This window comes from Myotis nattereri (genome assembly GCF_964212035.1).
Source record: "Myotis nattereri genome assembly, chromosome: 18".
In the NCBI taxonomy this organism is placed as follows: Eukaryota; Metazoa; Chordata; class Mammalia; order Chiroptera; family Vespertilionidae; genus Myotis; species Myotis nattereri.
In genome coordinates this window covers 27962170-28034258 of record NC_138093.1, presented here as the reverse complement: position 1 = coordinate 28034258, position 72089 = coordinate 27962170, and the positions used below count along the sequence as shown (strand labels likewise).

At 44.7% G+C, this 72089-nt stretch overlaps 1 protein-coding gene across 1 annotated transcript; it reads left to right on the top strand.

The window, feature by feature from the left end:
• Positions 1-17825: 17825 nt before the first annotated feature.
• Positions 17826-57692, top strand: PROX1 (prospero homeobox 1; the record flags this gene model as incomplete). The annotated part of the gene is made up of 4 exons (XM_081111899.1): positions 17826-20680; positions 28061-28162; positions 34133-34327; positions 57507-57692. Exons 1-4 carry the CDS (start codon positions 18947-18949, stop codon positions 57690-57692), a joined length of 2217 nt encoding a protein of 738 aa, XP_080968025.1. The 5' UTR covers positions 17826-18946.
• Positions 57693-72089: the final 14397 nt, after the last annotated feature.

The following is a 72089-nucleotide window of genomic DNA, read 5'->3' as shown; positions in this document are numbered from 1 at the left end:
ATTTAGGATGGAAAGCTGTCTTCCCTCCCTGGCTTCTCTGGGCAACGCAAGGTCGAAGGGCATCTTCAAAACCAAATCTTGATTAGAGCCAGCTAAATGTTTTGACTTGAAGGAGACATGAAAGATTAAAAAGCAAAACAGAGCAGCGTGGGTAAGAAAGAAACAGGAAAAGAAAGAAATTTTAGAAAAAAAAACCTCATGGGAGACACAAAGGGAATGATAGAAAACACTTCTGAATCAGCTAGTCATCTACTAACAAGCTGCAAAGATTTCCAATGACAAGTTGTCACATTAGTTTAGTGAAACTGAAGCAGTGCTTATCCCCTTTCCTGTGCATAATCTCTCCCTGCGTGCCACAAAAACATGCTACCACGTTTAATAGGATTAGTTTCCTTCGCTTTCTCCCCCCACCCCTTTTATTTATTTATTTTTTTTACAATTCTATTTTCAGCAATACAGGGATCCTTGAATTCATGGGCTTCCTGCAGTGCACAGCAAAACCTGAAGTGCGTGGTTCTGACCCTTTAAAGACTTTATTTGAGTCTGAAAAAAATGGTAATTTGACTATTTTGTACCTTCTGCCTGTCCCCCCCCCCCCCCTCACCACCAATGAATTGCATTCTCCTCTGGGAAATCTCATTGCTGGGAGAGGGGTGTTGATAGTAAAAAGGTCAAGACAGAACCAGGGCTGGGAAAAGGCTGACAAAGCCCAATGCCTGCAGAGGTTAGGTGCCCCAGCAGGAACTGTGCTGGCTCTGACCCCAGGCAAACCTGGGTTCCAATTCCAACTGTACTTGCTGTCTTTGTGGCCTTGAGCAAGTGGTGAAACCTCCCCCACTCTCCATTTACTCATGCACACAGTGGGGCTCACTTTTAGCTGGGCGGTTGGGAGTATTACACTTGTACCTTATTTCTAAAAATGGTGACTATAGTGATGCCTGGTGCTTGGTAGGCAATAAGTACAATTGTTATATGTTCAAAACATTTCAGTGGCTCCTGTTCCTTGCAGTCCGTCTAGGGAGTCAGACGACGACTGCAAACTTTTAAGGTTCACTTTTTTCTCACATTTCAGTATGTTCCGGAAATCGGTATGTCTTACAATGCATTGCGCGTGGAGGGCCATTGTGTTTCCCTTCTCTCCCAGAGGCCATCTTTAAGTTGATGGCGTGTCTTCTCACCTACAGCATGATGGGGTTAAGGACACGCAAATGCCAGCTACCAAACACCGGGCACGGTTCTGACATAGAAAATGCTCAACAGATGCCAGAATTCTCTATCCCTGCTTATGAAGGGGACCAACGTTTTGCCCCCCCTTGAAGCTGCCTTTCGGGATATTAATTGTAAACTGGTTATGAAGAAACAGAAGACTCCGAAAGAACCTGTGGCCCTCCCCCCTTTCCTGCTCAAGACATTCAGACAGAAAAACCTGCTTCGGGAAGGAAATGTAAGGATGTCCCCGTCGCCTAATTTGAATTCAGTTTGGCACCTAAGCGAGCTTCAGGCAGGGGCCTGCTAGCTAGACACCTCCAGGATTCCAGGATCTCTGAGTTGCCTACCAAGACGTTGCCCGCCACGTGAACTGCCTGTAAATCACCCCTCCCACTTAGGAAAAACTTTCTCCTTTGTCAAAAATATCATATATACCCCATGCTGCCTCCGTCTTTAAATTTTCCACACTTATGTGAGTTCCCCAGGCACGTGTATTAAACATTTCATTTTCTTCTGTTAATGTGATTATCGGCCCAGCTAGGAGAACATAGAAGGTGGGTGGGAAAGCATTACTGTTTTTAGTCCCCACACTTATCCCTGCCTGTGTGCCTCCTTCCCCATTCTCACTGAAAGACCACTTTGGAGGATTCAGCGGCGAGGAGGTGTTGACACTTCTGCCCCTCGTCCAGATTCTTCTAGAGAGGGCCCCTAATTGAGGCTTCAGAAACCTGACTAATCAAACACAGAAAATCACTGTCTACCGGGGTTGGCAAAGAACCAAAATCTGCTCTCTCAACAGCGTCACCAACTGCCATGCTTAGCAGTGTCCTGCAAACAGTAATTATCTGTTGAAGTGAATTATTCCATCTTCCTTGAGACCACTCTGGGTCTTGGACCCCTCTCCCCAGCCTCCTGCCCCCTTCTCCCCCCCCACCCCCGACCCACCACCACCTGAGGATTCGCTTGATGGAGGAAACCGGTGCCCAGGGGACCTCCCGGAAAGAGGGAACCACACTGGCCTAGGGTGGGTCTGGAGGGGACACGGAGGAAGCCTATGTCTGTTCAGGGCCAGTGGAGGCGCTGCTGGGTAAGGCGCGGGTCTCCGCCCCCACGCCCGCCTCCCAGAAGAATCCCGGATGTCCAGCCTTTGAGGCACCTGCTGTGGCTGCTGCTTGGAGGTGTGGACCCAGGCCTTTCTGCCAACCTGGGATTAGCGAGTGTGCCAAAGTCTCTCAGCCGAAGTAAGGGCAGGAGGGCGACAAGACCTAGCCCTTCTCCCCGGGTCTAAGCAAGCGCCGAATTTAGCCTCCCTCCTGTGGGCCTTTCCTCCTGCCTTCCCCTGCACCTAGCCTGCCCTGGGGCACTGGAGCTCCTTTGGGTCCTGGAAACCTCTCCCCAGTCCCCCCCCACCACCAGATACCCATCTACCCACCGCAGGTACAGGCTCCTCCCAATAGAACTCCCACCTCCTCACTCTTCCCCTATCTCTGCTTCCTTGCCACCCCCAGCTATAGGCTACCCCCACCACCCCATTCACCTTCTGCTGACACCCACTTCCCCCACCCCACCCCTTCATCTATACTCTGGCTTCACCCCTACTCAGCAATGTCTCTCCACCCACACACTCCCTTCCCACCTGTTCTCCCCACCCCACACCCACTATCTCCCCCTACCTGCCCTGCCCTTCCATACTCAGTCCCCCATACAGCACACTTCCCCTCCCAGCTTCTGCCCTGTCCCTTTCCATCCCCTTGCCACAAGTGTAGGCAAAAGCACTCCTTTAGCCAGGAGGGTGCTTGGGATAAGAAATCAGAAGTTGTTACCTGTCCCCCTACAACTTGACTCCTGGTGAGTGTTTCGCTGTAGTTAGAGGTTCTTTGTTTTGTCCCCTAAAGTCACAGACATCCCCCCTCCCGCCCCTGCCAATTCCAAGCCTGCCCTCCAGCAAGTAGCCAGAGAGCAGGAATCTTCCACACCTGCCTAAAGATATCCACCAGCCCTCAGAGGACAGGCATCTGGCTGGATGGCTGGGCTTTGGCCGGCTCCCAGCCCCCGGGTTCATTCACTAGGGGCTGGGCCCATGGACACCCGGAGCTGGCATTCTCTTCCTCACCCCTTCCCAGCAATACACCCTGATTACTTATCTGAAGCCTTCTGAGGATACCAGCAAAACACCTTCCTTGGAATGTGTAATTAGCCTCTCCTGGCCATCTCCCGTTCTAAAACTGTCAGCCTTCTTGATCTGGTCCCTGCTGGTTCAGCCCAAGCCATTCCTCTGGCTTTTTTCCCTCACACTGCTGCACAGTCACAGCCAGGGATGGCACCTTCCCACCTAGCTTGTTCCTTCTCGCGGCTGTCTTTGGCCGGGCTCTTAATTACCTTGGGGTGTGCCTATAGTCATTGGTTGGAACATACTTTCATGAAGGGTTGCATTTTACTACATGCAGACTTGGGGCAGTTGTTTATTCTGACATGTAAAAACATAATGATAAATGATATAATTTTTTTTTTTTTTTTAGTTTTACCTAGGAATGTTGACCTTTTCCTTCTTGCTGTTCCCTCCTTGAATAGAATGTTTTGTCCTGTGGGTTCATGGGTCTGATGCGCAGCTCCTATCAGAAAGGTTTCCATCTATAAAGCAGGTAAGGTGAAAGGACCAAAAAGAAAAGAAAGAAAGAAAAATTTAGATTGGTAAATGCCTCCTGTCTGCCATAGGTCCAAGAGCACAGGGCCTAGCTTCCAAACACCCCCCAATTCTCATTTATTTTTTTGTGGCCTTAAAGGTGGGGAGGTGAGCATCTAAAGTGCCCCAAGTAGCAGCTAAGCATGAACTAAAATGTGCATACATGGAATGAGAATCATGTTAGCTTCATCGTGATTGACACATGGAATGACAATCACGTTAGCTTCACCAAAATATTGGGGATAGGGGGTGTCTGTATAGAAGTACCTGTCAGCTCAAGTGTGTAGAGCACACGTTTGTAGACAAAATAGGTTCCATTTACTGAGCACCAATTGTGTGCTGAATAATTTTACTAACGTAAAAGTCAGCAACTCGATTAAAAAAAACTCCATGAGTTGGATATTACCCCCACTTAGCAGATAAAAAGAACTGAGTCTCGGATAGATTAAATAATACACCCAAGGTCACCGAGTCAGTACCTGGCTGAGCAGTAATTGGAAAAACAGTATGACCCCTAGATTCTCAGCCTTTCGGCTGACTGCCCAGCAGGGGTGGGCCCAGAAATCCTTATTTTTTAAAAAGTTCCCTTGGTGATTCTTGAGGATGAGCCAGGTCTCAGGAACCCTGGTTCACATCAAACCATCCAGCTATCCCTGTCACCAGCCTGCCTCCCAGCAGCCTCCTCCACGTTGGGTAACATATTTAAATAGCAATTTCGAAAAACTATGCAGCATATGGATTTTCCTTTTGATCTCAAAATGATGACAAACAGACACTTAAATACTTCATAAAAGAAATATTACCAGAAAAATTATAGAAACCTGGCTTTCAACTTTGTCTTGCTCTAATTTAAACAAAATGCAACTTCTCAGTGTCACCCCCCCCCCCCAATAAATCCAAACTGGGAGCTCCCTTCTCTACCCCCTCTGTGCCCAGCCTGCGCCTATTTATGTATTTCTAACCGGCTGGTCTTCCTGAATAAAAGCCTGGAAATACGGACAGCAGGGCTCACCCAAGTCCTATCCCCAAAGCCCCTCCTATGAATCCACACCCTTGACTTGATCCAAGAAAGGAAAGCTGGGAATAAGGGCCAAATATTCGTAGACTAATTGGCAGAAGAAAAGGCGTGGGCGGGGGGGGGGGGGAGATGCCCATTCCTTAAAAGGACCCCGCCCCTCTCTTAGGTCCCCGAGGGCCCCCACTCGCAGGTGGAACGCACCAGCCGGCTGTGGGCGCCAGCGTCCCGCAGCAACAGGCTGGCGGCGGGGGAGGGGAGCCGGCGGCCGCGGTGGCAGCGCTGGCGGCCCGCACCGTGTCCCCCAGCTCCGCGCCGCGCTGGGAGCAGGTGGCTGCCCCCTGCGCCGGGCAGGCGTGCGCCGAGCCCCAGCCAGCCCGGCAGGCCTAGCGCCTGCGGGGGGGCCCGGAGGAGGCAGGGGACGCCGGGCGGGAGCCGGGGAACGGGACCCCCCGGGGCCGCCAGGGCGGGAGGGGCGCGCGCTCCGCCCCGAACCAGGCGCCGCGGCTGCAGCCCCGCGCGCTCGGCCCCCCTGTGTCCAGAGGCCGCGACACCTAGCGCGTGGCCGCGGCGTGGATGAAGGGCTGGGGGGAGGAGGAGAGCGGGAGGAAGCCCGGGCGAGGCAGCCCCGCTCCACCGAGGGCCGGGAGGGGAGACTCCCAGGCTTCCCTCCTACCCCGAAACTTTCCCCGCGCACGCAGGCGTGTTCCTCACGGGTTTCGGCGGCTCCGGGTCGCTATCGGGGAGGAGGCTGGGCCCACACACACGTCCCCCAGCACGCGTGCGGAGGAGGCACCCCGGCCCACCCGGAGGGACTGGCCTCGCGGGAGGTGGCTGCGGGCGTGACGGCACTCGGCGGCCTCCCAGCCGAAAGGGACGCCCCGCGCGCGCGAACGAACCGGCGCTTAAGAACCTGCCGACGCGCGGAAGCGTCGCGGTGCCCCGGGCTGTGCGTAACTTTGCCCACGGCGCCCCCGCGTGCAGAGGCGTCCCCGGGCACTCGCGCCCTCACCCACCCCACTGCAGGCAGCGGCCAGAGCCTGCCTTTGTATTTACGTGACAATGACAGATATGCTAATTGGAGCCGAAGAGGGAGGGGTGTACATTGGGTAAATTCTACTACCGGGCACCCCCAGTTACCGAGGGAGACGGTCCCGTTCTCCCCGAAAGCGTGCCCTCCGCTTCCCTAGACCCTTAGGTCTCCAGCTTCTTCACTACAGAGAATAAAGCACAATCTGATCAACGTGCGCTTCCTCCCCACCCCTCGCTTGAGATCAGGACCCTTCTAAATCCGAGCCCTCAAAGGGCCCGGTGGGGGTGGGAGCAAGGCACGTTATTTGGGGGCGCAACAACACCCCTCGCAAGGCGCGCGCGCGGCCTGGCGGGCGCCTCGCCGGGCTCTGCGCGGCCGGCCGAGTGGCTGGATTATGTAAGTAACAGCCCTCCATGTGCTCACCACCATCTGTTAATATCTTGATATTGGAAAGTTCGGTGCCTGAGGCAAAGCCAGGGCTGGCGGCCCAGAGCTCCCAGCCTCCTCTCGCGGGGAGGGAACGCACCTTCCTTTGACTGCTGCTGCCCACTTCCCCGAAATCGAGTCATAGTTTGCCCCCTCAGACCCAGATCACCGCCCCACTCGCCCCGCGGGAGGGCCGTGTTTGGGGGGGAGGAGTGATCTGCTTGGAGGTAACTTTACAGCAATGAATCCTTTCAATGCATTGATACTTTTATGACAACATGACGGGTCCTTTTAAGCTCTTTGTGGTGGGCTATTATTGGGGTGGGTGGGGACTGTATTGTTTTTAAAAATTCCTTTTTTCCTGCCAGCACCCGGACCCAACATTCTAGCCAGGGTTGTATATTTCACCTTCTTCGGAGTGGTCCGCCTGTTTACTTTGAGAGCTGTTGGTTAAACAAACACCATTCCGGAGGCTTCGAAGCAGTGGGGTTCCCAGGAGAGAAACGCGCAGCTGCTATTGCTGCTGATCTTGTGGCATTTCACGCCCCCCCCCCCCCACCATTCAGACACTCGGAACAAATTCAGGTTGGGCTTGGGGTCACACTGGGAGCGGGGCGAGAATAGGGAGGTCAGTGGGTCTGCCTCTAGGCGGCTTGGAGCAGGCCTGCCCGGAGTTGGTTTTTCTTTCTCTTCCCCTCTTCTGGGTGGTGGACGGTGGTGTGTGTGTGTGTGTGTGTGTGTGTGTGTGTGTGTGTGAGAGAGAGAGAGAGAGAGAGAGAGTGAGTGAGTGTCCGGGCAGGATCTCCAGCATCTTCGCCTGAAATCCACGCCCACGGTCCGTTTCTCAACTGGATCTGGTGGAAGTTGCTAGAATTGGTTTGTGTAGGATCTGATGACAGTTGTTTGCAAGGTTTTAAATTACTTTAAATGCAGTCTTCTCTGGCCCCCCCCCCCCCCACGGCTTTAAGAAAGGACAGGGGGAGGGGGATGGAATAACACGGAGGAAATATCAAGGCGAAGTGTGCTTAACCCAGAACAGATGCACAAGTGATTACTGCGAGTTTGCGTGAGAACCCACAGATCCCCCTCCCGATACACGAGCACACGCAGCCTGCAGGGATGGGGTGGGTTGGAAGACTGGTCCGAATTCGGGGTAACTTTTAAGTGACTGCGGTTGTGTTGGCAGCAGGGCGGGGGAAGGGACTGACCCCTAGGCTTGGCCGCTGGTTTCTTCGCAGATGGAGCCCAATCTCCAGGCGACTGGTCGTCTCCGGGCTGACTGATCGCTTCTCCCCTATCAGAAAGCAAACGGGAGTCGCAGCAGATAGGGGCCTCCGGCCTCACGCCTCGCTCCGGGGCGGCGCGAGACCGGGGAGAGCGCCGCAGCTCCGGCGGGAGAGGTTGGCCAGGAGCCTGGCTGGTACGTCGCCCCGACCGTAGGGGACCTGCCGGGCCCCGGCACGCCGCTCACGGAGCCGGGCTGCGGACCCGAGCTCGCCCGCCCGCCCAGCGTCGCGCGCTTCTATTTCAACCATCAGCTCCTGCGCCCCAAGGCGGGCTGCGAACCGCCGCGGCCGAGCGGAGCGAGCCGCGAGCCTCGGGCCGCACAGGCGAGGGGTGGGGGCGCTTCCTCGTTTGCCCAGCGGGTTACCCCGACTTAGACTCGGGGAGTGAGACGAGTACTAACGCTCGAAGGAAACTTTTCCCGCCGTTAGTTCCCGCGTGTAGCGTGTGCAAAAGGTATATCGGAGCGCTAGGTGCAATGGACATAAGCTTGGGGGCGATTCCTTTCAGTCTGAATCTTTTCCCTCTCAGCTTTCCTTCTTCCCTCTTCTCTCCCACCTCCTTCCCTGCCCTCTTCCCTTTTAAATGTCAAACTTAGCATATGGGGTGATGGTGTGGAGGGGTATGTATCCTTTACTCCTACCAGGTTATGTACGGGCTGGCTCTAACACACGTGTACACTGGGATGCTTCAAGAAAAAATTATAGGAGGAAAAAGAAGAAAAACAGTGTCCTCTATCCAAATTTTCCTGCTCAAGACACCCGCTTACCTCGAAAGGACCCAACCAATAGAAACATCATTCCATACTGCATTTAATGGGCATGCTGGTAGATTACTTCTATTCCCAATCTAAAATGTCATATCTCCATTAGAGAACTTGATACAGTAGCCTATCACGCAAGTGTGATTGGTGTGTTTGTGCATGTCTGTGTCGTTTCAGTAATGGGGCGCAGGGCGTGTCTGAGGGCTTCCAAAGGGAAGAAATGAAGGCTGGGATGCTCAAGCAAGTCTCCTTTCTTGTCCTGGACAGCTAACCTGGACAGCCTGATTTTTTTTTTCTTCTTTTCAGTGTTTGAATCCAATGCCAAAAATTTCCTATAGGGCATAGGGTTGGACATAGTATCATTGCTATTATTCAAACAGAATACTTCCTCACAGTTGGATGAATTTGAGGCTGAAATGGTAACTGTCCTAGGAGAGTTTGTGTGTGTGTGTGTGTGTGTGTGTGTGTGTGTGTGTGTGTTTGCAGAAGCTGGTGGTAGTGTTCCCGAGTACTTGTAACACACCTCATAAACACCCTGTTGTCAGGATGCAACGTGATTCAACCTTTGATCTGATTAAGTTTGAGGGACACAAAGAATTCTTGCCCCCATCCTACCTAAGAAAATGAGTATCTGATCAACTAAGTATGAAGGTTTCTGCTTTGCAGCCCTTCCAAGTCTTAATCATTTTTAGGACCTTAACGTCATAAACTCGGTTGCTTTCTTAAAAGCCATTTACTGTGCCGGGAGAAAGAGATGTCCTGGCGGCAGGGCTGAAGGCTCCCTCCTCAGCGTTTGTAGCTTGCAAACCCAAGGAGCTCTTTAAGAGCCACGATATCTAAAGCAAGCTCTGGTTATTTTTCACCCCAGATATGGCAAAACGAAGTGAATTTTCTATGGCTTTATGTTGAAGCTCGATGTTTAAGCGTTTGAATTTTCTTACCTAATGCATTTTAAAGTTTGTCACCCGGGCTTCAGGATGATGTAAATGGTGTTTGACACCCATCTCTTTAGTTATTCTGGGGTGAGTGACTGAGGGGTAACTTCGAGATAATGTTTGTTAACATTTTCTTTGAGGCTGCCGCGCGGGCCATCCGAATAACGTTGTCGGAGGCGACCAAGGGCTAGGATTGTTCTTGATCATTTTGAGGAGAGGTTGACTGGGATTCGGCCAGTGCTGGTCTTCTGATACCAGATGCATCGGAGCCGGAGTGGAAAACCTCTGGCATCTATTATTTAATCCCAAACCCACCTGTATCTTAGTGTCCACCTGCCCTTTAAAATTCTGCGAGTGGCCTGTATGCTTGAGACTACCTATAATTATTTTAAAAGTGGAATGATTTAAGGACCCGCACTCCCTCCTCCTATACCACCCCAAACTCTTAATAAAAAAATAATAAAAAGCAACCACACTTTTCTCCAGGCAGGGTACTTTTCCGTGCCTTCCTTCACCCAAGTCCGGGGAGCACTGGGCGAACTCCCGGGCTGTCTCTGAGAAATGAAGAGGGGATGGTAAGAAAGAGGACCTGCGTCCTGGAAGAGCGGGAGTGAGCGGAGCGCCGGTCGCGCCCTCGCCCGCGGTGCATCGCGCCCGCAGACGGCTCGCCCCGGCCCCGGCGCGGCTGGCCAGTGGCCCCGCAGCAGCCGCGGGGCACGGGTGGGTGGGGGTGGGGGTAGAGGCCTGGGGTGGAGGCGGGGGAGGAGGAGCGCGGGGGCCCCTCTCCCCTCCTCTTTTCCCAGCCCTTCGCCCCCACCCCTTGGATCTATTTTTTTCCTCCCAAGTTCTCTCGCCTGGCTATCCCCCCTTGCATCCGAAGGCGCCTCGCGATTGGGTGTCGGGGCCGGGTACGTCAGTCAGACTGTGACGTGCAGTCTTCCTGTTTCCTTCAGCTGTGTCTTAAAGTAAATCTTGTTGTGGAGCGCAGCCCTCAGCGGAGGGAGCGCTCGGGAGTCGGACACCCGTGCAGCCGGGCGAGCGGAGGCGCCGGGAGCCTCGCCGAGTCCGCCCGCTCCGCCGGGCTCCGCGCCTTCCCCCTGCTCTGCTCTTCGGCTCCCTTCGCTCTTCTCCTCTCTTCTCTTTTCTTCTCCTCTCGCTCTCTCTCCCCCCTCCCCACGCTCTCTGCTCGCTCGCCCCTCTCCCACTCGCCCCATCACTGGCTCGCTGTCGCACACTCACCGTCCCTGGTCCAGTTATTCTATTCACCGCCCGCCAGAGCTCCCCGGGCGCGAGCGCGCTGTCCTCTCGCCGGCGGGGGCGCAGACACAGCGCGGCGCGGTCCCCCTGCGCTCGGCACCGCGTAAGTACCTCCTGTCCCCTCGCCAGTCCCCTCCCCTTTTCCAGAGCCACTTGTGCTGGCTTGTTCTTCAATGGGAAGAAAAGACAGACTCCCCGGACTTAGACGCGTGTCAACATCTTTTTTTCCCCCTCCCCCCAGGAGAAAATGGTGTTATTTAAATGAACCAGAAGAAAACCGCCTGCAACACGGTTTCTGCGCAGGAGCCTCCGTGGAACTCCGCGCTCCGCTCTCCCCAGTGCCGAAGAGTAAGTGATCCGCTCGCTCGGCTTTTATTTCTTTCTCTTTCCCGCTGGTGGCCGGGGTTGGCGGTGGCGGTGGCGATGTGGGGGGGAGGCTGGCAGTGCTGGACTTGGCGCTGATCTTGTCACCTTTTGTGTCCCGGGCTGGGGTGCGCGGGGGCGCCCGCTTCCTTTCCTCTTTCTCTCGCCCTCGCTTCTCTGGAGAGAGGGCCCTGGGAGGACATGGGGTCGCTTTTTGTTCGTCCGGATCCCCGCTTTCCGCCGAGCCTCATCCTTCCCGTGTCCCCGGTGAAAACTCCTGGGCCAGCCCCCACGTCCCTTCTCTTTGTCTACTTTATTACAGCTGCCTTTCTTCCAGGCTCTTCCAATTTGCTTGTCATTTGCATACCTTTCACTTCTCCTTTTTAACCCCGGCGGAGGGCCAGGGAGCAGGGAGGTGGGGAGAGGGCAGAGGGGGCGCTCTGTTACTTTCCTCTCCCAACGCCGTGGTAGCCGAAATGTTGAAATCGGGGTTGGAGCGGTGGAGAGATGGTCCCGGGCAATGAGCGTGGCGCCCCCCTCTCCTGAGCTCCAGGAAACCCGGGGTAGGTCAAGTTGAGTGGGGTCAGGCCGCCCCGGGAGCCTGGAGGGGTCGTGGGACAGAGGGATGGGTGCCCCAGCGCCGCGGGAGGACCCCTAGATCGCGCTCGGGTGGGGGGTGTTCTTGGGCAGCGGACTCGAGAGGCCCAGACTCTCGCAATCATCGCTGGCAGCCTCTGGTGTTGGGCCGCTGGGATCGAGTCCTGGCTGGGTGGTACCTACAGTTTTGCCCCAGTTTGGAGGACTGGGGTGGAAGGAAAGGAGAGTGAGGGTAATTGTTAGTGGGAAGAAGAGTGAGGAGGGGCGGGAAGAGTTGCTATCTTGCCTGAACAGACAGGGAGGGGGCTGCAGGGGGGGGGGTCTGAGGGTGGGCGGCGGGGTTGAGGGGAGACATCACCCAAAGTCCAGTTTAGCGAGTTGTTGGTTGCAGTGCTGTGCCGGCCAGTTACTCCTCCTGCTAAAGCTGAACGCTGCTGGAGAGTGTGGCTTTGGGATGGGGGAGTAGATTTTGAGAGACTGGAGGTCTCCCACCCCCTTTCAGCACTTTGGGAGTGGAGTCCTCCAGGCCGATGGAGAAAAGGAGAAGGCAGGTGTAGGCGGTCGTCTTAAATAGCCCAAGGAGGCAGGTAGGAGTGTGACACTGCTGCTGTTCTTGGCAGTCCAGAACCCGACTCCGCCTGGGGGGAGACTGGGAACTCACCTGCTTGTTTTAATTTTTCCAAGAAGGTCTGTGTTGTCTCCTTGAGCTTATAAAAACAGACCAAGTACAGGATGGCCTTCTCTCAAAGTCAAGGCTGGAAGTTTCTTCTCTTGTTTCTCTCTCTCTCTCTCTCTCTCTCTCTCTCTCTCTCTCTCTCTCTCTCTTCCACCTATACCCTCCCATAAAAATAAAAAAAATCTCTTTCCTAAACTAGGTAGGCAGAGGTCTATTAGCAGAATGCGCATGAGCAGGGCCTGACAGGTGTGTTATGTCAAGAAAGACAGGTGCAAATTTCCTCTGTGTCTGTGTGTGTCTGTGCAGTTCCAGACCACAATGCGTGCCCCGGGGTTGTAGAGATTTATGAATTTATGGTTGCCCTGGTTAATAGGATTGTCCAGGCTAATGGGAATGGGCTGTTGTTATGTTTTGAGCCCTTGCCATGTGAGTTCTTTGGTTGAGGGTAGGGGACACGTTTGTGTGTGTGTGTGTGTGTGTGTGTGTGTTTCTCTTAAGGATGTTGGCAGGCGGCTGCTGAGGCTGTGTCTCAGGCTTCTGTCTGCCAGGCGGCAGAAAGTACCCCCACTTCAGGCAGCAGGTGGAGGGAGATTGACTTTCCCTTCGCTTCCGTCCAGTGTATGTCTGTCTCCCAGGTCTGTGGAGGGAGGGGGTGAGGGCTGTCTTTTGTGTGTGTGTGTGTTTTGGACAGCCGTGGGTGATGTGTGTAACTGCCAAGAATACCAAAGTCAGTTTGGAAGTGTTACTGTTGTGAAAGCTTATCTTTTTAGTGTGCTTTCTCTCTGCCCAGAAAGAATAGGTATGTGCATGAACTCTTTCAAGTCATATGTTAAATATTCTCATAAAGTAGAATGAGCCTGTCATTGTACCAGACATGTGCCAGATGTCCTAGTTATTACTTTGATGGGGAAGGGAAATCTCAAGTACGTGAGAGGTAAATGCTTTTCTGTTGGATGTAAGATGCGGGCAGTCAGTTCTATGAAGAGTTCCTTACAAGAACTTCTGAGTATTTTAGAAATGAAATGGTCTGTACGTGGTGGGGAAGTCAAAGGGGAGTATTTGGGTTAACCTGTCCATGCAACATAACATGGCTATATTTATGTAATGGTAACACAGACGAAGGTAATGCGTGAGGGAAGATGTTGAGAATTCAATGTAAGCACTGTATCTGGATTCTTAATACTTGATCTTTACATTTTTTTCTTTACACAGGTTACTACTTGAGTTGCATAGAATTAGGTTGGATGGTGGATGGTTTTTGTTGGTTTTGTTGCTTGGGCGATGCTCATTGTTTCATGAAAATGAGATATGTGCCATTTATTCTTTCGACTTAAACATCAAAGTTTCCCTCCAATACTTTCCTTGGATGGTGTTGAAGTTCTTTCATAATTAAAATGTCCTCTATGGATATGTTCTGCTTATTTTTAATAGGGGTTATCTGTGCTTGGCACTTATTGATATTTTTATGTGTCCATTATGCAGAATTCTGTTTAGTTTAATCACCACCTTGTGGGGGGAAAAGTCACGCATACATAACATGCATCTTTGTTCCCACTTTATTCATTTCCTAGCATCGGCCCTCTACAAGTGGCACTTGTGATCTTAAAACATAAGGTAGCTGCCAGGTTGGCTGTTTATTTGTTCAAAGTGCAAATAGGCCTTTTCCCTTGAATTTCTTGTATCATTTCGGGAATTATCTTGCATTTGCAACTTATTATGTAAGAAATTTTTTAGGTTCAGGATTAACAAAAGAAATTATAAAATGTTACTGATTTCATAATAGGAAGATGGATTGTGCATGCTATGTTGGTACAGGATTCTAATTAAGTACCTGTATAAATTGGAAAGGACATATACACAAGGGATTTCTCAAATCTTATTGCCTAGTGTATTCTAAAGCTTCGGAGGACATTTAGACTATTTTAAATTTCAACAGAAAAAAAATGTGTCTTTTCTTGAGATTACTTCTCACTCTGGTTTACTAACTCAGTGAATTATTACTCTTTAAATAAGTAGAAAAAAATATTTTAGGCATGCCTCAGAAAATGTTCTGTGTTCACTTTACTGGTGAAAAATGTATGGAATTTTTGATAGGATGGAGGAATTTTAAATGAAATGGTTATGATTTGAGAACTCTATGATGAAAGGAAATTTTAAAATCTGATAGAAGGTTTTGACAATGCAATCTCAGTTCATTGGAATATTAACTTACGCCAAGTGAGTTCTTCAGAATAAACAAAAGGTTTTCTTAACCTGCTAGTAGGTAGAAACACCTCCAAAGGAAAAGTTGCTAATTAGCAAAAATGAAGGGGACAGTGAAGTGACAGCTTAGAGATTTTGGGGAAGGCGGAAGCTATCTAAATCAAATCATCAGATTTCCCCCCCTTTGAATTACTGATTCCCAGATTAATTTATTGATGATATTCCATTTGAAATTTCATAACCAGGTTGATCCAAGTAGATGAGGGGCCCATTCAAAGGTTGTTTTCTAAAAGAAGCAAAGTGTAAGCCTGAGCAATTTCTTAAAAAATTTTTTTTATCAACGAAGACAGATAATCTAAAGAATCCAAACAGGAAACCATGCCAACCTTACAATTCCCCTGCCTCACAAGAGATTTGTCTGAACTATCTGGATAATTACTGTAATGAAACATGTCTTTGTCCAGAATAAGGACTCCAGGTAGAAGCATAAAAGTTGCACTCTCCTCCCCCAAAATAAGTTCTTGATTAAAGTCAGAGCACTTTACCACTTTCTACTTCACACTAGAGTGTTCCTTAGAAATTCTTCACAGAAAATTCTTCTCTGCTAACATTAAGTCATCAGCTTCCTTAGGATTATGTTAAATAGAATGTCAGATCACTCCAATTTTAATTAAGAATCTTTTGGAGTAATTAAAATCAGACCTGATTATACCTGGATATTTATTCTTGTATTTTACTAGAAGGAATCTGCTATGCTAAGATATCCATTGCATAGGAATTATTAGAGCATTTGTGCCAAATGGTACAACAAAAATATTTAATAGTGAAAAATATTCTCTATAGATGTTCAACTTAATTAATGAGGAGTTTACAGGAATAGATTATGTATATCGAATCACCAATACATTTGAGTTCAAATTCAACATCAGTAATATTCTGCATACTGGCTGATACTTATGTTCACCCCTGCTGAACAGGAGGTTTCAGGTTGCCTGGTTAAACTTAAAATTAATGTTAAAATTAAAATACAAGATGACAATAATGCTGGGGAAAATAGAAGGCAGCAGGAAAATAGGAAGACCAAATATGAGATGGATTAGCTCCATAAAAGAAGCCATAGGCAGGAGTCTACAGAAGCTGTGCAGGGCTGTTGAGGACTGGACATTTTGGTCATCACTCATTCATAAGGTCTCCAAGAGTTGGAGCCGACTTAACGGCACATACCACACACAAGAATCAATAATAATTGTAGCTGAGACATTGTGGCTTAGTACATACGTTGAAAAATAAAGGACTTTTTAAAAATATTAATGGATAGGACAATATCAATGATAAAGTCATTCTATAGCATTCTCTAAATTCTGAATTGGGAAGTCATGGAAGTGCTTTGAAAGTATTTTCAAGTGATTTAATTTACATTATGCTCATTTAACTGTGTTTCTTATGTGGTAAATGTGTGTGTGTGTGTGTGTGTGTGTGTGTGTGTGTGTATATATATATATATATATATATATATATATATCCTGTTTATGAAACATTATGCTAGTAAAATACTGTGTCAACTAGTTATAATTATTTAATCTTGCCCATAGCCTCCATAGATTATAAACCTAAAGTGCACTAGTACAATTATTTCTAAGTTTAGGTCCAAGCTATATGGAGAGATATATTTCCTCTATTAATATAATCCCTTGTCTTGCTCGATTATATAATTTTTACCATTTGTTTCATCCTATTTATTATATCTCAGCTGGATATCGTACAACAGGACCTAAAAGTAATTAAATTCTCTTAGCACACAACAGAAACGGATCATTACTTAGTCTAAAAATGCTGACTGGTTGAGAGAGAAATGCAAAAAAACAACAACACAGAGTAGTTTGGTGAATTTCGAGGAAGTTACAGGTTAGCTTTTGGTTAAAAGATCCAACAAGCATGTTTACCACTCTTCTCCACTGAAGACGAGAATATCATTTCTTTCCACCTTAGGAAAAGCACAGCCCTCCTCTGGCTCTGGCAGGAGGCAGGGGTGCAGCTGTTGAGACCTAGGCTCCAGGAGAGGAAGTGCAGTTGACTCCGAGGTAAATGGCAGCTGGGAAAGGAAGGATGCCTGGGGATGACCTTGTGCTCATCTCTCCCACAGCCTGTCACTTCTGAGCCTCTGGTGCAGAGGTGCTCTTCCCAGAGCAAGGACGGGGAGGGGCAGAATCCCGTTTGGGTGTGAAGGTGAACGGGGAGAAAAACACTGCAGAAAGTTGGGTCCGTGTGTTGATGGGAGATCCGTGTGCTTTTCAGGTGATGTTAAAGAGAAAAGGATTTGCACACAAAAAGAAAAGAAGTAAATTTTTAAAAAATCATGGCAATGAGCTCTACTTTTAGAAAGCTGATCTGCAGGCAGAAAAGACCTCTCCCTCAATATGCAAGTCTTTCTGAGAAATAATTCATCTTTTTTCTTGTTTGTCTCAGTCTTTCCTCCTTTTTCCTCCCACCTGACAGCTCCACCGGATTTATCAGATCTAACGTGTTAGTGAGAGACCTGTCATTGCATTTTTCTGAAACCAATTTTATTAGTAATGTGTGAGGAGTCCGATTATTCCAAATTTGACGTTGAACTCAATATTGAAGTTATTAAGGCTTGTTTCCATGCTATATTCAGGAAATTTTATCTTGAGGCATATAAAAAGTATTTTATTTGCAACCATACAAATATGTATGTGTGTATACATATTTATATACATAAACACATATATGTATACATACACCTATATGAAGAGGCATCATACCGCTTCCACGATATTCTAAAACAGGCTCTTTTAAAATGTTGTAGCTTCATACAGAAACCAGAAGCCAGGTCTGCATGATGAAATCTTTCTCGCTTTAAAAAAAAAAAAAATACATGCTGCCATCTAAGCATTGAGCATTTTCTTGATTTTTACAGGCTATTTCATGCTGAAATCATGCCTATTTGCATGGATAGTCATTCTTTAAAACTAGCCACAGATGCAGTCCTAGGGAGCACGTAGATGTTTTCACAGGTGAACCGAAAGAGATGGGAGCGGTTCCAAGCACTCCACACGCTGCCTTTGGCAATGGACCCTGTTATTGTGAAGATGTGCTCTGTTAAGCAAACGTGAAGTTTAATATTAGATCAACCCTGGGTGAAAAAAATATTCTCATTTTCTCCATAAAATGTTAATTGTAAGCAAAAAAAGATGTGACATCTTACATTTATGCCAAATTTGGGGTTAGCATCACTAGTTAATAAGTCACAAAATATGTCAACTACCTTTTATAAAATGCAAGGAGGGATCTTCTCTTTTTTACCTTATGTTCCCAAGAAACAATGGAAGTTCGAATGCAGAGAAGGTATTTCCTTTCTCACATATATTGGAGTGATGTTATTTTCTTTCTTCTTTATACATCTTTTTTTTTTTGGTCTTTATTTCTGTGTGTTTTTTCTTAAATACAGCATATGAAATAAGATTCACAAGTGGTGTATGTTAAAGACTTTCTTTAAGCATGGAAGTATTATTGCGGCCGATTTTAACAGAAGAAAACTAGTCCTGAAGATATATTTATCCTTGCCTAATTCAATTTATTGATTTCTAAAATGTAACAACGTCGTTCTTTTGCAGTGAGTTCGACTTGATAATAATTTAAGTAATCAGAAGGGCATCATGAAAATTTATAAATAGTCTCATACTTACATTAAAAAGCCCAAAAGATATCATCTTCAAAAGTGATTTTACTAATAAAAAAGCATCTCTATGCTAAATAAGCAGACTTGTAATAGGAGTATTTTTGCAGTGATTTCAATGTGAAATTGACCATTTATGTTGGAAAGATGCTGAAGGGGCTCTACTCATTTCATTTCACATTTGACAAAAATATTTTAAAATTTGGTAATAAAGGGTGTTTTTTAAATATTTGCATTTACTTTAGTGTTCTTTTCATAGCCTTAAAAATCACAATAATTTTAATGCAGAAATGGAATTTTGCATCCCAATTTCACACAGCCTCAAAATTTAATCCTATTTCTTAAGTATAGCCCACTTTCATCTTCTTTTGTAATGTGAATCTGAATGCCCAAAATTTAATCAATTGGTTGTCAGAGGCTGTGTACTTATAATCTACTATTTCTTCTGACGATAAACAGTATCATTTTAGGCATTTGTGAAAGAGAATCATATTACTGGTGCTTAAGCAGTTTTTGCTTTTTTTTTTTTTTTTTTTTAATCTTAATCCATCTTAAACCAGTGGAGCAGAAATATTTAAAAATGTTTCATTTCAAGCAGAGTGCATAATAAATTGCAATAATTGTAATGTGCCATAAATCCCAGAGCCTATGCATTTTGTATTTGATTCAGGATTGAGGTCAGGAAATTTGGAGAAATTTAAAGAAAATGATTCATCAGTCCTTTTGTTCTGTTGGCCAGGGTCCCGGGATTCTTGAGCTGTGCCCAGCTGACGAGCTTTTGAAGATGGCACAATAACTGCCCAGTGATGCCTGACCATGACAGCACAGCCCTCTTAAGCCGGCAGACCAAGAGGAGAAGAGTTGACATTGGAGTGAAAAGGACGGTAGGGACAGCATCTGCATTTTTTGCTAAGGCGAGAGCCACGTTTTTTAGTGCTATGAATCCCCAAGGTTCCGAGCAGGATGTTGAGTATTCAGTGGTGCAGCATGCAGATGGGGAGAAGTCAAATGTGCTCCGCAAGCTGCTGAAGAGGGCGAACTCGTATGAAGATGCCATGATGCCTTTTCCAGGAGCAACCATCATTTCCCAGCTGTTGAAAAATAACATGAACAAAAATGGTGGCACGGAGCCCAGTTTCCAAGCCAGCGGTCTCTCTAGCACAGGCTCCGAAGTACATCAGGAGGATATATGCAGCAACTCTTCAAGAGACAGCCCCCCAGAGTGTCTTTCCCCCTTTGGCAGGCCTACTATGAGCCAGTTTGATATGGATCGCTTATGTGATGAGCACCTGAGAGCAAAGCGCGCCCGGGTGGAGAATATCATTCGGGGTATGAGCCATTCCCCCAGTGTGGCGTTAAGGGGCAATGAAAATGAAAGAGAGATGGCCCCGCAGTCCGCGAGTCCCCGAGAAAGTTACAGAGAAAACAAACGCAAGCAGAAGCTGCCCCAGCAGCAGCAGCAGAGCTTCCAGCAGCTGGTTTCAGCCCGCAAAGAACAGAAGCGCGAGGAGCGCCGACAGCTGAAACAGCAGCTGGAGGACATGCAGAAACAGCTGCGCCAGCTGCAGGAAAAGTTCTACCAAATCTATGATAGCACTGATTCTGAAAATGATGAAGATGGTAACCTGTCTGAAGACAGCATGCGCTCGGAGATGCTGGAGGCCCGGGCCCAGGACTCCGTAGGGAGGTCAGATAATGAGATGTGCGAGCTAGACCCAGGACAGTTCATTGACCGAGCCCGAGCCCTGATCAGGGAGCAGGAAATGGCTGAAAACAAGCCCAAGCGAGAAGGCAACAACAACAAAGAGAGAGACCACGGGCCAAACTCCTTACAACCAGAAGGCAAACATTTGGCCGAGACCTTGAAACAGGAACTGAACTCTGCCATGTCGCAAGTTGTGGACACTGTGGTCAAAGTCTTTTCGGCCAAACCCTCCCGCCAGGTTCCTCAGGTCTTCCCCCCTCTCCAGATCCCCCAGGCCAGATTCGCAGTCAACGGGGAGAACCACAATTTCCACACCGCCAACCAGCGCCTGCAGTGCTTTGGCGACGTCATCATTCCGAACCCCCTGGACACCTTTGGCAACGTGCAGATGCCCGGTTCCACAGACCAGACAGAAGCGCTGCCCCTGGTGGTCCGCAAAAACTCATCTGACCAGTCTGCCTCCGGCCCTCCCACCGGCGGCCACCACCAGCCCCTGCACCAGTCACCTCTCTCTGCCACTGCAGGCTTCACCACATCCACCTTCCGCCACCCCTTTCCCCTGCCCTTGATGGCCTACCCATTTCAGGGTCCATTAGGTGCTCCCTCTGGCTCCTTCTCGGGAAAAGACAGAGTGTCTCCTGAATCCTTGGACTTAACCAGGGAGACGACGAGTCTGAGGACCAAGATGTCATCCCACCATCTGAGCCACCACCCTTGTTCACCAGCACACCCACCCAGCACGGCGGAAGGGCTCTCCTTGTCCCTCATCAAGTCCGAGTGTGGCGATCTTCAAGACATGTCCGAAATCTCACCTTATTCGGGAAGTGCAATATCCTTTTATTTTCCCCCCAAGGAAAACCAAACAATACAAGGGCCTCCCAAAGGGTCAGGTTTACAGCATATGTAGAATAACGTAGGTTAGCATCTTCTTAAGAATTCAATCTTTCCTGTTACTCAAAGTAGTACGCTTTTATCAACAGGCCTGTGGCACTTCTAATGGCACAAAACCTCCCCACTAAACCAACATCCTTGCAATTTTTACAAGTTGTGAACTGCCCCAAAGAGCTGGTATTTAATATATGCATTCTCAGCAGTGTCTTTCTGCTGTTCTTCCTGTATTCTCTTCTTACGCTTCTAAAAAAATTTTACTTATTTATTTTAAATAAAATTTACTTTTATTTTGATATTTTTATTGATTTCAGAGAGGAAGGGAGAGTTAGAAACAGCAATGATGAGAGATAACCATCGATCAGCTGCCTCCTACACACCCCACACTGGGCATTGAGCCTGCAACCCAGGCATGTGCCCTGACTGGGAATTGAATCGTGACCCCCTGCTTAACCACTGAGCCATACCTGCTGAGCTTAAATATATTTTTATTGATTTCAGAGAGGAAGGGAGAGGGGAGAGATAAAACATCAATGATGAGAGAGAATCATTGATTGGCTGCCTCCTGCATGCCCCCTACTGGGGATCGAGCCCGCAACCCTGGCATGTGCCCTTGACCTGGGACCCTATAGTCCGCAGGCCGACGCTCTATCCGCTGAGCCAAACCAGTGGGGCTACCCTTTTATTTTTTTTTTAAGAGTAAAATCAGAGATAGAAAAATATCTCATTGTGATATTGAATTCTATCAGAGATACAATTTTTAGGAGATAGTAAGTTTCATAATGGAGTGAAAAGTCAGTTTTAGCTCCCAGATGCCATAAGAATTCTCCCTTGAAGCCCTGAACAGGCTCCTGGGCCCTTTAAAGAAGGTTTGATTCAGTCTGATGAAGAGCACTGTGCTGGTGGGAGGGGAGGTGGATTCTCCCTTTAATCCTGAAGTGAGACGTGGTTTTTTAAAGGAAATACACAGGTACTGATTTATTCCGACGGCATCCGTCTCTCGTTCACCAAGGTCTGTTCTTTGGGGCTGGTGCAGCTGCCTCCCATGCATGATTAACCTCTGTTCAGCCATACACAGAAATCTTTTGTCCTAACATACACAAAGCAAATTATTTTGGAAAGCGAGAGAGCACAATTAAATATAAAACTCAAGCTGTATCCGACTTAAAAATGGCTCTTTTTATGACTCTTTTTATTTTGAACCTGACTTTGATGTAGAGATGCCAGTTATATATTTTATTGGTTCTGTCCTGCACTCTGGCTATTTTTAATTGATGATTTTTTTCTCTCTCTCTGTAAATTGGTCCTTGCAGTAAATTCTTAAGAATCTTGTGGTCATGGGTGTTCTGGGGTTGTAGACTAGTAGCTTTGGGGGGCAGGTCAGGCATGTTTCTCTTATAATAAATTGCCATATGGATATAAAATTTAGCAATAAAGTTGGCTGTTGCTAAATTAAGGATTTTGAGCAATTGTCTTGATGACTAGAAATTGACATTTTAGTATGGAAACCCACTCAAGAGGCTGCCACTTGAGTGCAAAGTCCCAGCTCTGGTGGAAATGTGTTTCCTCAGGTAGTGAAGGTCGTCCTTCCAGCTAAATCTTAGGATACTGGGGAAGATTTCTGATAAGGCGAGTGGGAGCCACTAGTAGGAGATCCACGTGGGCAGTTAACAGAGTCTCTTTCCATGGTGAGGAAGAAGAGAATCATGTCATGAGAGAAAGCAAGAGAAAGATGTTGAGGACCTAGCTTTATAAATAGAAACGGAGTCTTTGGTTTCAGATTTAACTTCTACCATTCAAAGCCTTAAAATCGAACCCATTGGTCATGAATCAAAGCTGTGCCAAGCACCATACCAGGCAATAAACAATCAGAATGATTGGATTATAGCTACTGGTGATGAGAAAGGCAAAGTAAGAAGACACAAGGACTGGATTTTTTTTTTACCCTTTGTAGGAAGAGCATCTTCCAAAGTTCATAGCAGGCCACTGTCCAAAGCTAGACCCCATCTCTTCAGAGATCCTCTAGTGCATTTGAAGCCAATAGTAGTGATGGTGGGTTCTCTCTCTCTGTCTCTGAAACACACACACACACACACACACAGACACACACACACACGCACACACACCCCAGAAAGGGACATGCCTATTTTGGTAAATATTTGAATCCAGGTTTCAAAGTCTTGTAAAGTCCATATTAAACTCTTTAACTCAAGATGCCTGTTTATGGTGATTTGTTGTTGTTTTTTTAAATTAGACTTTTCATTTATAACCAGATAATTTTCTGCTTTTGTTTTTTTTTAAAGTAAGTTGGGTCTTCTAGAAAAAAAATATTTTTGATTGCTTTAAGCGTTGGCCATGCTCATTGTCTCACCCTCCCTAAATCTCCTGAGGAGTTTTAAGGATTTGAATGGAAAGAAGTCCCTTTTATTTCTACGCGTATCAAAGGCTTTAAAGAGAATATAGTTGCTTTTTCTTCAGATGAATAACTTCTCCTCTCTCCTACCAATATAAGGTTCTGTTGAACGATGGTGGTTCGGAAACACCTGTGTTCATATGACATGTTAGTTGCTTTACCTGGAGGTGTTTCTTTTCTGTAGCTAAATAATTGGACCACTTGTTGCAAGTAATGACTACATTTCCCACCTTCTAGCTTTCTACCCTCTGCCTCTTTCTCTTTCCCCTCTACCACATCGCACTTTTAACCATTTATTTCATCGATGCATTATTTCTTAGGAAGATGACAGGCAAGAAACCTTTTTTAATATATTTTTACTGATTTCAGAGAGGAAGGGAGAGGGAGAGAGTGATAGAAACATCCATAAGAGAGAATCACTGATAAGCTGCCTCCTGCACCCCCCACACTAGGATTGAGTCTGCAACCTGGGTATGTGCCCTGACTGGGAATCGAACCCTTGACCTCCTGCTTCATAGGTCAATGCTCAACCACTGAGCAACACCGGCCAGGCGAGCAACCTTTTCTATTGTCCACATAATTCTGAAGCCAGTGAGAATCTGCATGTTTGTTGGGAAACTGGACCCACTTTTGTCCTCTCTTCATCCTTGCATGGAAGCGAGTTCTTCCTCTGTGTGTAGGCAAAATTCTCAAGCATTTAGTTTAAAGAAATCTCTAGGAATCACACTGAGTGGTGTCTTACTTCAGTTGTATGGATGTAAGCACATATTTGAACCTGTAGTTACTCATGTTGAAAAGGTCAGTAGCAATGAGATGAAATGGTACCACTATAATCGTCCTTATTATGTTTTTATTTTTAGTTCACGGGTTTCCAAGTTGTGATGAATAATTTCTTAAGGAACAATTATTTCCTACTCAGAAGGGCATCAGCTGTTTCTCTGAACAAAGTAGCTCAGACAAGAACTACCGAGAACACCAGCTTACCAGAGAAATCCACTTAAGTTCAGCACATTAAGCACATGTGTTCTAGGAGGGAGAACAGTACCTTGTTCTCCCTTCTAACAGAAAGGAAATGGTGAACGTGTGCACGTTCAACTGAATGTCAGTGCACCTGCTCACGTCTTGGGCATAAAAAATTAGTTCAGTATCTTTGCAAATGAATCTCTTTAATCAAATATTAAGTTTTATTCAAATTCCAAAAGAAACAGCCAGCCAATTGTTTTCCTCCGTGGTGTTCCTTGTCATTCATCCTCTTTGCATCTCAAGAAAAATAGCCTTGTTGAGGCCCCAAACATTTGCATGCACCCAATTAAAGCCCAGGAGGATCATAAGCCTTTAAGACATGCAGGTGAAGACACACCCATTCTCTGTGCGGGCCCAGCTGTCCCTACTGGACTTTTAGGGAGAATGTTAACGATACTTGAAGAAGTTTCGAAAGGAACATTGTCTAATAGGTTGAAATTAAAGTCTAACTGGAAAAGATGGATTAAAAACGAATTTTTAAGATGTGAAATAATCCATAGAAGTTGATCTTTTACATGATTTGAAGCCTTATGGGACCATAGTAGTTATTTTCGCTATAGGGAAACCTGCCCTGCCATTGTGAAGTAAAATGAAAAAATATTCATCCCCCGGTTATGTGGAGCTTCTTAGAGAAGCAACAACTTCATTGCTCTATCACTGTCACCAACTGAGATCGTTTAGATCTTTGCTCCCCGTTTTAGGTTTCCCTGGGCGGCCAGTGTCAGAAATATAGCAAGTCAGAGCAGAAGGAGAAAGCTGAAATTCTTTGGGTTCCTAAGAGGTTTAGAAAATGTAGGTAAACGGTCCCAATCCGTTTGGTTGGACATGCAGCTTGTAAAATCTCTAGCCACAATTCAGAGCGCAACTGGGAAAAGAGAATTTTCTTCCTCCTGCCTCCACAACCTATTATTCTCCCATTTGCCTTTTTGCTGCCTCCGCTGCTCCTCCCGCTGCTGCGTGTAGGTAAGGTTATATTGTGCTTGGTAAACAGACAACACACATTCTCAGGTTGTTTGAACACCGCTTTAGATTCAGCTGTAGCACTCTACTTCTCTGATCTTTTATATTCCCCAGCAGATGTCTTTCATTAATTTATGGATTTATCATCTTTTCTTTTTCCCCTTTTTCTTTTCTTTTCTTTTTTTTTTTTTTTTACACCTGGCAGCTGTCTCAAGTTTCAGCAGTTATTGTCTATTTTGCATTACACATAGAATTGAATGTCATCTGTCTTCACAAAGCTATGGCTAAGAGAATTGAGGCAAAGCCACATGAGCTGCCTGGACAGATCTTGTTTGCGTTCCATCCCCCCTTCCCCTGCCCCCCCTTTACCTCCTTAATATTTATTTGTGCTCATTTTCTTTCCTGGCCTTGAATGGAGCTTAGCTCGTGTTCAGTACAGCTGTATGTTTACTGAATCTATTCCATCATGAGTCATTGTGCGTGTGTAAGTATCCTGGAAACAGCTAGTGCTTTCTTGGAAGAACAGTTGCTTTTCAGCACAAGCACTTAAAAGGGAAATTAACCAATTGGTCAGTTCAGATTTATTTTGAGGAGGCAAAAAAAGGATTATCTAACTGTTGGCTTTTAAAGGTTTCATTAGCTATTTTTAATAGTTTATTAGAAACATCTATTTTATGGGAATTTTATCTCAATTACACGATGGGTGAGAGAGAAAGATTTATTCTGTGTTCCATTTCAACCGATCGATTCCAAGTATTACCAACAGGAAGCGTTTCAAAGCAAAAACAGACTTGAGAAATCAAATCAGAATAATTTTTTTTTTCATGAAATAAAAGCCTCTGCGTCCCCATCAAAATAAGATGGGAGTTGGCTTGTCTTTTATATAAAAAGAATGAAAACCATCTTTTAGCAAAAATATAAATGTGTGGAAAGCTTCGGGAAGTTTCCGTGGCTCGCTGACCGTCTGGGAACCACAGCAAAACAATTTCTTTTGTATGAGGCCACACTGTGAGAGATTTGGGACTTTTCCCCCACTAAGAGTTAAATGTTCGAGGTTGTTTTAATGTAACTGTCTGAAAAAAAAAAAAAAAGATTAGAACCCAGATCTGAGAATGTTTGTCGAAGTTTGGACTCGCCTAAAACTCTTATCATGAGGCAATAGGAGACAGCTTGCAACTATTATTTCACTTATCCATCTGGACAGATGGCCCTGAAGTAGGCTGTGCTCCTTTAGTCTTCTCTATCTGTCTAATGGAGGTTACTGGAGGGCCTTTCAGCTCTCTCCTTGGCACAAAAAGTATGTCAGTCATAAATTACCGTCTTTGTAATCATTAAGGATCTCCAACAAAAACACAAGTTCAGTTAAGCTGCTTTGGCTCACAGATCTAAAAAATCAAAATTTCTTGCTTCGGTGTTTATTTTCAGCGGAGAAAAATAAAGCCCAATATTTAACTCTTCTATTTACCAACCAAGGTGATCTTTCGCACAATTTGCATGATATTAAAGGGAATGCTAATCACCTTCTCAGCAGAATATTTGGCTAAACACCCTGTTAGAAGTAGTCAAGGGCTTATCAATATTAATTTGAGTCTGCTTCTGTAGTAGTAACTTTCTGGTTTCCCTCTGTTCTGAAAGATTGCTCGAGCTGTGCTTGATGGAGGTCATTTGGAAACCTTTCCCTTTCCTAAATATCTGTGCGTATTTGACCTTTTTTGCATAAGGTGTGAAATTTCTGTTGGGTAGGAAATCTCTCTCTCTCTCTCTCTCTCTCTCTCTCTCACACACACACACACACACACACATGCACACACGCACACACGCATGCACATTTTCTTTTTTCCTAATTTTTACCAGACTCTCTTTTAAGAGAAAAATCCTTAGAGAAGCTTCTAGGAAGGACCCTTAATTGACCTTGTGGGGGACCACATTGATTTTCTCCACGTGCATCTTCATTTCTGATAAATTATAAAGCCATTAATTTGCTGAGGAAATGGCAGGGCCAGGCTGCGGCACAGATGTGACCAGGGCCGCCCCAGCTCCGAGTGTGCGGAGGAGTGCCAAGAATCCAGGCGAGAATCAGGAAGCCTGGATTGTTATGGTTAGCCTCATATTCTCTCGGGAACTGTTTTAGTTGCTGCTGTTTACAGATCTAAAAGGTAATGATGTTTCCAGATAAATAGGCCTTCTTATTTGGGGTAAGTGGCCATTTATTGATCTGCTAACCCACCGTTATTGATTTGTTAGCCCCAACCACTGCGCTACTCTCCAAGGAGTTAACTACAAATCCAGGAGAGGCAAATTGTACTTGGTCTTGGATCGTTGCTTTAACAAAAGCGACACTCCCTCTCCTCATTCTCTCTGTGCCAAAAGGACCCCTGCCCAAATTTAGCTATTATTTAAAAGGGAACAATTAAAAGGGTACAACAATGAGATAGGAAGAAAGTGAGTCAAGACGCTCCATTACATTAGCGCTGAAAGGTAAAATGCGAAGCTTGCCTAACTGTTCAAAATAAATGCCTTTTGTGTTTTCATGCACATTAGGATAATAATTTGATGTAAACGGCAGAGTGTGGAGAGGAGAATAAACAGAACCATAATTGTGAAGAAGAAGAAAAAAAAACTCTCATGCTAAGAGTTGTGTAGCACGTGTTGGGTGCATTTGTCTCCTTAGCAACAAGTGAACGTATAGAGAGAGGGGCTCTGTTTTGCCACCCTCTCCACAAAGTAGCCAAGACTCTGCAACTGAATTGTGCATCCTCGCTGTGACGTTTGGCAATTTGTGACAGGCAATGGGCAGTTGGAGCAAGCGGCAGCAAGTCAGGGATGGATTCCGCGACTGCGTGGTGGGCCTCCAGACTCCCGGGGGTGGGAGGTGACTGGTCCCTGTGTTTAAAGCAATATTTTCCTTAACCAATTGCATCCTACATGCAGGAAGGATTGTCACCCAATCACTTGAAAAAAGCAAAGCTCATGTTCTTTTATACCCGTTACCCCAGCTCCAACATGCTGAAGACCTACTTCTCCGATGTAAAGGTAGGGACGTTTTGTGTTATTCATATTTTTCCCCCAATTTCTGTGCATGTTATCATGATTTGAGCTTTTGGGAGTTAACGGAGCTGAGTGTGGAATCAGTTCATTGACACACCTGTGTTGTACTGATTTAATGCACTTGTCCTTCTGTCTAAAGCTGGGCCAGGCAGAGCCGCCCCCTGCGCATTAAGACCACAGCGACTGGTGTTAATAAGTCACATGGTTTCCATGGTAGTCGGGGAAACTTCGCCTCTGTCTTTATATGTCTTAGTAACTTCTTGGAAGAAATTTCAGCTGGTACTGAATGGATGTGCTTCAGGGGATGTTTTTTTCCCTCCCCTCAGCAACAGTCGACTGTTTCTGTTTTATTTCTGTTTCCCCATATTTGTGCTTTTGAAAGCAAACTCTAGCACCTCTTTACCCTCCCCCCGCCCCCCGCCGAAAAGGAGCGTACATTGAAATTCTCTATGCAGTAGCTGCTTAAAAACAAAAGTGATGATTGTCTCTTATTTACAACTTAATTTGTTGTTGATGTAGAGTACACTGAGCATAAGGAGAATGAATAAAGTGACAGATTCAGGACACATTATTCAAATGAGGATATGAAAGCTGTCGGCCCTACAGCTGCAGCCTCCCTCATTCTACAGAATATGGGGACCTCCTGGTTCTGTGTGTGTGTTTGTGTGTGTGTGTGTGTGGGGGGGGGTTAAGTAATTGTTTGCATCAACTTGATGTTGTGTTAATCATCTGTAACTTTTTAAAACATAGATTGGGTTTTGATGATGATAATGGCACGCATGGTATCATTATCCAAGGATTTTGCTAAACATTACATTAGCTGAGATTAGTTTATTAGGGTTGGGTGCTTCTCCCCACTCCCCTTCCCACCCCCATATGTACAAGTTCTTATTTCTGCCATGGCGAGAATTCTCGAGCAGCCAAAATATGCTCATTCCTCCGCACTCCTCTCTGCATAGTGTTTTGTGCCCGATACCCACGTTGCTTCACTGGCCCCCTTTTGCAGGCCAACTCATTTCAGTTTCCTCCCCTGATGTTTTATTTGGCCTTATAAGAAAAGTTCTGTTTTCCCTCCTGTTTGCTTTGAGTTGTGTATCAACTTCAGGCTTTTATCTTTCTCCTTCCCTGGCTGAGCTCCTTAAGTGGAAGGCATGTTTCTCCTCAGTCAGTGCCAACCAACTGGGCAGGATGGGGAAGGCAGAGGAAGGCAGTAATAGGAATCACTTACACGGCTGAATAGGCATCATCCAGGGCACACAAAGAGGCTGAGTGACACAGTAGGCCAGGAAAAGGGTTCGGACTTAGTGGGGGAACATCTTAACAGACAGGTGAAAGGGAATTTATCAGCCTGTTGAGGACCAACCAGCTGCTAGAGCAGCGGTTCTCAACCTGTGGGTCGCGACCCCTTTGGCGGTCGAACGACCCTTTCACAGGGGTCGCCTAAGACTATCCTGCATATCAGATATTTACATTACGATTCATAACGGTAGCAACATTACAGTGATGAAGTAGCAACGAAAACAATTTTATGGTTGGGTCCCAACATGAGGAACTGTATTTAAAGGGCCAGAATGTTGAGAACCACTGTTCTAGAGCCTAGTGGAACCTGGCAGAGTTCTTCCAGAGAATCATCCCAACACTTTAGTTCTAGAAGGGAAAAGTGTTATTGTGCACACATGCATGTGTGTGTGTATGCGTGTGTCCCTGTGACCTCCTTCACTCCTTTTAGCGCGATGATTTGCAGTATTGTGATATATTCATGACAATACCTTATATTATTTATATGGTACCTTTCATCCAAAAGGAGGCTAAAGAGCTTTAGAAACTGCATGCATAGGGAGCACTCACGTACCATTGCAATGCAGACACCCGAGGGTAGGAAGCAGCAACCAGTCTGAGCCAGCAACACTACCCAACAGTAGATGTAAATATTAGAAACATTCCTGTGTGTGTGTGTGTGTGTTTGTGTGTGTGTGTGTGTGCACCTCTAGTGGGGAAAGGGAAAGGGTTGGGGAGATTGTTGATCTGTAGCTTTATAAATACTGTGCAATGTAAACCCACAAGAAATTGTTTCCATTCCTGTAGAATACATCCAGTAATTCAGCTCTCAAACAATCACTTACTCTATGTAAGTAACAATTGTAACAACTGAATATCGGGTCAATATTTTATTTAAAAAACACTAATATTCAGATTATAGATTCCTACCCACATTCTATCCATATTGGGAGAGAGGCTCTTAAGGTAGACACGAGTCTGATTAATTCTCCTAATGGAGGGGAAGCAGGGTATGTCATGCAAAGCAGAACATCACTGAAGGTCATTTCTATATATTTTTTTAATGAATCATACATTTTTCACTTTACTAATTATGTTGGTTTTTTTGTTTGTTTTTGGCAATAAATGAATTTGTATTCCCTGCGCTTACACTATTGACAGCAGACAGTCATGTATAGAAAGGGAAAGGGTAGTCCAGGCAAGGTGTTCCAGAAACTTTGTAGAAAACAATGGCAGAGCCTTCTTGAGTTTCTTTCATATTAAGGAAAATACAGAATTTGAATGTTGACAATGTGGATATTTATTTGCAAGGCTGGAGTAACTACTTATTTCTCTCTATATAAATACACAACCCAAAATCTGATATCTGTCTGGATTTAAGAAACCACTACGGAACTGAGAGATGGCTAGGCATTGGGGAAAGGACCTTAAAGTTTTATAAGAAATAAAATCCACATCAGATATCTTGAAAAGATCTATTCAGGTGTCTATAGACCAAGTAACACTGTCACAAAGACACAAGATACTTCATTATGGCCACATTCATCTAACAGAAAACTGCAAACTCTAGGAAATGTCCCTTTACAAATCATAAAGTCATATCATCTCCGTCATCAGAAGTTAGTTTTGTGAGTAAGATCCAGGAGAAACAAGACAAGCAGAAACTATTTTGTTTCATGAATAAAGTGGAGCCCAGGAATCATCAAAGACACAGCTGAGTGACGGCCCTAGGCTGCATTAATCCCCTGACCAGCTCCAGGCCCAGCCAGGGTGACACACCCTCCTTTGTCATGTCCCTTAGGGATGGATACAGTGAGTAGCTCTCCACAAGTGACTTCCCTCTGGGTAGGAGGGGAATGCTTTTAAATTGCCTTGGAAAGGAAAAGGAAGGGGCAATCCCGTACAATTCAGAGACGTGCGTTTGGTGAGAGAAGTTCTCCAGGGATGGTGTGTTCGAAGGATGAAACCAGGGCTCACTTAGTTTAACCCCAAGAGCAAGAATTGAAACAGTTCTATGTTCTCACAGAGTCCCACTAAGTGCCCTCACCGTGGCACTTAGCCAGACAAAAAGCTCAGCTCATCGGGGCTTCGGATCCTTTGAGAAGGGCAAGGGGGCGAATGTGAGAGAGATGCCAAGGGCCAATGGGTGCTGATTTTAATGTACAAACTAATAACTCTTAGACCACTAAGTACAACAGATTCAGTGTCATTTTAGCTTTGAAGAACAGACGCTCACGGCTTTTCAAGCCGCAGTGTTAAATGATGTATCTCATTCCCTCCACCCCTTGAGTCAACTGCTGCCTAGCCAGATTAAGGTGTCAGATTGATTTGTTTTATACATCTTTTGACCATGCTCATTGAATATTTAGGAAGTTTCTTCAGCCCATATTGAGGCTGAGATGTCCCGTGGGAAGCATTAATCAAAGTCACAGGGACTCGTACACTGTGGAAACACAGCCCCTTTATTGTAGCGATTAGTTTTTGCAGTAATACATTAACACACTACAGAGCTTTCCTTTAGAGAACAATTGATCCTTTTCTTGTCAGCCACTACAGCACGGGGGACATTAATTCTTTAAAGTTTAACACTTTTTCTCCCCCAAATTGAATATCTGGAGAAGGGGCCTGCCTTTGCCTTTAGCCAGCCACCAAAACCGCACAAATGTCCGTTCGCTTCTAGCCGAGGGAGGACCCGGTTCTTCAAGCTGCTGTGCCGGTCATTTCACTTGTCTCGTGTTTGGGGAGTCTGTTGTTTTTGCCCATTCTTCCTCTCTGTTATTTACATTCTCTAACAATAAGCCTTAAATCTCCCTTTATGTCCCATTCCTAAATAATAGCAAGTGCACTTACTTTTTTGTCCTCCCCATTAGGTCATTCATGACCATTCTAGAAAAAAAAAATGCCCTTCTATTTTTTTTCCTCTACAGTACTCTTGTCCATATGAGACAATGTCTTGTAACAATGCAGAAGCCTAATCTCCATGTCAAAGCTATTTTCATTCCCCAGTGCACAGCCTGCTATCATTTTGTAATGTTTTGTTTCTTATTCTAAAAGAATTAAAAAGGAACAGTAAGCCGTCACGGGGGCCTGTAGTCCTTATCTCAGTGTCTGGAAATTTGGACAGTGTATTTTACTGCTGAGATAAAATGGAAAGAACTCCAAGTTCAGCAAATCGTAATGGGTTTAAGTTCTATTGAAATCGGCGACCAGAAGATCAGATAACGGGGGTCCTTCAGTTGTCTTTTTAATCGGGTTCCCCACAAGGCTGAATAGAGACAGAGCAGACACACAGAGTGAAAATATAATTCTTGGATAGGTTAAGTACATGTTTGAACTCTTGCAAGCAGAAGCGATTTGCTGATGACTTAATCATTTTCTGGTCAATTATCTGTAAGGGCCCTTGCAACTCCATGGCAATTATGATGCAAGTTGGCCTTTTGGGAGAAACAGCAGTCTTCCTGCTTCTGTTTCCTTGTGACTTCCATTCTCTGCCATAAATTTTCATTCATTTATTATCTTTGCTAGGCTGGGAACGACTTTCTGTGTAGTAATTACAGCCCCGATACACACTTTAGCTGTCATCTTCTTGGGAGTCTGGATGTCCTCATGGCCAGTGTTTGATAAGTGGTCTTTGTTGATTTTTGATGAATGTATATCTTTTTCTGGGGGGCCCAGGCAAGGGGGTGCCTGTGATGACAAAAGGCAGGGGTTGCCTGTCAGCCTGCCTGATAGAAAGCTATGGATTTATTGGCTTTGACTTGGCAAGTTGAGAGGCAGCTGTCCTTTACGTGAACGGAGGGCTGTCAATGAGGATGGTGTCATCTGTAGTGAAGCCAGCAAGACATCTTCATTTAAAAGGTCATCTAGAAACCTTGGTAAACAAAGTTTTAAAGCTGAATCATGTTATGGTAACTTGGCATTTCAAACAAATGATGTCATAAAGATTCCGCCTGTGCCATCTGTTGTACCTACTCTTAACCACACCTTCCGGATAGCATGGCCTCCATTGGAAGGGGTCTTCTCCAATGCCGGCTGTAGGGAGTGTGTGAACAGGTACGATGGTTTCACCAGATGGCACCAGACACGAGTACCACGTGGAAACAATAAGTGGAATCATTGGAGGATGGCCATGGGGGTCACCCATTCCCAAAATATCAAGCAAATGGAGGCCTCCTCCTCCTCCTCCTTTGTGTGAAAGCCATTTTCCAGCATTGAACGAGGCTGTCGTGTGATGACACAATCTCTCATAAAAAAAAAAAAAAGTCAAGCTAATGGCGAAGTCTTTGGCTCATCATCTCTGGTACTTGGAAGTAATAACTCTTCCCAGGGTTCCATGTGTTGAATGAATTTCCATAAGAAATATACAAATGCAAGTTATGTTCCTGAAAGATGGACAGTGTTTAAAGGAAGCTTCAGGAAAATCAGATTGAGAATGTGGATTTTAAAAATCTGAAATGTGGAAGGTCGTGATGTGATTTCCATCGTTCATAGGTTTTATAATCTCCTGTTAGTATATCCTTGCTCCAGCCTCTCTTGCCATCTTTTCGGTGGAATTAAAAACATTCCTTTCTGAGTAAGGGGGTGAGGGGGGGGGACTTAAAAAATGCTTTGAATGCTTCAAGAATAAATGAAGAAAATGGCAGAGTTCTTATCCCTTTCAATTTTTAAATTTAACAGTTCAACAGATGCATTACCTCTCAGCTCATCAAGTGGTTTAGCAATTTCCGTGAGTTTTACTACATTCAGATGGAGAAGTACGCGCGTCAGGCCATCAACGATGGAGTCACCAGCACTGAAGAGCTGTCTATAACCAGAGACTGTGAGCTGTACAGGGCTCTGAACATGCACTACAATAAAGCGAATGACTTTGAGGTAGGAACTCCTCTTTATCTTTTGGTCATCTCCCCTTTCTTTGTTTAAAGTGTATTTTCTTCAGAAATGTCCCTCAGTCTGTTTTTGTGTTGGTATTTCATGGAAACACCCCTCCCCCCCCCAGTGGGTAAGCGGTAGAGCAACAGTGAGGAGCACTCCCCCCACCCATGGTTCCCATCAGAGTCCTAGGGACCTGACCCGCCTCTATTTTCTTTCCCACGGCCGGCTCTGCTGCTTCCCATTTGACCATGGGAACAGGGAACTGGAGAATCCAAAGAAAATGGCAGCGAGAAACATACAGTGTGGTCTCTTCTCAGAGAAGAGGTCCCTGCCCCAGTAGGCCTTTTCCACATTTAGGTCTGGCATGTCGATTGAGCTGAAAATATGTGATGTGCAATGAATGGCAATAGCAAAAGTTGTTGTCTAAGAAAGTATAGAAATGCCGATGGGGGAGAGATTCCATGGTTTCTAACTTTGATCAGCATTTATTCCCTTTATGGAAGAAATGGTATGAGAGTTTGCTAAGTGCATGTTCTAAGCTATCCATCAACATCTTTTTTTGTTTGGCTTCTATGTTTGTTGTTTGGGGAGGAGGCGCTTGTGTGTGTATTTTGCGTACGGGTCACTTCACAAGCATGTTGCTCTGTGTTTAGACACTCTTATACACACTTACGTATGTACAACAGACATATTGTAGAGACACACAAAGCAGTATACACAATCCCCAGCAAGCAATTCTATGCAACAGTAAAATATAGGTGGCTCTGAGTAAGGCTTTTTTTTTTACTGGTTAACGTGGTGTCTCAGCAGAGTTTTTCATTGCAACACGATGACTATGAGAAAACACTAACGAATCTCCCAGTACTCACAAAGGCATTTTGCTGAGCCCTGCTGGCTGAGGCAACAATCGCTGGAAGTGGGAATGCGGGAGAGTTCCACAGGCCACGCCCCCTGATGTGAGAGTAGATAGGCCATGGCTTGACCAAGATACTCCTTTTCTTATATTACCTCAAGGATAGGATATGAATGTTTTCTCCCTCACCTTCTCATGCAGAGATCTTAGATTAATAATCTTGCTTTCCTCACATAGCTAGCTAGATACTACCCAGAAATACCCAGGAAGGTCTCAACTTCAAAGGAGAGAGGGACACCTTGGTCTGGCCTGCCCACCACTGCCCACACTCCATTCCTTTTCGGGCCCTTCTCCCACTGGTCTAAGCAGTGCAGACCGATTATGGTGGCTTAGAAAGAACTGACTGGGGAAGCTTTGAAGTGGGGAAGTCGTGGTTTTTGCCTTGAAAATGTGCATGCTTATACTACAAGCTGCCCCTTTATCTTTGCTATCCGAGACCAATGGAGGTTGCTTGCCACTGCTGTGATAAACAACCTTGTCCTTGGGCTGGACATATTAAAAGTGAGGATCCTTGTCCTGCTCCCCAACTTTAAAGTCTGTCATCACCGGGCACTGGTTTATGCACCAACAGATTTCTCCTAAAGCTAAAGGTTTTTAAAAATCTCAAGAACTTCATTTACACACACACACGCACACACACACACCCCTTTCTGGCAAGTCCGTTGCCCTAAACTTTAAGCTCTGAGAATCTGACTGTGTGCTGATGAACTCTTTATAGTTTATTAGGACAAATATTCACTTAGTGGCATGCATCAAGCTTCAAACCAGAATCGCCCACAATCCCTGGGAGAGTTCTGCATTTTAGTTGTGTAACACACTCGAGAGACCAAATCCTGACAGCACACATTAGGATTTTTTGTGTCGTTTAAACCTTACCTGGTTAGAATTTAATCCCCTGCTCACAGCACAAAGACCAAAATGACACCAACAGGGGACGGCTGGCATGAAGAGATACCCAACAAGCTGCTCCATTTAGCATCATCTAAATCCTCCTTTAATATGATTAACATCTGATATTTCTCTCTTTCTGAATCATATCCACTCCCAGCCAGGCCACCTCTCCTTTATCTGCAGTGTCTATTTTCAGACCGCCTCAGCGCAAGGAGTATGGGGCCTGGGAGTCATTTTGTCACTTCCCATGTGACTTCGGACAAGTTATTGGTCTATTTTGAGTCTTATTCTTCTTTCGGTAAAACTAGGCTCTTTCTGGAAGTGTGGTGACAAGGTAGCAGGAGTCTGGATCCCGCCCTGCCCCCTCCACTCACAGGCTCACGCGTTCACATGCGCGCGCGCACCCACCGCCACACAGGGACCTAACATCACCCAACAGTTTTTCATTTCACCTCTCCGTTTTGGCGCATGTGCTTGCAAAAGCTTCAGATAAGACGATCCTTTCCTTTCTGTGCCCGTGTGCGTGGAGGTCAGTGCTTAAGTGAGATGCTTAAGAAGCCACCGGTCTTATCACAGTAGCTTTACCCGTGTGGGCCCCGGCTGTGAGCCCGGGGTGGACCCAGCACTTGGAGCCGAATACCTCAGCTGAGTGGGTGCCCACTGCCTGACTTCGGCATTGAAGTTTCTACTCTTAGACTGAGTGCAATGAGTCTGTAGTCTACTATGAACAAGAGAAGAGGATGGCAAAGTAGAGAACGGTACACCGTGTCTCTTCCTGAATTTTTAAGCATGTAGAGGGACTCTGAAGTTGTGTCTGCATGATGCCCAAAGATCCTGTCAATTCAAAGGAGTATATTAACCCAACAGAGTACTAGCTGGTCCAATAATAAAACATTTTACTGACTGCATTTTAAATTTCTCAGTCAGTTGTTGGCAGCAATAATAAAACGGCTAACATTTATTGACTGTCTAGGATACTCTTCTAAGTGTTTTACCACGATTACTTAATGTGAGCAGTAATAATCATAATGTGGATATTAAGATAAGAAAAACTTCAGTTTGCCTAAAGATTTAGACTGTTTTTAAAGGAATTCTAAGTGGGAAGGGACAGGTAGAGGCAGGGGTAGAGAGGGTTATGAGATGAGAGAAAATGAGGCTAATGTTTTCCCCCTTCGCTAGACTCTCTTCTCCTTCGTTCTGTTCTCCTTCTCGTCTTTTTTTTTTCCCCCCCCCCAGCTCTCTGCTCCATCTCTGCCTCTGTCACTCTGAGCACCATCCCCCTTCAGCCCCTGCTGCTGATGGCTCTCAGAGCAGATGGGGAAGGTTTATCACTAGCAAAGAGGGAGTGGCTTGAATCTCTCTCCCCTTCTAGACCCTGCATTTCCTGGCCTTTATGAGTCAGGACCTTCTGAGTGACAGGAGAGTGGTTCTGCCTTTTGTATCAATTTACACAATTGCCGAGATTCTTGGCAGAGCATTCAGACTTAGGGTGGTGAGAGCTTGAGAAGACCCAGGGGATGTGGAAGAAGACGCTGAAGGGGGTGGGGAGGGTGTGACAAGAACTATACTTTTGGTTTGTGCTAAAGCCCAGGAAGCTGGCCACGCGGTGTGGAGTGGGGCTCTCGCTCCGAACCCCCGAACGCGAGTTTGCTAAAGTGTGCGGAAGAGGGGTGTTCAGTTACAAGTGCATCCTTCACTCCTACTTCTCACATTTAATGAGACTGGCAATAATAAGTTTGTCTTTCCAGGTGTTATGGTATATATTTCTATGCTTCATTTTCACTTCACTTTGAAGAGCTTCCAATTTTTTTTTTTTTTTTTTTTTTTTTTTTTATGGGAAGGGAAAAGGGAGGTTTGGGATTCTGTCCCAGTTTTTAAATCATACTGACACTTTTGACTTTAGGGGCATATGAGTTGGATTTTATTGCTTTTTTGTTGCTCTCACAACTGTGGCTGGAAAGAAGGCAATGATCGCTGTCAATTTCCAAGGCTGGTTTACAGGTTTGGGCAAAGAACGCAACTAAGCCACTGACCTGTGTAAGTCACTAAGATGAATCACACTAGCTAAGGGGCCCAAAGGCCTACCTACCACCCTACTCTGGTTCCATTACCTCGGCCGGCTACGTGATGTGGTACAGCTAAGAAAGGCAGAATGGCCCAAAGACTGGGAGCCTAGAGATGGTCTTGTGTGCACACTGACCAACACCTTCATCCAGATAGATAATCCTGACTTGGGGGGCATGGGAGTTGGAGGTTTTTGCTTTTTTGTTTCCCTCTGCCCCGCCCTGTGGTCAGCCAGGCGTCCCACTTAGGCCCATGCGTGCCTACCTGTCTCTCTGTAGGCAGGGCCCTAGTTCCCAGGAAGAGTGATTGAGTGCCCTTGCCCTCCCTGAAGACCCAGGTTTTTGGATGGAAAGTTTAAAAATAAATAGAAGGGGAATTTGATTCATTGATTAGCTGGTGTATAAATGCCATTTCTTAAGATCCTAACATCTCACTGGGCAGATGATCCATCCTTAAGCCTGGGGTCTGGTTTTTTCCTGGAGTCACATGACAGGCAAGGAGAAGACTTCTGCAGACCCCTTTCTGTGCTTTCTGACTTCACTCTTAGAAAGAGAAAATAAAGCAGTACCCCTTACATCCACCCCACTCCCCCCACACACTCCCAAACACAGGCCCATTGGAATCCACACACAGACTGTAGTCTCTCCACCATGCCTAGCCCCATCCCAACCCGCCTCACTCTCAACACGGCACACATGGAAGAAGATCGCATGTATTTGGAGATCTGTCGTTCATGTCACCGTCTCTTTAAAGTAAAATGAGGACAGGTGGATTTAGGAAGCTCTTCCCTCTGCTCCAAATAGATATTTAAATATGAGGATCGTTTGGAGCACTGGCACATGAGTGAGAACCTTTCACTGCTCTTGCAGTCTTTTGGCCTCAAAGCCGCTGAGCTGTTTAAATGATCGCGCAACACACTATTGGTGGGTGGCGGGGAGGCAAAGAAACGCTTACTATTTCTTTCCTTGCCAGCCCCACTACTGACAAGCCAAATTGATCTCTTAAGAGACGAAATGGATGTTCTCCAAATATACGTACACACACATGGCTGTCTGGGAACCTATTCCTTGTACAGAATGATCGCCTGAAATGTGAAGGAGAGAGCAGTAAAGACCCCGGAGGTGTAAGTGGGTGGGGGGTGGGGGAGGGGCAGAGGTGGGATTGTGTGCATGCAGGGAGCTTCATTTTTGCACCGCCCGTCCTTCTGGAATTCAAGGTGTTGATCAGTATAATGAAACCGGTCCATTGATTTACCATCTATTTGGGAATGTCATCGCATTTTTAGCTCCCCGTGTCTTTTTTTGTCATTGGGTTACATTCAAGCACAGTAAGATCAACTTGAAAACCTCCTTACTCAACAGCTTTATTAGTTATAGCATTCCATGACCTTTCTCAACATTCTTAAAGAAAAAGATACAGTGGAATGTCGCTTTACTTTGCTTATTGTCCTTTGTTGTGGCGAACAAAGCGTTTTCTACAGTGGCTATAGCACATAATTATACAGCTTTCAATGGCAGTGTCTTGGCACCTATCAGAGTTCAGAGGAGCCTTTAGAAAAAAAAAAAAAAAGATGTTTTGTGGCAGCCTAGGGAGGGTCTCATCTTTCCTTCAGAAAATAGTTCAAGGCTCTTCTGTCAAGCTTCCCTACTTAGAGCTTTTTCTCCTCCTGCTTCATAAAGTTTAAAGCGGATTCAGTGGAGTTCTATGATCTATTTCTTTTGAAAGATTGTTCCTCGGCACAGAGAGGGCCTTTGACTTCAAGAGTTCACAGATTCATGTCTTTAGGTATCATATGTCTGACCTTATCAGTTACTCCATTTAATGTCGGAGAAAAAGTCTCAACTCTTTGTGTTGGTCTGTTTTGCCTCTGTGAAATGATTTGGTGAAAAGACCATCCTTTTTAACACACCACTGAGAGGCCGTTTCGGCTGCAACCTGCCCTGTGGCTTTTCTCTCTTTAAAAAAAAAAAAAATGTCCTTGTGTTTTGTGTATGGATGAGTTCACAGTGAGAATAGAATTATACAAGGGCAGGCGCACACACAAAAAAATCTTTTGCTTCCCTCCCGCCCCTCCTCCCCCCCCCCCCCCGTGATCTATTGGCTCTCTTGGTGGCTGTACCCCAACAGGCGAAGCCATTTAGCAAACACAGAGGCGGCAGCCGTGGCGCTGGGGCAGCAGTGGGTTTTCCCTTGCTGCGACCTACCCCTAAGGCCTTCGTAATTAATTGTCCTTCAGAGATGAGGAAAGTTCAGAGACAGCTTGGAGTGATGCCTATTGTCTGTCAGCTCTCCTTGCTTAGGCTCTTTCTCTTGGTCCCACAAAGGGTTATCCATGGCGGGGAGGGGGCAAGTCCTCAGCTGAGAGCCTCTGGTGGTGGTTGGAGCTTTCAGTGGGATGTTAGCGTTGTGTTCGGCCCATCCTGGGTTAAATGTCTGAAGACGTTCTATCAAGCTTTCAAAAACGAGCCTGTTTATTTGGTCTCGAGTAAGCAAACTCATTTAGCGAACCCAAGTTTGCTCCAAACTCTGCGATCCCTTTTCACGTGGCAGATAACATGGACATCAAATTGCCTCGTTCCCCGCTCCCACCCCTGATTTTATTTCACTTTAACTGTTTGGGTCTTTCTCAGACACAGAGCAGAGCTTTTCACAATCATTCACTCACTCATGTCTCTTAACCACCTCAGTTATAAATTTGCAAGAATAAGTATTTTTGCAAACATTCTTTTTGGTTCTTGAAAGTCGATTATTCCAGTTTAAAAATAACGTTTCACCTTCAGGGATTGCCTTAAGCCAACCTTCAGTGCTGTTTGCTAACATGACATAAAACAAATACAAGCTGGTCCCCTCCCCCCTTTGGGCTGAGACACAAAATTAAGACGCAGTGTGGAGACAGCTACTTGAGAAGTAAAGGAAAAGGAGAACCACTAATGATGATCAGGCTACTGTTCCTGGTAAATAGAATGAAGCCAAGAAAAACAAATACAATCATTTTTCCAAGAGGCACTTAACCGAGCACATGAGAAAGGATTAAGCTCACTTCGCTGTAGCGTCCACTGCGACTTCAAGGCTGAAGGGGCCCAGATTTCGAGGCAATCTCTAAAGGGGCCCACAGGATGGCCAGATCCTGTCCCCGTAGCTCTCTGAAAACACTTCCACTACAGACCTTTTGGTGTTTAAAGAGAACCCATCTGTGGAAGTTGACACAACAAATATAGTCATACCAAAAAGTGGGGTCATAAAAAATTAAAGTTATTCTTATGAATCTTTCATTAGAAGCAATGAAAAGGGACACTATTGGTCTAAGTCCTTTGTGCTCCAAACCCTTCTTCCGGGCTCTGGGCCATTGTTCTTTCAGCTCCTCAAACAGACTTTCACTTTCAAGCTGACAAAAGTCACTTAGAAGCCAGACAGCTGTACTAACACACCCACCTCACGGAGCAGCAGCCAGGGGCAGGTGACGGGGCCCAGAGACCGTTCAGAGCGGCCTGTGTTGCTTTGGTACTCACCTGGAGAGGGACCATTTATTGCTAATTTGTGTCCCCAACCCCCTGAAGTTCCCCAAGATGTTTCCTGCATTTTCTTTACAACATGAAACATGGACATCCATGATAATATTTATACCTCGGGTTGCATGGCCTGGATCTGATTCGTAAAAGTTGGAGCACAGAACTTAGCAGAAGGCAGAGGGAGTTTGACTCAAAACTCCTTTGATTTCTCCCCTGGCTTCTCTCTGTTCAGCCTTTTCCAACCAGTCCAAATCTCTCTTCAGCTTTTCCGTTTCTGCTGCCTCATCCCAGGAGTGGCTGGGATTGCCTGAAAACACCCACCAGCAGTGAGAACAAGCCTCGCCTTAGGATTTAAGATGTGGTTAGAGATAGACAGGTCGCCCTGCCTGCCTCCTAGGCCTCAGGGCAGCAGCGCCAGGGGCCATGGAGAGTCCTCCCTGTGTGTGTATTACAGGCCCTCCCTCCCCTGTCACCTTGTGTACAGTCTGGTCTGTGACACTGATGGTGATTATGTCATTATTTTGCTCTGGGGGCCCTGGCACATCTGCAGAGCCCAAGCACATCTTCTTTGTTGCGCTGGCAGACGTCCCACACCACAAATGCTTCATTAGCCCTGCTGCTGGCCTCCTTGCCAGACGCGAGTGCCCAAATGTGGGCTCCTTTTTGCTCCGCTCTTTTGTGTAGCTGATGATCATGCATTCATCTTCCCAGTTCTTCCCCATTCCCCTCGACTTCTGAACTCCAGATGTCCCAGTTTTCTTGCCCAAATCACTCGAAAGTTTACACCCTGAGAAACAAGGAGCAAAAAAAAAAAAAACACCCCACAAAAAACAAAAACCTCCTTGCTCCTTAACCCGTCTTCACCCCTACCCACCTCCCCACTTTCCAGCCGCCCAGTGAATGGGGTCTTTGAATAGCTCCCCAATGTGTGGACTGACGTTTTCCCACTTGCAATTTGAACAGATACCAAGTGGTTGCTCCCAATAGGATGGTAGGTAAGGTTGGAATTCGGACTTAATAGGTATTACTTATTCTGTGTATGCCTTTCTCCGCCACCCCTTCTCTCTCCTTGGCTCCTTTATTTGCTTCAGCGCACAGCCTCATTGTACCAGTCTTCAGAAAGCGGTCCGAACTGGGAATAGAGCAAAGATTCTTCATGCCTCGCTGTGCATGTGATAGTCGGCTGAAGGTTCCTTTTCTCTGAATGGAATCGTCTTCTCCCCTCTGCCCCCAACCGTCGTGCCCTGCCTGTTCCTTCTGCTGTCACCACCTCCCCAGCCCCCGACGATGACCTATTATTAGATATTGAATGTGATTAACAGTGGGCTGTTTTGGAAACAAGCTAAAACATTTCTCTGAAGTTTGACTGTATTTAACGGAGCCAGCACTTTAGAGAAGGTGTAATGGTTCCAACATTAACTGCAGTAAATGTTAGAGCTCCATATCTGGGGCTGTGGTGGGTTCTCTGTAATTGGTATGTTTTACTTCCTCCTTAAAATGGAATTAATTGACCTGTGTTAGCGTATTATGAGCAGCTTTCCCCACAGAGAATTTAAGCAGTTTTTTGTCCCCCAACCACGCCAACATGGCCTGTTTCAATGTCTCTGTCTTTGGGTAAAACATCGATTTTAGCTTTACACCCAAAGGAGTAAGTTCATATATTTTTAGCCAACATGGTCAGACCACTGTCCAGAATTCTAATGCAGACTCCTAGGTTGAAGACCCTGGAGAAGATTAAAGAGCATTTCTCCCGAGGAGTGAGTTGCCATCTTGTGCAGTTTCCTGGGTTTCCCTGTCGCTGAGCCCTGTTCTGAATATTAGGAACCATCCAGCTGAGAAAATGAGGAGAGAGGTGGGCAGATCAGCAGGCCACCAGCCCTGGGCAGGGAGCGTGTTGGGAGAGTCTGGTACCTGTCATTGACTGAATCATTTTCAAAAGTCTCAGGATGTCCCCACAACATTCCCAACTTCCCATTATTGGATCATTATGGTTTTATTACCCACAGGTTTATTTAAACCTTTGCAGGCCTAGCCCCGTTCTCAGACTATACCACTCCTCAAGATAATAATTCTCTAAATTTATTACCCGCTGAGAAAATAGTATCTTCTTTTTTATGGCTCGTAAGTGATTTCCCTGGAACTCCGAAGGGATAGCCCTTGTTATAATATCCTAGGATTTGTGGACAGGGCTGTGGCCATGTTCTCCATTTCCTTTCTGATTTTATAGACTTTGATCATTACTGCCTCTTAATCTTCATCTCTGCAGATGAAGGAGCGCTAATCCTTTTTAAAAGTCTAATCTCATACAGTTAGTGGGCTGCCCCTGGTCGTTTCAGCGGCCCTCTGTAATGCTTCAGCGTGACTGTGTTTTCCCATTGACAGTTACAGTTAGGAGACCATCGAGCCGAGTTCCAGGTGTGGAACTGCACCTCACCGACACACCCAGGGGGGCTTTTTTTATTGCCCCAGAAGTTCATCCTGAGAAGTTGGATTTCTTGAGCAGCTTCTCAGAGGCACTTATTGGTGAAAAGAGCCTACAGACCAGTGTATGGAACTCTTGACAAGTATTCTGGCAAATCTGATTGTGTCTACAGGACCTATTCAGCCAAATAAGCAGTGGGCAGATCCACCGTGCTGCCCAGATGTTTGCAGTGTTTTTGTAGATAAAGTATAGAAGCGTTTGACATCCTGAAGACCCAGCCTTATCCTTAGGCTCTAGTCTGTAAAAATGGCAGCCTAAAGGAAAAGAATGCTCTGGTCTCTAAATTATATTCTCAGGAAGGAAACAGAAACTTTACTTACAAGTAGATGTTATTTTATGTAAAAGCATCACCTTGAAATCGTAGAAAGGAAATCCTTTGGAGAGGCCACGGCCAGTGGTCCTGGGCTGATAGTGTAAAATTTAAAAGATCATGGCTTCTGGAAACAGTCCCTGAGTTCAAATTCCAACTCTGCCACTTCCCAGCAGTGAACGCTTAGCAAGTGTCCTCCCCTCTCTGTGCCTCAGTTTCCTCATCTATAAAATGGGGAAGACCTTAGCATCTGCCTCATAGAGCTGTCCTGAGAATTAAATGAGTACATGTGACTTTATTAGCACAGAGTAAGTGCTGTATAAGCATTTGTTTTTATTCATCTGTCCAGCCAAATGAAAGTTACCTTGTCCAATTATTGCATCATTTCCTGCTGACCCGAAATAGGAAAACAAACAAATGAGCAAACAGAGAGTTCTCATCAGAACTGGGACAAAGAGTCAATGCAAAACTGGTTTAAAAAAGAGAAAGTGATCTCTCTGCCCCAAGTGTGGCTGTGAAGGTGGCACCAACCTGGATCAGAACTGGAGTCATAGGTCCCAGGTGAGAAGGGTACCACGGAAGGAGCACCCGATTGGAGGGTCTGCCTCAGGAGGCTCTACTTTGCTCACCCATAAAGTGATGAGATTAAACACAGAGCTAGGATCTAGGTCTGAAATTCTGTGATTTGAGGATAGAAGGCCTTCTGCATTCCCTAAGTAAATCCTTGGGGTGATGCAAAGCTTTAGGCAGTGACTGTGGATCACCTGGGAATCCAGATGGCATCCACCTGGGGCCACATCCACCCTGTGGCTCTGCTGTGGCTCAGTTATCTCAGTAACAGTCTCCAGGGTGCCCACTGTGGGGTTCCCCCAAGGCCCGCTTTGCAGATCTCTCAACAGTACCTTTGGAGACATGGCAACTCCCTCGCTGGGACTATAGAGACTAATCTTTCAAATTCATAAACAGTCTATTGACTGAGTTAGCACTAATCTTTATACTTGCTGCTCACTTTATCTGTGTTGGCTAAGGCAGCCAAACAGTAAGGAGTTCATCTGTGAAGCCCTCATGCCAGATGGGACAGGCCTGAACTATTGGGGTGTCTATACACCCATCCCCACAAGCATTCCGCTCGTGCCCCACCCCAACTCAGCCAATCAGCACTCGTAGTATATTACTAACCTCTGAATAATACACTACATCTCCCCTACAGAATTAGTTGTTCTAGATGGTATCACTACCTTCACTATCAGGCTTAGTTAATAACTTTTACAAAAGCAAACCATTCTTTCCTTTAAGTATTACCCAAATGATAGTAACCGAAGTCATAAAAGTTTTTTTCCCCCACTGGGGTTTTGTGGGTGTGTATGAGTGTGGTGGGTAGGTATGAAATCCTCACAAGTCATTTAGATATGTATTTTTCATCTTTCTTGTGGTTACTGTACCCAACTTCTGTTTTGAACAGACTACTTTAACATTTTTAATTAAAATCTGGTACTAAAAGTGGCTTTTTAGTAAAACGTAATAGATTCACTGAGAACAAGTATAGGGGGTTTGAGAGGGGTGAAAGCAGAGAAAATGCCAGAAGCAGGAGGAGGAGGAAGAGGATGAAAGGCTATGGTTTCAAGGCCACTCCACTTCCTTTCCTACAAAGACTATTTTCAGAGATTTGTCAGTTTATGGGACCTGCAGGTGTACGACTCCTGGCATGGCTCTCGGCAGGGCCAGTCCTGGGTCTGGCAGCATCCTGAGACTCCACCCCAAGCAGCACCTTGAGGCATCGGCAGGGGACTTCCAAAGGCTCCCAGGGCCCTTCTGGAACCTGTTTCTCGGCCTCCCCAGACTATTTACCTTTCTTGAAAAAGCAATTTCAAAGTCCTTCATAAGCTCTTGGGTTGCTTTTGAAATATAGCTCATCCTTGTTTTTGTTTTTTGTTTTTTTTGCAAAGGGTTACTTATAGGGGAGACCCAATAGAATTCTCTAGAAAGACAAAATGGAATTTCTCTGACAGAACCAAGATCTTTCGATCAAAACCAAATGATAGGATTGAGGTCTTTAATCCCAGTCCTTTCCCAACGCAGCCCAGGATTATGTGGGAGGCGTGAGCTGCTGCCAGCAGAGAGGCAGTCTCTCCCAGGACCTCCGAAGCAGTTTGACTATCAGCTGTATCTCGCGGTACTTTCTTCGCTGCTCGCTCTGAGCCATGCTGTTCTCATGGCCCTGCCCTGCCCAGCTTCCTAACAGTTCCTCTCTTGAGGCTCCGCGCTCACAGTGCCCCATCCATGCATACAGGGCACGCAGATGCGTTTTAATGTTAGCCCGGGCAAAGCCTAGTTAGGAAGGTAAATCTCCCGCAGAAAGCAATCAGGTAATGCATTCTCCAACGAACAGGAGCGCCTGGATTATCTGTGCCCCAGCTTCCCTTCGTGCCACGCTGGAGATTTGTGCCGAGTTGTTACTGGATAATTTCCCAGGAATTGCAGCAAAAGTGAAAGGTCAGGCTCTACCAGCCTGTCGAACTGAGACACCAATGGCACATCCTTCAAGGGGCTGACTTGAAGGGAAGTTAGTTGACACTACAGAGTGACAGGTGTACTGCTTCTTTTTCCATCTGAGCTGACTCGTTAGATGTGTGGTAAAGGAGGGACAGATTCCTCCATGGAGTCCCTTTAAATATTTACTGGCAGGAAAGCACTTCATGAAAATCTCCTAATCAAAGCGGGGCGAGAATGAAGGCTTCTTGGTTCTTGCCCATCTCCGCGTGTGGTCCATTAACTCTATTCCATAGCCATGGGCAAGCCTTACATGCACCTAGGAGGGATGGTACGACACTGCAGGTTGAATTCAGGGGAGGCGATCCCAGCTATCCCGCAAGAGCCACCAGTGCGCTGACCGAGTGAGGCACGCAGGCTGAGTGAAGAATGAAAGAACGTTAGGCCCTCAGTAAAGATGTCAGCCCCCAAGTATGGCTAAGAGCAGGGGCTGGCAAACTACAGTCTACAGGCCAGGTGGGATTCTCAGTCTGTTTTTTATGACCTCGAGATAAGAATAGTTTTTATATTTTTAAAGGGTTGTAAAAAAAGAATATGCAACAGAGATTGAATGTGACCACAAAGCCTATGCATTGACTATCTAGCCCTTTGTGGAAAAAGCCTGCTGGCCTGGCCAGTGTGGCTCAGTGTTTGAGCGTCGACCTATGAACCAGGCGGTCACGGTTTGATTTGCGGTCAGGGCACAGGCCTGGGTTGTGGGCTCAATCCCCAGTGTGGAGCGTGCAGGAGGCTGCCGATCAATGATTCTCTCTTATCATTGATGTTTCTATCTCTCTCGCCCTCTCCCTCTCCCTTCCTCTCTGGAATCAATAAAAATTACTTTAAAAAAAGAAAAGAAAGAAAAAGCCTGCTGACCCCTGGCTGAGGCTGTTTCTCTCTTGAGCAGAACACATACTCTCTGAGATCCCTTTTACTTCTGAAGTTCCAAAACTATGATTCTTCGATTGAATAGTCTGGGTCCAGCTCTAACCTGAACAGCCTCTCCCAGACACGTAACCCCAGCAGGGAGTTTCCAATTGTTTTCAAGATCTAAAAGTGTCTTTGTAGTATCTCAGTACTAAAGGGATGGGAGAAAGTATTCCATTTTAGTATTTGATGCTTTTTCTCTGATTTGATTTGATTTTGTTTGTTTTGTTGTTGTTTAAACTCGGAGTCACTCTTTCAAACATGCGCAGAGTTTGCGAAAGACGGAAAATCTACTCCATGACAACAAACAACGTAACAATCACTGAGTTTCCTGACATATATAACACCAAGACTTCCAAACATGAGCAAATAAACTAGCCGCTTGAAGCATATTCACTGATCAACGCTCAGCCCCACATAATAATTTTGACAGTCTCATAGACTTTACTATAACAATTGTCTTTCTGTTCCCCGCATGCTAGTTCTTTCTTTGCAGGGGGCCACGGAGAGGTGGTTTTATTTCTATTGATGTCTATATGCAGAGCTGCCAGTGGAATGTTTACATAGTGTAAAATGAAAACACACAAATTATTATCAGGTAGAGTAGAAGACGATAAGACATTCTTTTACATTCCCCGAAAGTCACCATTAGTCAAAGTGCTCAATTCTAGCACACTGTTGATAATCTATGGTGTTTTTATCGAGACACGTGTTACCGTTTTTTTTTTTAAAGGTGTACAAATTTGTGTGTGGATTCTGTATTTTCTAAATAGCCACTCCTAAAACAAAGATGCAAATTCAGGTGAGGAAACAAAGAAAATACCCAGGGCACGAGTGGTGATGGCCAGGAGCGGCCTCCACTGCCCACACACAGACCAGAGTCCACTTCCTGGGATCCTTTTTCATGGAGTCCCACCATCCACTCAAGGTAGATCCTTACCCTCCCTCCTCGCAGTTTCCATGTGACTGTTCATTCCTTTTATTGTGTTCCCTCCAGTGGGCCCTGTCTGGTTGCTACTCTGCCGGCATTGGTAAGGGCGGGTGGGGCACTGGGGGGGTTTCCGGTGGCCTAACTTGGGAATATACATGCACCTTGTAGGTCCCTGCAGTGGGGGGCAGAAGGAGAGACCTGCTTTCCTTTAGCCACTTTTTCTAATTATCCCCGCAGTCCTTCCAGTCTGGTGGAGGGAAGCATGGGGCTGTGGTGCGGGGCTCGCCCATGTCCTTCCCCAGCCTTTCCCTGAGCTGACTTCCCCGCCCCCACCTACTAGCATATTAACATGACATTGCATGGCCAGCGCAGACCACAGACCGGGAGCAGCTTCCACCAGCTGAAACCTCTGATCCCAAACCCACGAGAGAGTTTGGCTTTTGGATTTTGGCAAGAAGGCCTGTTGCCCATCAGGTCAGCATGAATAAAGATTTCTTTCTTCCTTTCTTTTTTAAAGTCCGGCATCAACTGACGGCCCCCAGAGCTCCCTTTCTCAAGACAATTTAACCCCTTCCTTCTCCCACGTCCGGTTTTCTATTCTGAATGCACGTTTTTTTTGTTTTGTTTCGTTCTTTTCCTGTGAGACAACCAAGAAATCCATCTGTAAAAATTGAGAGCCGAATCAATGCCGAGCCCTCTTATCATTTTTAAAGTATGTTTATCCTGCTTTGTAGTAGGAACAAGCAGACTGTGTGAAGGCCACATACTTCTCAAACCTTGGTTGCAACACGTTTGCGCCGTTTTGAAACTGTCTTTATCTAGCTGAGAAAACGAAAATCTATTTGACAAAGTGGCACTCTGGCCAGTTTATCTTGCAATATGGCTTTAGCTCACTGGGTCTATTGATTTCCTTAAATTAATGTTTACAGAATGCTACTGAATTTCGCTCAACAGAACATTGTTCTTTTGAAGGTTTATAAAAACAATGATACAGACTGTTATTGCCATGTGTTCCTTTGCTCAGACGGAAGAAACGTGGCTTTTTTTTTTTTGATGGTTCTTTTTTGTTGTTGTTCTGTTTTGTTTTTTAAGGACAGCCTTGAACTCTAGCGACTTCCTAAAAGCATTTGCTCCTCACGTATTTAAGGAGCAAACATGGAACCAGGAAGTGAGCCCAATCATAGGCCTAAAACTGCATGGGTATCGCATTAGTCTGACCCCGTAAGGTCCCCGAAAACTGCATGGGCATCGCATTAGTCTGACCCCGTAAGGTCCCCGAAAACTGCATGGGCTTCGCATTAGTCTGACCCCGTAAGGTCTCCGAAAACTGCATGCGGCCTAAGCATCAGAATGAAAGAGACTTTAGTCTGAAGCTCAGTGGTGGGTGGCGTCTGCGGGAGGCTTCGCAGCCAGTGCCCTGGAGGGTGATGCCAGTCCTCCCAGAGGTACGTGCGGGTGTCCTCATACAATGCAGGTGCTGTGTTGCCATTTGATGGGCGCCCTAAATATAACACCTCGCTCTTTGCCCGTGGTGCTCCATGTTTTAGACACAAAACCTAATCTCCAGAGATGATTTTAGAGCTGGCCTTCCCCGGGAAGCACCAGGCCCATTCAGCTCTTGACAGGGCTTCAAGTCACCATCGTGAGATGACCGAAATAAAAGTCTGGGAACCCAAAGCAACTTTTCTCAACTTGTTGGCTGTGCCAGTAAAATCAGCCAAGCGAACCTCCTCAGAGCACCTCTCAAAACGCTGCTCTGCGCACATGCATTAATCACAGCGGAACGCCTCCCAGGAATCGGGCTCTTCTTTAAAGATGCAAACCACCGCCTTCGGTTCGGATGGGGTTTTCTGCTTCCCAAGGCATAGTCATGCCTGCTTTCCCACCTGAGCTTTCCCCGTAATGAGGGGGCCTTGGGACACAATCACCCGGATTCGTCTCTGATAGCATCCTGCATCCACCCCGCCCTCCCCCGCTTCTGAGGGGCCATGGGTCCCCGGCTGTACACTCAGGGTAAATGCACGCTCCGCTGCAGAGGGATACCCTTAGGAGCAGCATCCTGGACCCATATTTCCTAGCTCCATGCGTTCTCTCTGCCTCTGGCAGGAGAATTCAGGGAGAGCAAGACAGTGGAGAGGAGCGACCATAAGGAGTCTGCTCCTTCCTTTTCACCTGATCATCTCTGTGAGGACTTACTCAACCCATCTGAGTTTGCCCATGTACACTCTGTCTGCAGTAAGGTCCCCAACTTACCCCCACACCCACACCCACCCCCGGCAGGAGATGTGTCTCTCCTTGATCAATATTTACTTAACAAACAGCAGGGATGGGAGCGTTTGCTTAGCGGAATCATGTGCGCACCAGGGTGAATGAATGCTCGGGGAAGCACTTCAGCTTTCTCTCCCCTGGAAGGATCTTCGCGTGGGTGTGCGCACGCATCTTCGGGCACATGCCTGTTCTCTTTTAACTTCTCCAAGGACGCTCAGAAGTCACCGAGCAAAATGCCTCCTTGGGTGTGATCACTCCATTATTTACGCTGTCCGAGGGTTCCTGGTGTGTTTTCCTTTGAGAAACCCAGCCCCGGGGTCTCCTTCTCCTTCTGTGCTCCTGCACAGGTCAGACACCGAGAAAGGCTCTCGGGATGAACTGGGCACATGAGCATCTTCCTCTGACTCCTGGCAGATGAGCGGGAGGGAAGAAAATGCACATGGAAACAATAAAGGCAGTCTGACGAGGAACTCCAACTATAGATTTCTGGTGGCATTAGGCTCCCCGCCCCCCCACCCCCCAGAAAGCCCCAGGGGAAAAGGCGCTCCCCAGATTTTCACAGCCGCGTACCCCGTTTTCAGAATTAGCTGTGTCTAACTCTCAGGATCAAGATGAATGGCGGGGTGTGGAAGTTTCCAGAGCGCTGTTCTTTCAACTTCACTGAAACAATTGCTTTAAGGCTCCAGTCAGGGCCTTCAATGCCGGGGACTTGGAGGCATCTGGGCCTGGTTGGAGGGGTTTTGTTTCTGTGTGGGGGTCGAGGCTGGGAGGGGGCTGGCGGGAGTTATTTATTTATTTGATTTTGTGAATCGGAGTTGTAAAGCCATCTGAAATATTCATGCAGAATTGTCTGAGAAGCCCGTTTCTGTTTTATTTACTGCACAGTAGAACAGCCACAGCGGATTAGTTCTACAATACCCATAACAAAAGCCCAACAGCTGATGCATGTGATGTTAGGAGGTGACAAAACAGTTAAAGTATGCTGCTGGCTACAGGCAAGCAGTCAGCAGATGCAGACAAAAGGGTTTGTGACAAGAATAACTCTCTCTCCAAGGCGAGCAGTGAAGAGTATCCAAAATACCAGTACCCTTTTCTCCTTGACATTGTCTTCTGACAGTCAGCATTTTATTGCCCTTTTATAGTATTAAAAAAAAAATGGAGGAGGAGGAAGAAAGAAAATCCACACACAAACTAATTCACCCCGATACTAGCCAGCATTTTACTTCCCCATCAGTTAGCAGCTGCTCCAGCCCATACACAGGTTTCCTTTTCCATTTCCCCATTCAGGTAAGTTTGAAAGCAAAACAATAGTTTAAAAGGTGAACTGAAAAGATGATCTCCTTTGATTAGATTGCAGTGTATTGATAAGCTAGACAAGCTCTTGGAGTCATTGGTCATTGGGGAGGGGCTAGGGAGAGAGGTATATGCCTGTTTTTTCTGTCCATTTCTAGCAAAGATCATTTCACTGATGAAATTGGGCCAGTGGACCATTTTTTTTTTAAGGGGACTGAGGAGGGAGAGGTGTCTACGGGGAGTTGTGCAAGGGACAAGGGTTAGGTCCCCTGCAAGGGGCCGATGGATGAGCTTGTGGACGTTTCAAAGGTGTGAAAAATCAGCTTCTCTGTCCAGAAAATAGGAGAGGCTGTCTTCTTTTTAACCTTTCTAATTCCCCTTCTATTCTCTGTGACATTCATTCAGCTGCCAAGAGCGTCTGGCAAGGTTTGGGCCAGCGAGCACACTTTCAGTGACCGCTAACCTTGGTATGTCCTGACACTTATGATGAGTGTCTGCAGGACACAGAAGGCAGGCAGCCTGCTATGTCAGGCTTTTATTATGTACTGCAGAGGCTGGGGACAGTCAGTTTAATAAAACAAATCATCCTTGAAGGTAAAGCAACTGGGAAGAGGAGGAGGAAGACAGGGGGGAAATGTATCTTTGCCACTCATTCTAATAAAAAAATTAAAATAAAATAAAAAGAAGAGGTGCAAAATAACCACCCACCCGACACACCGTGTGTGCATGTGCACATGTGTGTGTGTGCGCGCCCATGTGTGCTCATGCACATAACCCTGCCACTGACTGAGAAGACTTAAAAACATCTTCCCATTTTCCCCATTTCATCAAAGACCACAGGGCCCTCTTTTGCTGTGAGGAGACTCAAGCACAAACAATTGTGATGAAATTGGTAGATGCTGCTAGCCAGCCCCTTCACATTTTTGAGTGCCTTCAAGTACCTCATGGCGATAGTATTCTCCTCCGAATATCAAGGCAAGGAGAGGCAAGACCATGTGGGGTGAGGCTCCTATATTGGGATGCCTTTTATCAGAGCAAAGTTTCCACTCTCCTCTCCTGAAGAACACTCATCTCAGCAGCTCCCACAATAGCCTCCGAGTCCCAGCCAGAGACTTTGGAAGCCTTTTGTTTTTCCCCTGTGGCATGTCCAAAGGCATGGCCTTCCCTCCCCCCTCCCAGCAGCCTGCATTGTCTTGCATTCCTGGGGCTTGATTGACTGTTGCCACCTGATGCTGAGGAGATACTCTAGGGTTCATTCTGCACATTGTTGGGTTCTATTAAAAGAAACCGAGATAAGGGATTACTTGTCACTAAGGGATTTTCTGCAGATGTTTATTAGTGATTGGAAATCCATTAGGTGTGAAGAGGTACAGAAAAATATGGAGATTAGGTACCCCCCAAAATCAGAAAGTAACCCCCCGAATTACTCTGTTAAATGGAGTTGGGAGAATTTTCTATTTGAGAGGTAAGGGTCTCTTTTACTCATGGATGATATTTCTACCTGTAGGTGGAATTCCTTCCCACTCTTTTGGAAGATCAGTTGTTACCCATCAGTTTACCTCTCTGGAGCCACACCAAAAAAAAAAAAAAAAAAAAAAGATTAATTGCTCTAGTATTAACAGATCTCATTATAACTTTATTTTATCTCGCCCAGTTCGTTGTATGAGTATTGTCTCAAAGCAAACACTAAATTAGCAAAGCATTTCATCCCTTCCCAAACATAAACCCCAAACCGAAGACCCCTCCTGGGATCTTTGGTACCATTCCCATTTATTTTAAGTTACTAACTCTTACGTGGTTTTTCTCAATCATAGAGCCACAGTTTGTCAAGGTTTTGATGCCTCAAATAAGTAGTAATAACAAAAATGCATTAAAAAGGAACCAACATGGTTTAATGGAAAGACACCTGCACAACTTAATTGCATAATTTCTTCAGCTCATAGTTTCTTCATCTGTGAAATTATGATTTCTGAGATCTATTCCAACTCTTTAAATTCCATCTTATTTTACAAATTCCTTAAGTATTGAGGGAGAAGATAAGTGTGATGCTAAAGCTATAGGCAAGATCTCATTATGAACTATTTATCAAAGACTTTTCAAAAGAGCACTGCTAAGCATTGTGGGAGATGTGCAGAATAGAAACCATGGCTCTTTTTTCTAAAGACACCTTATGATAAATTCATTACAACTAGTTATAAGTAGGTAAGAAGTTAAGTAACATCAAGATAGATACAAAAGGTGTTAAAGGACAGCCCAAGAATACTACCAAAAAGAAAAAAATTAAAAGAATGTTTATCACAGGATAAAAGCCTTGAAAACCATCAACAAGCATGGCAAATGAGAAGAACAGTAAGGTGGAGCCCCCCCACTCCCCCCCCACCCCACACACACACCAAAGAAGTTACTTTTATTTGTTCTTAGGCAAACCCTAGAACTATTCCTTCCTTACTCCTCCAGTGCTGAGGCTATTGTAGATATCTCTCCTTCCTCTTAAACAGTGCCCCTGCCCACTTGGCCCTTGGCTCCCTGACCTCCTGTGGAGTCCTGGGAGTGGGCGGGGCTTCCAGCCTTCTCTGTCCTGCCCTGGGGCAGCTGCTATACCTTGTGTAATCACAGCTCTCTCCAATCCATGCATGTGCAACCCTGTGTGTTCAAGGAACATAGATCTTCGTCATGGCTCTGTTGCCAATGGCCAGTAAAACCACACTTCTTGAAATGTTTATTTTAATAAATGCCTATGATTATGTTTCTGCAGCATTTGGCTAACAGCTCCCAAACCAAGTAGTTAGAGTGGGTAGCTGCGCTGCCTAACTGTTCTCCAGCCAGATTCCCTCTCTCAGTAATGCCCATCTGATCAAATGGGAAGGATTATCGTTGGGGGAAGAAGGGACAGTACTCAGCAAAACTGCTTAATGACTTTTTACTTAGTATAAGGTGAGTGGGAGTGCTAATCTCTCCTCCTGGCTCCTCCCGGCTCCTCCCGTCCCACAAATACTCATGTACTAGTATATGCAGGAGATCTGAGGGAAAATCACCAAAGTTCTGTAGAAAATCCAGATGACTTCGCAGCAGGGAATGGTCATTGGGGTAGATGGGGTTTGCACATTGATGGGGGACAAGGTTGTGTCTTGATGGTTTTCCAGGAAGTGTTGGGAACTGTCCTGAGAGATTGGCCATTGTGTGTGTCTTTGGGAAAAATTCTCACTTTTTCTAGATCAGCCCTAGCTGGGAGCCTATTTCCACCCCCTGGGGAAGTATTAGGTTTCTTTCAAAGGACAAGCAACTTACCATTGGAAGCATTGAACTTCTTTGTCCGATTTTAAATGTTTAAAAATGGTTATCCTACTAGTTTTTCTTGAACAGTTCCTATCAATTACAGAAATGTCCATTGCCCAAATTGGGAAAGATGGAGGGAAAAGAATCAAATATGTTCAACAGGGTATTACGTCCCTTTCGTTTGTTAAGTGGCATGTCTGAACTGAGATGAAAATCTTTTTCCTCTTACATGTGTAGACAGATCTCTCTACATGTACAACCACAGGGCATGGACTTCCGCATATGGTTGCTCTTACTGTAAAAATAAAACATTAGGAATGCAGAAGGACCCCACTAACAGAGATCTACTGAGTGTCAGTGTATACTCGGAAAATTATGAGTTTCTGGGAAGATTCTGTGAATCCATTATCTTGGTGTAGGGAGAGACAGGCCATGCTTTAGAATACTAAGTGCATCAATAGCTACTCCTTTCCCTAGACAAGAGGTCAGACTATTAAAAAAAAAAAAACAGTTAAGCTCACACTTGACACATACACTCACACACACACACTATATATATATATATATATATATATATATATATATATATATATATATATATACTAATTGCTGTGAAAGAAAGGATTAAAAATTAGGGTTTCTACAAAGAATATTTGGAGAATGTTTGCCTTGGAATATAATGACTTGGAACAATTCTCTGGATCTCGGTGAGCCTCAGTTTTTCACCATAAAATGGGTATAATAACAGCACATAAAGATGTTGGGGAACTGACTGACATAATTCGCATTCAGTTCATAACACGGTGCCTGACACATAATAAGCACTCCAAAAATGTTAGTTTTTATTATTTTTATCACCTGCATAAACTAGTCTCTTATGGAGCAATTCTAATCTCAAAGTAAAGTATTTTCTGATGTGTAATTTTTAGATTCATTACAAACTTTATATTTTGGGACTCAGTGTTAATGTTATCATCTTACTCCTTTTTGTATGTATATTACTTGATAGTACAAGTTAGCATTTTAATAGACAATTTAGCATTTGAGCCAATCCTCTGACACAGAGATTTTGGTTTTCTTGGAGAATATAAATATATATATATATATTGATTTCAGAGAGGAAGGGGAGGGAGAGAGAGAGAGAGAAACATCAATGATGAGAGAGAATCATTGATCGGCTGCCTCCTGCATGTCCCCCACTGGGGATCAAGCCCATAACCCAGGCATGTGCCCTTGGCCGGAATTGAACCTGGGACCCTTTAGTCTTCAGGCTGATGCTCTATCCACTGAGTCAAACCGGCTAGGGCTTGGGTTCATTTCCTATCAAAGGCCAATTATTTATTATTCTACATATGAGAACATATCTTGTTTTCATAACGGAAATCAAAAGGAAACCCGATTCACATTCTGACAGATGGGTCGGAGACTTGCTTCTGGAACACACCTACTTAATGAAGTGAGGAATTCCAACCGCGTGTCCCCTTGTCCTGCCCTAACATTCGCAATGGAATCCTAGCTTTTCAACAGGTCGGCATGCATCCTTGGCACAAGTCTCTTCCTAAACCTCTACAAAGCTGTCACCCTCCCCACCCCCTCCCCCACCCCCATTACAATGCTTCTATATATAACGCCTTTGCATAAGAGAAGAGAGGCCGGCCATTTTTAGAAAATGCAGGTGCCATGTAAGCCCCCTTCTGAAAGAAAGAACTTAGCTCCGTTTCCTTTGAAGAACTGGAGACTTGAAACTGAAAACTTTATTAACACCATTGTCTCCTTGTATCAGCAGGTTCCAGAGAGATTCCTGGAAGTTGCGCAGATCACATTACGGGAGTTTTTCAATGCCATTATTGCAGGCAAAGATGTTGATCCTTCCTGGAAGAAGGCCATATACAAGGTCATCTGCAAGCTGGACAGCGAAGTCCCTGAGATTTTCAAATCCCCGAACTGCCTACAAGAGCTGCTTCATGAGTAGAAATTTCAACAACTCTTTCCGAATGTATGAATAGTAGCAGTCCCCTTTGGATGTCCAAGTTGTAAGTGTCTAGGTTTTGATTTCATATGTATGTGTCTGGGAGGCATGGATAGGTTATGAAATCAGCTGGTAATTCCTCCTCATCATCTTCCTCTCATTTTCTTTAGTTTTCCACTTGCAAGGGGATGGCTCTTTTCCTTCTGCCTTCCGTTTACTTTTGCCCAAGGCCCTTAACATTGGGAGACTTAAAATAGGGTTCATTTTCAGGGAAAAGAGGAGTGTTGACACGTGTAAAGTCTACATGAACATGGAAGGGCACTGGTGCGCGGTGCTTCTGCTTGGCTGATGCTGTATTGCGAATGGCGGTTGGTGGAGGGAAACTCATGACACAGCAATGCTCCAGTGTGTGTCTCTAGTTTTTTCTGCTAAGAAGGTCAGAAAACTCAATGAAACCACTGCGTGAACTTCAATCTATTGTTTGGTTTGAACTCAGTAGCTTCTGATGACATGTTTTGTGTTTTGTTTTTTTTTAAAAAAAGCCAATGAGAGATGAGCAGCTGACTTCTCAAAAGTATTGCAAAAAGGCCAAACTTAGAAAAGACTCAAGTCTTTCCTAAGAGACATGGCAAACACCCCAAACTAGTACCCATTTCTTCCATTTCTTAAGGAGACAGGACAGCTTTGCACCAAACTGAATCTTTTAAGATGAGACTGGAAATTCACCCACGGTCCTCTCTAAATTTTACCATAGGTTCTTCTTCATAGTGAGTATCCTTCTTCATAGAGAAAAAGCCCTAGAACTTATCATTTTCTATTTATCTTGCTTCAGATATTAAAAGGCACATGTTTCACACGTATTCTTTGCTCAACTTTGTTCATATGCTTAAGAGAATGATTATCTCTGTATAATATTTAACACTCCCCCATCCCCCCCAAAATACTATTTTCTGAATAGTTTTCTATAGTAAGGAATAAAGGACGTCCCAATGTGACCATAAAATTTCTGCCTACACGAGAAGTTTGTTGACAGCCGTTAGATGAGTTGCTCTTCACCTCCTGAGAGGAGCCCAGATGAGAATTATCCGTTTTCATGTACAATTCCACACTACCCTGATGGATAGGCACAGTGGTGACAGTGTAATTAAGTGTGTCTTCATTTTAGGTATAGCATTTCAGAGCAATGGATAAAGTCTTTTCTAATTAAGAAGCTAATATTGACCAAAATGTGAGAAGAGTGGGTAGCATAGCAAAGTTTGGGGGTTGACCCAAAAGACACAATTTCAGCACACATAAGAAAGCTGGCTGCTATTTTATGCTTTCTTCAATGGTTCTTTTTTTTTTTTTCCTTTTTCTCCTTTTTTCAGTTTTTCAAAGGCGTGCAATGTCCCATACTTGCTCTTAAGAATTTGTGTGGCATTCACACGTGTTTTGTTGGATGGGTTTTGTGTGCAGATGCAGTAAGAATTCCTTGTTCATTCAGTAGTTGGTTTTTCGTTTTGTTTTGTTCTGTTTTCAGAACCTTCCCTCCCCTTAAGTCATTTGATACACACCTCCAAAAATGACACAGTAACAAGCCTGATATTTAGATCATATGGAACATAAATACCAATTTATCCTCCATTTTAATAAAAATACATTTTGCTTTGGAGAATGCAGGTTGACTCACGTGACTAACTAGCTGACCCAAACGCTGTAATTTAGCGTCGTTTATAAATTCTGCTGATGGATAGGAATGTATGAAGGCAGTTACTGTCAGCACAGAGCCTTAAAACCGGCTGACTTTAAATTAAACAGCCCAGTCCTGTGATGGCCTGCACCACTGAGGGGACTAAGCCACTCTCACCGGGTGGACAGCATGAAGTGACATGGGCTGCAGCACCACCCACAGCTAAGCACACTACCCAGCTCGCTCTCCCCTCCACAAGGCACACAGAGCCATCGGTTCCCATGTGTTCTTGTCCCAGCTTGCTCTGGAGGAGAAAAAGACTATGTTCAGGTAATCATTACCTTGGAATAAAGTGCAAACCAAAAACCAACAACAACAACAAATCCAATCAGCACAAAGTAGGGAAGCACTGTCAACCCTCGGTCACGCTCTTTTGCCTCATTTCGTGTGAAAGAGTGTGACTTGCACTGTTCAGGTCAGATACCACTGGGTCTTGGCTGTTCCATGGAATTCATATCAATAAGTCATTGCCATTTGCAAGGTAAAAGGCAAAACCCTAGGATATTCACCTATGTGGTCAGATTGCTAGGATCTTCTGGAGTTGGGGCCAGTTCAGTATTGATTCCAGAGCTGGGTTTTTAGTAGTAGCCTCTCCTGCCTCTCTAATTTAAATAGCCAAATTAAGCAAAAGTGTTATGTTCACAACCAAATGTCAGTGCGCTTATCAACGATATCCTCTCAGTGTTCGCTGAGGCAGAGAAATTATTTCGGAGTAGAAACTGCAGCATGAGGATAAACTCACTTCATTGTTTTGAAAATAGAATTGGATCACTACGCTTTTAGGTGATTTTCCCCCTTTTACAACCATAGAATCTTGTGCCTCCAAGTGCATTGGAAAAATGGCAAAAACCTGTCTGTCAAAACTCCGATTTAATAGTTTTGATTTTTCAAACCACTATCTTTCAACTCTAGCTCAACTCTCAATAAGTGAAAATTGGTTACTAGGGAGAAAGTTAACTTTCTATGGTGGGAGGGCGAAGGATGAGGGACAGTTTGCATAGGAAACAAAAGTCTAAAGTCCATGTTGAAATACCACACTAGCACTTGTTTTCTGCTAAATTATTTTTGCATTTACACTTGAGGTTACAGTCTGTGCCTAGACCTAAAATGCACCAGCGGGGGGATTTTTAAAAATCCTTCAAAATACCAGTTTTTCCCCACAAGTACAATTGTTCTTGTGCCTTCCGTGGCTTTCGATTTCATCTTCTTTTATTTCCAATTACTACAGCTGCAATAAACACTAGATTTTTTTTTTCTGGCTGTTTGACATAACGTTGATAGCTATGCATATTTTGTGTCTTTTTAAAATAAAGCGGGAGAATACGTTTTTGAAGAAGAGAATTTTTAGAACAGTTTGATACCGCAAATTATTTTTTCCTCAATTGTTTGAGCAGCATTCGAGTTTTGAAAATTCTTGTAGAAGCCAATTTTTTGTAACTGTGGTGCAAATCTTGTGTTTTCTTAGCCTAATGAAAAGTAGTATAGAAGCAATATTTCATACCATGTGCTATATATGTGTGTGCAGATGTGTGAACATAAGAACACATACATGCACACATATACACACATGTAAAATATACATATATATAGTGCGTGTGAAGTGGAAAGCTTACCTTTTCCTATCTAGATTTAAGGACCTATTTTAGACATTTGTTATGTTTGTGAAAAGAACGTTCTATTTGCATCAACGAAACATTTAATTCTTACTGTATCTCCGGCTGTTTGATGAGGATGTTTCTCATTAAGTGGTAAAGCAATGTGGAAGCTGGTAGAATGTAGTAATTATTTAAGGAAACGCTCACCCACATTTTCCTGAAGTTTGCTTTGCGCCTCCGAGTATTATTTAATTAAAGTGTTTTATGTTTGAGAATCTCTGTTGCTGTGCTTGGGATGTGGGTGACTATCATTTTTCAGAATTTTAAAAACAAAACAAAAAATAAGCAAAACAAAAACACTCAAGAGGGGAACTTTTATAAAGCAATGTAAATACTTAACCTCATGGCTGTTGTTACGTAAGACATGAGATTTTAATAAATAACTACATTCTCACAACATCTGTTGAATTTATTACGAACACTACAGCGACTGTATAGACAGTTGAAAGCATTCTTGAAAATCCTGCTCTGTGCTTTTAAAAGATAACAGTCTCTTTCATCAGATGTCAAGGGCAAGGGTGATGCCATTTCTGTAAATTTATGAAATTTATTTTCTATGTACATGAAGACATATAGTAAGTAACCCCTCCCCCTACACACACACACACATACACACATGCAGTCTAATATGAAGTCATAAAGCTGAACATTTGGGGGCTTGAAAAAGAAAATGACCCCCAGGAACTATCAAATTCATCAAAGAAAAAGCGGTTTATAGACTCCCCTGAAAGAAACAGTGTACATGTGAGGACAGAGCAAATCCTTTGCCATGTATATTGTAGAATATTCATTGGTGTGAATAGTACAAGGTTTCCCTCCTGGTACAAACTCTGTGTTTGCAAATTACAAGAAGCACTGTTTTCCAAAAGCTCCCCTTAAGAGAATGTAACTGGTTGATGGGAGTAAGCGGTTACTGTATTGCACTTAAATGTTATGTTGAAGGAAATGGCGGCTTTGTTTTCTGTAGACCTGTTGGTTGTAAACCATCCCTGAAACGAAAGCTGAAATGCTCATCGTCAGAGCTGGGATCAAAACTGGTATTCAACCTTTGCATCTTCTTATAATGATCCTTCTCAGAATATAACAGAATCTGGAAGCATTTGGGCTTCGAGTCTTTTCTGCTGAGCCCTCTTGCAAATCTGACACCCTCCCCCAAATGCACAAACATGAGCAGAAAAGGGAAACAGGCTGGCCTTCTTTTGTGAAAAGGTATCCATTCTGTATTTTTAAAATATTGTGATCCTCCACATCGGGGCGAGGGGGGGGGGAATTATTTTAAAATTGTATATTACCACTTCAAAATGAGAATTAGAGAAACAAATGTGTTTGGGGTTGGTCTCAGCACTACCTGGAAGAATCAAAGGTTGTGGCTTTCCCGAAACTGTCCCAGCCATTTCTCATATGTATATAGTATAAACCGTGACAAAACACTGCCTTTATATTATTTAGCAATATGTTGTAAATAGCATTATTAAGCTCTTTTTTTTTGTAATAAAGATCCTTTGATTTGAATATAGTACAATAACTGAATTGATAAAGTCAATTATTTTTTTTTTTAGCTAGAGGCCATTTCAATTGTGGATTTTTGTTGTTGTCTATTGTTCTGAAGACTTTGCATAATTTATTGGTTTAATTTATCCTAATTTATTTGATGAAGGTGTACAATTTTTTGTATTACCAAGGATGTACTGTAATATTGATATGATTTTAAAAAAATGAGACTCCCTGTCCATATTAAAAAGAAAATAAAAAGGTGCAGTAGACAATTGATTTTAAAGTAAAAGTAAAAAAAAAAATTTAGTTTGGCAGCTACTAAATTTTAAAACAGGAGATAAACAGTTGTTGGGGGGAGGGGGGTTTTACTTTGTGTGTTTTAAGCTTTTGTATACTCTCCAAACTTTTACCTTTTCTTTGTACCACTTAAAGGATACAGTAGTCCAATTGCCTTGTGTGCCTTCCATCTTCTCTTAAACTGAATGTATGTGCAGTATATATGCAAGCTTGTGCAAAATAAAATATACATTGCAAGCTCAGTGCCGTCTGATTTTGTTAAAACATGTGATTTTACTTTTTGGACCTGTGTCGAATTGTAGGACAAGAGGCTAGCTGTGACTGTAAGATCTATTGTGGACATTCCCTTTCATTGCAGTTCTTCATTACACAAGCCTAACATCATGCTCGCAGCTCCTAGGAATGACCTTTCCTGTACCCTTGTAGCAACTGGCTACATGTGTCTCTGAGACCTCTTCTCACAGACTTAACTGTCCCTCAAAATTTAAAAACAGCAACAGCTTTGGCTCCAAACAATGTGAGCTAAAATCAGTTCAATTGCTAATGTCTAATGGTTCGAAGGATAAGGAAAGATGTTCTTAAAAGTCACAAGATGGCAAATACGTTACTTGAAATATGGGGAGTGAGAGCTTGTTTCTACTCTGGCTGAACTCAGAACTAAGTACTAATGTGAAACATCAAAGCCTTTCTAAAGTGTTCCTTTGGACACAATTGGCAGCATGATTTAAACCATGAACATCAGTTGTATGGCTTTTTTAAAATTTCCTTTATTGCCCTGGCGAGGTGGCTCAGTTGGCTGAAGCATCATCCGGCACTTGCATTCGCTGTGAGTTCGATCCCCATTCGGGAGCACTCAGGAGGCCACCTATCAATGTTTCTCCCTCACACTGATGTTTCTCTCTCTTCTCTCTTTCTCTCTCTCTAAAAATCAGTTGAAAAAAATACACATATTCTCAGGGGAGGATTTAAAAAAAAGTCTTTATCTCTTTTGCTGTGGTTTAAAATCACAGCAAATGGGAAACGTGAAGAATTAGCAGAAATCACTGCGCCTTAGATTGACTGTTACTACACTGTTCACAGCTGCACCTCCCTTTCTGTCTATCATAGTTTTGTAGACTAGGTCTCAATCTTTCAGATTTCTTCTTTTGCTTTCACCTACATGATGAAAACTTTACATTTGACCCTGTTATACACGAGGATGCTTAGAATCAATGCATTATCAAAACTATTAAGTTGTAACAGTATTTTTCCACTTTCAGCTCTTTTTCTATCAATGGCACAAATTTAAATTCCAGTCTTCCTAAGTAAATTATTCAGAAGAGCATGCCTATGTCCCTTCTATGCCAACATGTTTATTCCCTGATTGGAGGAAAAAAGGAATCTCCCTCTACCCTCCCCCCGTCCCCCCCCACCACACACACACACACATACACCTGCTCTTGAAAGGGAGACGCCATCTTCTGTACTTAGTTAATACTGATCTGCTCTAAAACAGATTGGGTCATCCAGGTAGTGACTAAATCACTAAGATGTTACAGCAGGTTTCCTGTTTAGGAGGTTTATTAAAAATGTAGCTTCACATAATTGACTAAATTATCTGACGGCCCGGGTCTAAAATAACGTGGGCACCATTCTCAACACTGACCTGAAACCCTGGCCACACACCTTTCCCCACACCTGTCCGCCAGGTATGTGATATCCTTGAAAGTGTAAGCTTCACAAGCCAATAGTAAAGAAAGGGCCGCTTTTATTCACTCTTCTCTTCACTTTTCATCATAAATGATTTACAAGTTTTTCTTAAAGACAATTGAAAATTACTGCATTTTCAAAATTAACTTACTGAGGTGATGGATAGAGGCCCCTGAATAAATATCAAATGAAAACATCAAATATTTGCATGTTATCACCAGGTTTTGGGATGTGTGAACTCTCCTATGTTTTGAGGGGCATAAACTACAAGGGAAGCATATGTAAAAGAAAACAGCTGATTTTAGAAATTTTGGAAAGTAGTCGATAGGATGCCTAAGCAAAATTATGAAAAATTATTGAAGCAAGAAATGGTGCTCCACCGCCTTCACCAACAACGTAACTCTCTGCATGGAGATTTGAGACACGGGTAAAAATCAGAAGGCTAACTTTTTATTTTTATTTTTTTAAATATATTTTATTGATTTTTTACAGAGAGGAAGGGAGAGAGAGAGAGTTAGAAACATCGATGAGAGAGAAACATCGATCAGCTGCCTCCTGCACATCTCCTACTGAGGATGTGCCCGCAACCCAGGTACATGCCCTTGACCGGAATCGAACCCGGGACCCCTCAGTCCGCAGGCCGACGCTCTATCCACTGAGCCAAACCGGTTTCGGCAGAAGGCTAACTTTTTAAACGAAATTAAAAAGAATCAAGAGAGATAAGGACCCAACGTCACACGTGGTCAACCTCAGAGTTTTCTCCTCACCCTGTTCCTGCAACTTCTTGCCTTTCTTATGAGAAACACAAACTTTTTAATAAACTTGTTTTTGTTTTGTTTTGTTTTTTCACATGAGAATCCTACCAAGTCAACATGGCGGCTGCAATAATTCTAAGAGTCCTTTAGCTTTTTATAATTCTTTCCATTCCCCTGATGCTCAAGGGTCAAGTGACTTAGCTTGGTTTCCCTGGGTGAGCCCATAAAGATCTTAGGAATAGATTGATCAGAGGCAGTATTTCTTTGATACCCATGTTGACTTGGTAGGATTCTCATCTCTCTGGTGTCCATCTCCCTTCAGGAAGCATCTCTGCCCCTTGACAAGCACTTAGTGCTCCCAGGAAGCCCAGCCCACCCTCTGTTCACAGGGACGAGCCGTCAGGTAAGGACAACAGTAAGACATCACTGTCCTGGGGTGTTTCTCTTCCAGTGGTATATACATCAACAGATACCTGGTGCCCAGGAATATGGTCTACGTGTTCACATTGGGTCCAAAGACACCGACTGTGAGTGATGAGGGGCTGGAGGCCTCCGGCCTAACGCAAGGCCAGGTCTTTGGAGTGGTACCTCTCATGGCTGCACCTTGTTTCTGTCTCCCAGACTTTCTTCCTCTCCCTCTCTAGGACTTGTTTCCTGTCCCTGGTCACAGAGTCCTCCCAAATGTCCCCCAAATCTCTCATAGGCACTCACAGAAGGAGGACTCTTCTCCATTGGAAACTGGTTTATTTTCCTGGTTGCAGAGGAAAATGACATAGAATGAAGAACTTTTACCGATAATATAACTTAGTGGTTTTTATTTCTTAGATCTCTAGGGTAATGCAGTGTCATCTCAGGGGCCACCAGACTGGGACCTCTTTAACCAAAGGAGCTTCATCTTTAGATTGGTATGAAATAAAGTGTTCATTTACAAAGAGCAGTTCTCTGCTTAAACAACAAAGACCTCATCGAGTATGATAGAACAGATCTCTAAGTACGAATGTGGGTAAGTTTCATCAAACCTTCATTTAAAGCAGTGGTTCTCAACCTTCCTAATGCCGCCACCCTTTAATACAGTTCCTCATGTTGTGGTGACCCCCAACCATAAAATTATTTTCGTTGCTACTTCATAACTAATTTTGCTACTGTTATGGATCGTAATGTAAATATCTGATATGCAGGATGTATTTTCATTGTTACAAATTGAACATAATTAAAGCATAGTGATTAATCACAAAAACAATATGTAATTATATATGTTTTCCGATGGTCTTAGGCGACCCCTGTGAAAGGGTCGTTAAACCCCCAAAGGGTCGCGGCCCACAGGTTGAGAACTGCTGATTTAAAGAAAGGAGTTCTTTGTTAAACAAAACAATACTCATAGGGTAGAGGAAGAGATCTTCAAGGATGAATGTAAAAATTAAAATAAGAAATAGCTTATGTGAGTCCTATCAAACCTTCAACAAAAGAGATTATTTTTATACCCTAGAAACAGCACAGAGTCTGGCATATGGGTTTGGGGTGAATCACTATTTGTTCCTTTTCTTCCCCTTCAGTTGATGGTTTTTGCCATCTTGCCATGCTTTTTTACTTTGTGATGTAAGAATTACACCCAGACCCCATCACAGCTTCTCAGGACAGTCAAATGTGAAGAACACAGAAATGCTCCAGGCAATGAAAGCTTCTGTCCCACAGGCACTAGCCCTTAGCCCCAGACATATAGCTGCTGTGGCCACACCTCCAGCCAGCCGCGCTTGGGCAGGCCCCAGAGTAGGAGTGGAGCAGCTTAGAAAGATTAAGGTGCCATGACAGACTGAAACAGAATCACTAGGGCTGCCTCTACCCTGGCAAAGGGGAGGGTATTATTTGCAAAGCCCCCTGCTGAGTGGCCCAGGTGCTAGCTAGACAAGCTCAGGAGATGGTTTGGCAGCCACCCTGGAAAAAATGCCTGTGTCTCTGCAAATAAATCTGCTGGTGGATAAAGCACCGGGTTTTCCCCAGTGCTTGTGCAAATAGTGCTCTGTGCTTTGCTGGTATTGGAAATTCCTTGGTGTGAGTAGCTCTGGGCCATGGAAATGGGAGCTATGGATTTCTTGTCATTGTTGTTACCCTTGACCTGTTGGGAAATAATTCCAAAGTCAATGGTTTTATTTCCAATTATTTGCAACTGGAAAATCTTTGGTAACCAGAGACATGTGTTCCCTAAATTCCCGTTCACAGCTCAGCAACTGACGTAGGGTTGAGCAAGAAAGTCTTGAAGTCTGACACAGAGGAGGATAGATTATGCACCCAAATGTGGTTTGGGCATCTGAGTGTAGGTATCTGCACTCTATTAAAACTCATGAAAAGTTACATATTACCAGTTGAGTATTATTTGCATCTTATCTTCATTTGATAGCCACGAATTTGTAAAAGGAACACTATAGTTAGGTATGTGAGAAATCTCAGCAAAATGGGTGCATTTCTAAGCCAAAAAAAAAAAGGTAACAAAAATTTTTTAAAAGTAAAAACAATTAAGTAACCAAGGCCATAGGAAATATTAAAAACATTGTCCAAACAAAACACAAGATAAATTTAAAAAACTCTTCTCCTTCCCCAAAGGCACCTGGCCTTTATAGTTTTATGGGTGAGTGCTACCCAATATTAAAAAATAGGTCATAGTAGATACACATCATATTATTTTGTATAAATGTTCATATTTATATAAAATTACTCAACTTGTTTTATGATGCCCACATTTATTAATTCAATGCAAAAATCCTAAGTAAAAATATAAGCAAATCCAGTTCATCGGTAGAGTTAAGAAAATACTATCCTACCAGCAAGCAGGGTTCATTAACTTGTAACACTAGGATAAAGGAAGATCTAGACTTCTGGGTAAAAAACAGGAACAATTTTCTTGATATGCTGATTTGTGTTTTCGGCCTCCTAATGAAAATGGAAGCAAATATTCTCACTGGGACTGTCAGCTAACTCAACCACTCTGTGCTACTGCCTCCTAATTCCTTCTTTCGCGGGAGCCAAGCAGCCTTTGCTCTTTCAGCCATTTTAGTTTGCCAGGTTGCCTAATTCAAAGGCCAGATCTCACGTTAATACATCTTTTTGGAACTCGGAGTCTTTGAAAAAGCCAGATTCTTGTAGTAGGGCTTAAAGATTTCCCTCAGTAATTTTTTAAAAAAAGAAAAGAAATCCAGAAAAGGAATGCAAATTAAAAATAGGCTTTTTATTCTATATGAAAGGAATCATGAAAATTTCATTTTCTGGACTACTAACTTAACATAAAAAACCTATTTGTTTATATCCTAAGAAGACAGGATAAGGTATCAGGCTCTAAAGAAGTGTTGACTTGAGCAGCACTAATCCCATGCAATTTGGTGAAGCTTATGAGAATTTAATTATGAGCCACAGGACATTGAAAAGAAACTTGCCAATATCCATAATGTTTAAAAACATGCATGCAAGAAGCATGGAACAGACTGTGGAATCTCAGAGGGAAGGCGGTAGTGGGTGGGTGAGTGGGTGGGAAGAACCAAAGAACTTGAATGCATATATGCATAACCCATGAACACAGGCAATAGGATGGTGAAGGCCTGGGGCAGGGGACAGGAGCAGGCTAGAAGGGGTCAACGGGGGTGGGGCGGGGGGATGGAATGGGGACATATGTAATAGTTTCAACAATAAAGATTTAATTTTAAATGTGCATGCATTTGCCCTACCAGACCACATCTAGCAGTCAACCTTTTAGAAATATTTGCACTTATAAGCAGACAGAATCACAAAGACACCTATTTGCTTAGGTTAAAACATGTGATTCTTCCCTCCCTACAACTCAATTTAATCTCTACTTCAAGTTCCTTCTTTGTCTGATGGTAGAAAATAATTCAGTCACTTTCAGACCAGCATCCATCCCTTTCTGCTCCTTTCCTTATGGTGGCATCTAGGTGCCTGGGTGTTTGCGGGGAGGCTCCTGGGCCCTGGCTCATCCGTAACAATGCTTTCCCCTCTGGTCCTGGAGCAGGAGTCCTGAGCCATCTGGTTCTAAGTTGTCATCGGGGCGCCATGCTTTGTTTACTAATATAGCCATTACTGCCTTGGGTTTCTGGGGTTCACACCACTTTCCACTGAGGCATTCTCAGGTCATCACTGGCTCAGTTTCTTTCCCATTATAATTCATGGTCTGGGCCCATGAATGTTTGACTCTTTTCTCAAGCCACTCAGAGTCGGAGGCCCTCTGTTCCTGGCGCTCATAAGATCTGTGCCCTTCTGCAGCGACAGCCTGTGGGCCCAAGGCGTTCCTGCATTCCTACGATGTTCTAGGTGCCAGGAGGAACATAGGTACAAATTCCTTCTTCTAGACCAGCCATGGGCAAACTATGGCCCGCGGGCCAGATCCGGCCCGTTTGAAATGAATAAAACTATTGAAAAAAAAGACCGTACCCTTTTATGTAATGATGTTTACTTTGAATTTATATTAGTTAACACAAACATTCCATCCATGCTTTTGTTCCGGTCCTCCGGTCCAGTTTAAGAACCCATTGTGGCCCTCGAGTCAAAAAGTTTGCCCACCCCTGATCTAGACCCAGAACATACGTCACTGTTCTGTCACCTCTACCCAAATCCCAGACTCAGCCCAGGACATAAGGAGCAGGTCCCTTTGTAGAGACAGGGTCTGATTAAGTCTCTCCTCTCTTAGCCATTTGTCCCCTAGTCCAAGAATACTGCCAGCCAGTGAGGATGAGCAAGGCTGGCTCCTCACCTGTTACCTCTCTCTCTGTTCTTTGTTGTGGATCGGGCTTTATGCCTTGATTTCTTTGGCACTTAACTTTTGAAACTAAAAACAGTCTTTCCTATAAAAAAAAATATTAAAAAGCACACACACACACACACACACAGAGAGAGAGAATTTGGAGAACACACACCACCATAGTAAACATTACTTTTGAGGAGTGGAAATAAGCAGAGAAGGGGGGTCATTTTTACATTTACTTTATATGTTTCTGAAGTGTTTAGACTTTTTGCAGCCAGGGAACACAACTCTTGTTTGTAAGAGACAGACACATATTAAGAGAAAAATGTACAGAGGGAGAGTGTGACCTTCAGCAGCAGAGAGGAAACGAGGTCCTGACCTGGATCGATGCTCCAGGCTTGTTTGTGCTCTCGGGTGGGCTGTCTGCAGTGCCCAGCTCACCGGGAGGTCGGGATTGAGAAGAAGGTAGGAGGCACGGCAGGACAGACCTGTGGCCAAGCCCCAACCGTGGTTGTTGGGGTTTTCATCTTGTTGAGTCATAGTTCGTCCTACGTAATGAGACGTGCTTTGTGGAATGCCTGGTATAGAATGTGTTCAATGAAAGACAGGGGGAGAGGGAGTCAGGGAGGAAGAACGATTGTTATCCGTGGGGAGTGGGAACATGGTTGGCCCCCACAAAGCGGGCACTGACATTCTGAATGCCACCGCTGGTGCCTTATTTCTTTCTCTCTCCTTTCCTCAATTGGACAGCCCAAATCAACCCTCGCTGAGCAGCTGGTAGAGGAAGAGAGCAGGATACACAAACAGAAGAGAGTTACACACCCCATCTTCAAAAGGAGCACGCTCCAGGTGGTATGTACGGGTGTGTGTTATAGATGAAAGGGGGAGGCATCAAATACACAGAAGGCACATGCTATGTTTTGCTTGGGTCAGTGTGATAATGGGTTTGCAGGTCCCTACCACAAGAAAGGAAGGAGTGGGGGAAAGAGCAAAAATAACTTACTTAGGAAGACCCAAGTTTAAGAAGAGTGATCAGAAAAGAAAGTAACGACACAAAAATTACGTTGTAAGTCTGGGTAGAGGGCAACATGGGGGAATAGAGGGGGGCCGGGAACAAGGCACGCTCTGGTGAACAAGGATGCTGAAACCTGTTCTGGGCTTGTAAGATTGAATGCTCGCACTTCTGGGAATTGGAGATGTGGGCAGAGGGTGTATGGAGGCTGAGCTGGAAGGCAGAGGGAATGCAAGCCACTCACACCCCCACCTGCCCTGACCTCTCACCCCGAAGCCTCAGGAAAGGGAAAATCAATGGGCTCCCTAAGTGCCCGGGGTCTGTGGCTGGAATTTGACCCATGCAGAGTGTTTACTGATCTAGAGATGGATAGGTCCAAATGAGCTCATCTTTACCTTGAGAGGAAGTTATGGAGCCCAGACCAAGACAAAGCCACGTTTTATTCAATGAAAATTACCCCCCCCCCCCCCGTATAGTGCACACAATATCCAATAAACATCCGCCTGAGTAACCTACTCTCCAAAAATCAATTTTGAAAGATCAACAAATAGGGAATTATGAGCTTACAAAAAACCAAAAGACTTATTCCAGAATATCTTACATTACCTCTCCTGCTGATCTGTATTCTCTATTTTTTTCCTCCCAGTTTGCAAATATTGACTAAGTTCAAGGGCAGTGGTATAAGGTCTAACTTCAGAGTTAGCATGAGGTGAAATACTTAAGATGGTGCAATCCTGGCCTAATGAAGAAGTTATCAGATTCCAAGGTTGGCTATGGGCAGTGCTTGTCCCTTGACTCAGTTGATATTTGCTTTATCAAGTCAGGGACTATTTTTGTCACCATTGTTAATCTTCCTCTTGCCAGATCTGTCTTGGCCCAGGGCATGCGCGTGAGGTATGTTAGAAGAATGGAGTGCACTATTGTGGGAAAGAATTCTCACTAATTCTGTCTGCCTACAGCTTCCTCAGCCCTGCTCCTCTGATCATAATACACTAAGCAGAATTGCAGATGGAAAAGTCCAGCAC